A 71,608-nucleotide genomic window follows, 5' to 3' on the forward strand; every position below is an offset into this window, starting at 1 on the left:
GCCATAAAAAACAAACACACCACCTCTTAATGCTGCTGTTTCCAAGGCTCTCTCGTTGCCCGACTCGCCTTCAAATTTTATATTTCTCTGAGGACATTTTTAAGGTTTAAAAAAAAGCTATAAGTTGATGTCCCTCAAATCAACAGTTTCAACCCTGACATTCTCCCCAAGCTTTAAATTTCTGTATCGAGCTGCTGACAGGATGTGCCCACCTCCACATTCCACGTTTCCTCAAATTCAGAGCATCCAAACTGCTTCTCCCCCTATGTTGCCCTTCTCTGAATTAGGGGTTTTTCTATCCACACCCAAAATCCAAGTTGTCTTTCCCTGACCCCCGGCTTCTCCCTCCCTTGCTCAGTCATCCAGTCACCACGAGCTTTTGTTTTTGCCTCCTGTTTCTTTTTCCTCTGCTGTCCTCTCAACTGCTTCCCACTGTCCTAGTCTCACATTTGTTATCTTTATGGTAACAGTCTCCTCTCTGGTCCCTCTGCTTCTCAACTTGTCCTCCTGAAATTCACTCTCCACAGAGTTGAAAGTGATGAACTTAACGTCTAAAACAATAGCACTTTCTTACCTAAAAAGGTCCGAAGCCCACACTCCACCTGACCTTCATGCAAGACACCTCACGACCCTTCCTCCAGCTCTCAACCCTGGATCATCCCTTACTGTCCCCTGCTGCCCCGGCCCTGTGCACGCAGCCTCTCTGCTCTGGGAAATGCTGCATAGCATGTCAGGCTTGTGACAGTGATTTCACAGATAGAATCTCATTTCTCAAGACAACCAACAAGAAAAGCAGAAACGACCACTTACTATTAATCTCACTTTACTAATTTAAAAGCTGACCGTCAAAAAATCAGCTAATTGCTAAAAGGCATATGGTTAGAAGGAAGAGAAAGAAAACAAGCATCTCTCTGCCTCGAAGGGCAGTGGCCACAACAAGTTCTAACTGTTTCAAGTTGACAGCAAAGAGGGGTGGGTGAGTGAAAAGAAAACAGAGGCTAACATTTTGAAGTTTTTTTGGTTTTTGAAACCCTGTGATTATCCCCCTAATGTTCCGTTCTAAGTGTCTGCTCTCCCCTGCCTGCTGTCCAAACCTCCAGATGTCTTGAGAGACAGATATTTCAGCATGTCAAACTGTTGGCCCCTTTAAAATGGCAACTTATGGTCCCTGAAATTCTCAATTACCAAAAATAATTGTGCTGTACTTAATAAGTGTCCAGCCATGCAGTCAGCACATGGGCAAGGCAGTATGGCAGACGTCACATCACAGAGTAATTGTAACAGATGTGCCGCTCCCAAGTTCTTTCTGGAACAGCCTCCACTAGAACATACACACTCCTGTTTCCTACTCTTTATTTCAAGATAGAAAGTAGAGCATATTAATAAATGGTCTGACGTTACAGGAAAAATACACGTATTATGTGATTTGACCAAGAGCCCGTGTCAGAGTCCACCCTTGGGATTCCAGGCTCTTTCGGGTACTTTCAACCTTTATGGACTCCTTATTCAAGGCTTTTACCCTTCCTTCCTCTTCTCTCCTGCCTCACCAAGAGTCTATAACTCTCATTTTAGAAAAAAAAAATTGGCACCACATTGAGAAATGTGATGGCAAACAGATTTATAAAACTCGAGAAGATAATCCATAAGATTTTCTTTAGGACAAAAACCAACCCCTCTCACCCTGGTTGCCTTGAACTTGGTTTCTCCCTGCATCACAGACCTTCTGCTTCCCTTCTCTGTGATTGGAAATTATTTCTCTGTGTGTGGATTTCTTGGAAGAAGGGGTGACACAGGAGTACCTGGTAAAGGGTATTTTACCCACTGCTTGTATCCCTTCAGATTTTCCCATGCCCTCTGTCAGCTCTGGTCCGTCACCTGCACCAAGACCTGCGCCCTCCTCCACCGCCACCTTCCCCCCAGGCAACCCCGCCTTCCCTGAGACCCTCCCCTAGCTTCCCACTGCCCGCTGGAGTCCTGCCCTTCTCCCAGCGGGCAGCAGGGCTCCCCTCAGCCTCCTGAGGGTTTCAGCACGCGGGGGAGGTCCCGGCTCCCCTCCCTTCTCCAGGGATGACATGTCCCTCTCAGCCTGTCCTGGGCTCTGTGGACACTTGTTCTGTCTCTTCCCTGAGCAGCTCGGCCCCACACTGCGGGTGCCAACTGAGTGATGAGAAAGTCAGTGCACCGAGATGTCCTACATGTCATGGAATGGAGACACTGCAAGGGACCCACTGCCCCTCTCTAATATTTGTCCTCTCAGGTGGAAGAGTCTGGGTCAGCTTTCCTCAGACGTCTGCCTACAGCTGAGGAAGACTGAGCTGCCTCGTGGCTCTCCCTTAGCAAGCCTCTTCCTGCTGGGCCCACTTTCTTTTTACACATCTTTTCTGGCATCTAGTGTTCTCGGCTTGGCTGACATTTGATGCTACCACATCTCCAATATATATATACATATTTTTTCCCTTTGAGCTCCAAGTGCTTGAGTCTTGACTCCAACTCCTCCTTGAAGAAGGCTCAGAGGCTGAAACTGTCCTTCACCTGTGCCAGCGTGCTCCAGGACTGCTCTCTGGGTGGGGCTGGGCCGGGGCGGACCTGCACCAGCAGGCCACACAGTCCGGGCCATGCTCCGTGTTGAGCCGTCACTCCCGCATCTCCACCCAGGACCTCTTCTCTTTTCCTTCCATAGGAACAAGCGCACATATTTTAGCCACTACCTCTTCCTCCAAAGGCCTGATGGACTTGACAAAGAACAACAAACAACAAGCAAGAGCAAGCTCTAGAATATTAAATATACGATTGCCTATGTGTGTTCTTAAAATTGTCGACAGAAAAAGTGGGGAGATAAAGTGAGGAACTCTCCCTGGTGTCTGCACCAAATTTAGAAGATTGAACACTTAAAACATAAATTCTAGAAAGATACATGAGAACAGGGAGAATCCCAACCAAAAATGAAGGAAAATTTCCCCCAGCTCAAGGCAAACACTGACCTTGACATTAAAAGTCCCCACAGCAAGCTGGGGGAGGATGGCTGAGAAATGACCCAAACCAGACACATCGCTGTGACGTCTCAGAATAGCAAGAAGGGAGCAGAGGGTCCTAAAACTCCTCGCCGCTAGAGAAAGAAAAGCAGGTCACTTAAAAAAGAATCAAGAATTAAACAGAAGATTCTCATCAGTGATTCTGGAGTAGAAGACAGTAGAACACTGTTGTTTTGATGGAGCGGTGCCTTCTGAAGTTTATATAACTGATGGATCTGGAGAAACAAACAAACAAAAAAAGGAAGTCAGGAAACAGAAGTTCCAACCTAGCAGAGCAATGCAGGAATATTCTCTGTGACACAAAAGCAACAGGTCTAGAAAAAAAGCAGTGCAGATTTCAACTGCCTGAAGTACATGTACCCTATGAGTCCAATGGTCTTGCGCTCAGCAAATACCTGCTTTGTACTGATTACATGACAGGGACGGCGGATACGGTGAGAGAAACGCCTGCCCTGGGCCCACGGGGCTGACAGTCTCACCGAGAGGAAACCAGCCCTGCTCAGCCCCAACCCTTCTTCCAGACACAGGCTGGCTCTCCCCTGACTCCACCCCAGGGCCACAGCTCCTGGCCTCTTTGGTGAAGGCATGTGTGACCCAGCTGCCCTCAGCTGCTGGCTGTCCAGCAAGAAAAGGGATTCCCAAACCAGGGTGTGCCTCCTTTTAGTCTTCACCACCCACTGCTTCTCTGGAAGGGAGGCTCCAGGAGAGAGGTTAGTGCCTTCCTTCTATCTGGTCCTTCCTGCCGTTGGGTCCACTCCGGACAGCACTGGACAGAAACTCGTCCAAGGTATGGCCTGTGGGTGGCCTCGTCCCAGAGGCAGACGTTCCCCTCTTTTACATCTTTTTTGATTTTCAATCCAAATGGAACGGAGGTGGAGTAAAATGGAGAAAGTCATTGCATATACACATAAATATATATGAGGAAGTTACCATTCTACCCAGGGTTGGAATGAGCTGAGAGATGAAAGCAAGGAAGAAAGAAAAGTGGACATTAATTGCTACTTAATAGCAGAGTAAGGAAGGGCGGATGGCTTGCTTTCCTTGTTAGGAGTCCTCCCTGAACTGCAAACTAAACAGGCTAAAACTTGGTATTTTCTCCGTGCAGACTAAAGGGTGACATTAAGAGGCTCTGGTAATTAAATTTAATTGGAACCAGATTTATAAAACGGGCTGTGAGCTCTTGGGGACAAGGGCTCCATGTCACTCACCTTCCTCTTCAAGTGAGTGCCGTCTGTTAATTGGCTTTGTTGTCGAATCGTTACGTGTAACCAGGTTTAGAAGTAATTCCTCCGCAGAAGAAGCAAAATGGGATTTTATGTGTATTGAAGACTGTAAGATTTTTCTAAGCTCAGTGGCTGAACGAAGAAACGTGGACCTCTTAGTAAGATATCGCTTCATACAGAAGGATTTATATTTAAACACTGCAAATCATATTTTTGTTAACACTCTTATGAGACTTCGTCATTTGAAAAAAAAAAAAAAAGCTGTTTCTCCTCTACCAGCCGCACCGTCAGCACGCTGTAGATCCACGTGTCTCTCAGCACACTCACCTGCCCCCGTTTCAGACTGATCTCGTCCATCAAGGCAAATGAGTGCAGTGTCACAAAAAGCCACCAGTGGGGCCCAGGAGTCAAAAACAGTGTGACCAGAGCACAGACGGAGATGGGAGAGCGTCCGGGGAGCACCGACCAGCAGTAAAGCCGGGGACAAAGCTGGGATGACGACAGAGCAGGTGTCCTGGGAGAATGGGAACACCGTAGGGAGAAGGAGAAGGCGGCTGGGGGTAGAGGTGGCAGCTTGGAGAAGGAGAAAGGGCAAGTAGAGCGAGGGGGAAAGCAGAGGAAAACGTGAGCCGGGAGCGCGTGAGGACCGGTCCGGGCCACGGGGAGGCGGGCGTTCCTCTCCCTGCGGGGTCAGAGCCAAGGGGCAGGCGCAGGGGGCGGGGCGGGCAGTGAAACAGACCCTCCACTTTCTGTTTCCCGTTCCTGCTCTTCCATGACGGGACTGCGTTAGATCCATTTTCGTCCGTGTCGCAGGCCCCAGACAGGTCCCATGTGGGACAGAAGACAGCGAGACAGATGAGTCTGAACCTAGCATTTATGGAGCAGCTCCTATGGGCCTTGCCCTCACCCCAGCACGTGGCACGTTGTTATTCCACTGAATCCTCGTAACCAGCCTGTGACAGAGTATTTACCCTCCTGCTAAGGATGGGAAAAATTAGTCTGAAGGGGATTCAGTCATTCTCTTCGTGGTCGAACATAGAGTGATGTTTGTGTGTGTGTCTGAAACGCCCTTGTCCTGAACAAGAGGAAAAAGTCAAAGCAACACAGCCCTAGAGCCGCAGTTCCGTTAGACAGAGAGCCTGTGTTTGGAATTATCCATGGTAACACTTTTACCAAACGTTTGCTCCCTGCATAATGTGCGTCTCCATCTTTCCGTCATCCGACAGCAATTTTCTTGCTACCAGATTAAGAAGGAAGCCAAGGCCCTGTATTTTAGGTTTTTGTTACAGCCACCCCTCACTTCAAGATTCCAGGTACCAATTTCTAAATTCAGTAAGTCACCCTAGCTGTAAGGCAGACTCTCAGGGCATAAGCCAGTATTAGTTTACTGCTGCCTCCTGTCCATCCAAAATAGGCATTTCTGATTAGCAGCGGTAATTCAGGAGCCCAGAATCCTTGGGTCTCGCGTAGCTACCATCGCGAAGGGTGGTGGAAAAGGTCAAGGAGGCCATGTGGGAGGCCTGAATGTTGGGCAGATCCCTTTGGCTGGAATTCAATCACATGACCACATTCACTGCCAGGGAGGTTTGGAAATGTCACCTAGCTGTATTCCCCAAAAGAAGAGAAGATGTATATGGTTGTCAGCTAGCTCTGGCACGTACACCCAGTTCGCAAATTTTAATTTAGCATTCTGTTCTGGTTTCTCGATATAGAAATAGCCAAAGTAATTATGGGCTGTTTCAAGTGCTTTCGCCTCAAGCTTATATTGAGCATATACTGTATGTAAATGAGTGGGCTAGCTGGGATATGAAATGCTGGAACTATGGATGTCAGTGGACGATTCCTTGTAATATCTGTCGTGTTGTTAACCGCCTTCTCTCCAAAAGGAGGGAGGAAACACACATACTGAGCCATGGGCCTTATTTCGGGGAGAAGATGGAAGCCATCATTTGGATGCAGGCCAAATTTCCATGAGGAGAAAAGGATGTTCTGGCTAAATGCTTCTTAGATAATTTTGGTCTCCAGGGGAACCTCTGCCCAGCCCAGAAATGCCCCCTCAGGCCTCAGGACTCTCCCGCCTGACCCTCGGGGATATCCAGGCTTCCCTCTGCCTTTCCTCCTCTTTGCCCTTGAAGCCAGCACTGTCCCGACAAGACGTTCCAACTTGGCGGTAGGCAGATGATTGTACTACGGTTTCCTTCTGCCCACTCCTTCCGGCCTCATTAGAAAGCCAGTGCCTTCTGAGATGGCTTCCCGAGCCACTTCAGATGCGATTCCCAAGGCCTGCATCATGGTTACTGCAGGTCAAGAGGATCCTAGCACCTCCGGCTACTGTCACTGAGGCATTCTTGGCCAACCCACAAGGCTGCAGCCCACCGCAAGGGCTACATGCTTCTATCCTTTCCTCTAAGTTCAAGATGGTCCCTTGGCCCCAGGACCCAGACAACCTCCCTTCTCCTCTGTTCCTTCACACACAGCCTGTTTTGTTCTCGACATCACATCTCAGAACTGATCGAATCATCCCAAGTGAAAACGGCAACTTCAAATGCGACCAGTTGGATGCCTGAAGCCAGACAAACCCACAAAATGTTCTCAGTCCTTAGCAGCCCTTTCCGCCCCAAGCTCCCTGGGGGTTCCCTGTGGAGCAGTCCAGGGAAGACCACTCAGAGCAGAGCCCGGGGACTGACGACGTCCTAAAGCCACTATCATGAAGAGACTCCTTAGCTACTGCTCAGCGTGCTGTCCCTTGGATTTTTCAGTGATGGACGAGCCCTTCCAGGCCCCCCTGGTCCTGGTCTTGGCTTTTAAGCTCCTCCCTACCCTGGGGCTACCTTTGCCTCAAGGACAAGAGAAGGATCAGAACTGGAGCTGGGAGCAAAGGACCATCACAGTCAGCCTCCCCACCCAGCCTTGTGTTTCCCTGCGAGAGCAACCTACAGCCTCTGGAAGCCCGCACTGGTGGAGACATCCACCTTCTCATTAGTTACCTAATCCATCAGAGCAGTCTACAAACATATGCTGCTGTCTTGTCTCTGCCAGACTGGGTGCTGGGCCACGAGGACAAGATGACTCACACAGTTTCTCCTCCAAGACATCATCCCTGGAGATTTTCCTACCAGAAGCCTCTTGGTCCCTTCTACGTAATTGCATTGTGAAACCGTAGTCTGTAGGCCCCCTTCTCCGTGCATTGGGCAACAGTCAGAGATGAGAATTTTAATGGATTTCTCCCCCCTGGATGTATGGGTGAGGGACTTAAATAAAAACAATCGTCTTCCAGCCGAATAGCCTTGGACTCTAAATCTGCATTTCTTCATGAATCACAGGCTCTCTCCAACTCTTTGCAAGGATCTCAGGAGACAGATTTTCTCCCTACAGGGGGTTGCTGGGAAGAAAGGGGGACACGGTGGTACTTAGAGGAAGGGATGGAAACCCATATCTCCTGTGCAATAAGATTTCCACACAGTCTACTGGCTGTTCTGGTTTCTTCATATTGCCTAGAACTGGTTCCCTGGGTCAAGGGTCAGTCCTGGACACACACGACTGACATTCCTAGAACCTCTTTTATCTACCCACCACCCACAGAAATTCTCCCACAAAACAGTGAGGCTCATGCTCAGGGGCTGAACTCTACTTTCCAGATTAGGCCCTGGTTCCACCCTCTTCTTTCCAGCATGGGTGTCCCTCTAAGGTCAGCTATTCTGAGCCTCTTCCTGGAACACCTGCTCCTGGGGCCAGTCCTGCTGGGCAATCAGGAGCTGGGGGGATGGGTGGCAGATTCAAAGGCCCCTGATGGGGAGCCTCGAAAAACAGGATGAAACATCCCACTTCATCGATTTCCCTTCCCAGGTTGAAGGGCTTTATCCTCAGTCTCATCTTAGAAGCAGGGGATTCCTTGTCTTCCTTCCAAGCCTCCTGTTTTTTGCATCCTGTCCAGCTGCTCTTCCAGCCTGTGCAGCTGCTGTCTCCGCTCACCCCACTGCTCTCGCAGGACTGGACATGTTTCTCTCTTTGCCGTCTCTTATCTCTTGGCAGCAGGCCAAGAAGCCACTAATAGTAACCAGCTACTCCAGCCAGGGTCACTGCCTGGGGCCTTCCCTTCACTGTCTCAGGAACAAGCTCTGCTATTTCAGATTCAGTCTCATCTTCAAGGGTCCCATTGGAACTGACCGGGGGTCCTGTGTTTGTTTTGCCTGTTGGAGAACAAACGCTGCTTTCTCCTGCGAGCTCAAAGGCTTGGAATGGGCAAAGAGGGTCCCCAGTGTGTAAAAACATGGTCCCTGCTTCCTGTTCAACTGTCTCCTCCTTTAGGGTCCTCCACTGCTTCTCTGATGCACCACAGGTCCAGTTTGTTGGCCTGGGGAAAGACCCCTCCTTAGCTGCCTGGGCCTGGTGGGATTCTCTGATTGAAAGATCTTTCTTCTTCCATAGTGGAAATCCCCATGAGGTCTCTGCATCCCCACTCCTTGTTTATAATGTAGGGAAGATTCTCAAGTGGGGGCAATTTGACCCCCAAGGAACATTTGGCAACGTCTGAAGACATCTTTGATGGTCACACAAGGGTGGAGGGACGCTGCTGGTGTCTAGCAGGTGGAGGTCAAGTATGCTGGTGCACATTCTGCAATGCACAAGACAGCGCCCTCCACCAATATGACGTGTCCTGAAATGCCAGTGATGGCGAGGCTGAGAAACCTTGCCCTAAGGGTTTTGGTCGCAAGAGATCTGTGTGTTTCTCTCTAGCCTGGCAGTCTATGAAATCCTCATCAACTTTGTTCCCTGGAGGCTCACCCTCCCCTCTTTTCAAGTTCTGGGTCCCAAGTAATTGGGGGAATATCCAGTTAGTATGCAGGCTCAAACAGACTCTTGATAGAAATACCTAATGACAAAATTACATTCACCTTAAAGAAAACATAACCTGGTTGAATTAATCATGGCCCATTTTGTGCATTTTGTGTTTGTTGAGCACCTATCAGTTTAATTTTTTTTTAATTCCAACATTCATTTGTTGAATGTTGGATGAAGCTGTCGATCAAGACTTGAAAAAAATTTTTTTACTACACCTTCAAAATTCAGTTTTATCTCAGTGGAGGAATATGTGATTTTCCTCAGTAATTTTGTAGTTTAAGTAGTGGAAATATTGACCTCTTTAAAGGTAAGGCATTTTATATCAGCAAATGTGTTTAGGGAACAAGAATGAATCTTAACTTTCCGTCAAGGCTTTTACAAGATTTCCTGATATAGGGGTGTTCTCCTTTCCCTTGACAACTGTTCCAGCAGGTTATCTATGGACTTGGAAGTAATGTAACTGCCTTTCTCTAAACATCTGCCTCTAGAGTCAAAGTTCTTGAATTCAGATTAACCTTTAGAGTGAAGTCAAATAATCAACATCTATTGTGTCTGAAAACGTTGCAGTCAGAAGCCAATTCCTCAGTCAAAAGCATGGCCCCGGGAACTAGAAGGGAAGAAGAGTTTGTGAAAGTGTGCGTGTGTGATTGCAGTGTGTTAGGAGGGCAGGGCTGTGGCAGGAAGTGGTGGGGGCAGGGGGGAGGCAGGGGCAGTGGTATTTGTCAGGAAGGGGAAAGGAAGAGGCAAGGAGAGCAGCCGGAAGAGTGAAAGGGCAAGAGAAAGACAAGGGTCAAAGCGGAGCATCAGGAGAAGTCCTGGGACAGAAGGACGGGAGGATGGAGAAAGGGAAGTGGGACAGCAGAGGCCAGCGGGGAGGAGGAACCAGGAAAGAGGCACAAGAAGTGAAACGTGGCAGGGTACCAGTGTTGAACAAGAAATTCCACATTTTTGAGTCAGGCAAATCCATTTTTTTTTAAAATAAGAAAAATATGAATTTCTTCCTTGCAAGTTTCTTGATCCTTGAGTGCAAGGTAGGTGGGGGAGGGGTGGAGAGACTGAAAGCCCATGTCCATCCTTGCTGCAGCAGTGTTAGGACCCTGGCTTCCAAACTACAGCATCATCAGGGCTCTGGGCTTTGTCTGAAGTGCCGTGCCCTCTTCCCCCACCCAGCTCCCATGGGCTTCTGGTTTCTTTTTGAATTCACATTGAGGTCAGATCCATTCAGCCCCTGAGCACTTCTCAATATAGGGATTCAGAGCTGCATGTTGCCCACTCCCCAGCGTACACCCTGACTCTCAGCACCCTGCCCCCTTCTGGTTAATCCCAGGCATTGTCCCTGAGAAACTCCGTCTCTGCCTCCCCCAAGCCCCAGCCATCAAGAGCTCCCTTTGTCTCACAGAGTGATGAGAAATAGGGTCTCACCAGTCCTTTACCCCCTGGCTTCTGATTCTTCTTGGCACATCACCGTTTGTGGATTCTTCTCTGGGCCACAGGTCTCATGTCAGAGTAAACCTCTGAGCAGGAGTTCCTGCAGCAGATCCCGTCAGGTCAGTCATCCCTGACGCCTTCCTTCAACCTAGGAACCCTGGTCCTCCCACCTGCCCTTTCTCTGTCCCCTGTGCTTCCATCCAACTAACAACCACCTCTTTAAGAGTTCACCTAGGATCACATTTCTCTATTCTACCCTCTTTGGTCCCCAATTTTACTCCTTCCTTCCCATTCACCGACATTCAAAACAAAATACAGCAGGGAGGGTATAGCTCAGTGGTAGAGCGCATGCTTAGCACACACAAGGTCTTGGGTTCAATCCCCAGTACCTCCATTTAAAAAAAACAAATTTAAAAAACAAACAAATAAATAAATAAACCCAATCCCCCTCGCCGAAAAGAAAAGCTTTAAAAAAATAAAATACAGGTTTTAAAATACTTAATCGGCATAGATGGAGGGAGAGTCGCGGCAGGCAGTGCCCCCCACTCCCCGCCGTTCTCCGGCACATAACAGGTCACTGTGCAGGACGGACCGAGGAGCTAGCCAGTGCTTATCCTGCAACTTATCCTAGAGTCATGATGAAATTCATTCATGCATTTGTGTGTTCATTCTTACAGTAGTGTTACAGGTGTATATGAAGTAACTGTGCTATGCATGTCATCTGCTTTTTTTTTTTTTACTGGGCACTTCCACCACATTATTTCTCTTTTTCCTTCCAGTTTTATTGAAATATAATTGACATATGACACTATATGAGTGTAAGGTGTGCAACATAGTGATTTGATTTACATACATCATGAAATGATTACCACACTAAGTTTAGTCAACATCCATCCTCTCCTATAGACACAAAATTAGAGAAATAGAAGAAAAATTTGTTTCCTTGTGATGAGAACTCTGAGGATTTACTGTCTTAACAGCCCTCATGCATAACACACAGCAGTGTTATTATACTTACCAGGTTGTACATTACATCTCTGACACTTACTCACTTGTAATTGGGAGTTTTTACCTTTGACCACCTTCATCCAATGCCCCTTCTCCCACCCCTACCTCCGGTAACCACAAATCTGACCCCTTTTTCTCTGAGTAGGCAGTGTGCTCTTGCACGGCCACAGTGACCAAAAGACCTGAAAAGCCTGGACAAAAACCCCCCTCATCATCCCACTTCAAGTCTACGTTGCCCCTTCTCCAACATCTTGGTGGCCCAACCCCTTCCCAGGGCCCTCCCTTGGGCAGATTCTCCATCCAAACTCTTGCTGATGGAGAGGGTGTGGAGAAAAAAGACACCCCCTACACAGCTGGTGGGAATGTAGTTTGGTGCAGCCACTATGGAAAACAGTGAGGAGATTCCTTAAAAAACTTAAAATAGACTTACCCCATGATCTAGGAATCCCGCTCCTGGGCACATATCCAGAGGAAATTCTAATTCAAAAAGATACATGCACCTCAATGTTCACAGCAGCACTATTTACAATAGTCAAGACATGGAAGCCACATAAATGTCCATTGACAGATGACTGGATAAAGAAGTTGTGGTATATACATACAATGGAATATTACTCAGCCGTATAAAAGAATAAAATAATACCATTTGCAGCAACATGGATGGATCTGGAGATTGTCATACTAAGTGGAATAAGCCAGAAAGAGAAAGAAAAACACCATATGATACCACTTATATGCAGAATCTAAGAAAATGACACAAATGAACTTATTTACAAAACAGAGATAGATTCACAGACATTGCAAACAAACTTATGGTTACCGGGCAGGAGTGGGGGAGGGATATATTGGGAGTTCAAGATTTGTAGATACTAGCTACTATATATAAGATAGATAAACAGCAGGGTCCTACTGTATAGCACAGGGAACTATATTCAATACCTTGTAACAGACAACATTGAAAAAGAATATAAAAAGGAATATATGTGTGTATATATGCATACATATATGTATGTATAACTGAGTCACTGTGCTGGACACCAGAAATTAACACAACACTGTGAACCAACTATACTTCAATTAAAAAAAAACACGTCTTGCTGACGTGCAGTCATGTGAAAACAACACTTCCATGTCCCTTCCAGGGGCACCTGCCGCAGGAGGTGTAGAAGGTGATCCCCTCCAGCTGACACACTTTGGGGATCTGCTACGGCATTTCTGCTAAGGCCTCTCTCTGCCCAGATGGCTTCCATCTCTAAGCCCAGCAGAGGTACTAGGGCCAGGTTATCCCCGCCCAACACAGGACTCCTCTAATGGGACATCTCTGCTTGGGGGTCCCCATTGGCCTCTTTCCTTCCCTCTCTTCCCTTGACAGGTGTCAGGTCAGCAGAGTGGTTGGAAAATTCCCACCTGCTCCTGCCCCCTCTTCCCTTCATCCTTCACAGGACTTTCCTTCAATAAATATCTTGCATGACTAATTGCACCTTGGCATCTACTTCTAAGAGGGTCCAAACTAACACAGTGGTTACGGGAGTGGCTCAAGAAAGTAGGCAATAGGATGGGGTCTTGGGACTGGATGACTCATGGCCTGATCAGCAAGGAGGACCCCAGCTCCAGTGGAAGGTGGGCCACTTTCCCTGCCCTGAGGTGGCTGCCTAATTGCTAAAGACTTCACAGGCTGTAACCTGAGAAAGTGTCTTAGTGTGTGTGCATATGTGTGTAGGGGGTGTGGATAATTTCTTGACACTATGGTTGCTTTTAGAAGACTGGAGATGACTCACAGTAAGCAAGGAGGACATGGTTGAGTTACTTGAGCAAACAAAGGTGAAGTGAGGAAAAAGAAGCTCAGGGCAGTAGGCATGCTGGAATGGCTGTATCATGAGGCCAATAGACCCCCTGGAGGATTATGCTCCATGGGTAGGCCCAGGCAGACCCACCACGCACCAAGGCCACCAGGAATGAGCTGGCCAGAGGGACCATGAGCTAAACAACCCAGGGATGGCTCTCCTCTGCAGGATAGAGCTGACTGTAAGTGAGGCACTCACAAAGCTGGTCTGGTTAATAGCAATTTGCATGATGGGGCCCCACAGCAATAGAGGCCAGATGGCAGTGCTTCACTCCCGGAAGCCAGAAGGCCACAATGACTGTGAACCAGAGGAGCAGCCAAGGGATCTTGACCCATAGAGAGTTGTGGGGTTGGCTTATAGAGCACCATGCCGTGGGAAGAATATAGACAGGCAGCCAACAAGGGTACTGCTTACCATCTACAGTCAGAAGAAGTCAAGAATGAAAGTAGGAGGTTGATGGGAATCACCCCAAGAAAAAGTCACGATCCCTAGGTCAGTTCCCAGACCAGAACCCAACTGCAGATCCAGAACCCAGTGACTGAAGAGTCAGCCGGATGCCTGGAGAGAGGACCCTGTGATACCACAGTGAGTATATACTATTAAAGATTCCTTCCGTCCTTCACCAAAGACCTAGGATCAATACTCTAGCGACTCTCCACTGGGAGAAAGGGGAATTCCCTGACATTTCAAGTATTGTTGGACACAGAATCTGAGTGGGCAGTGATACTTGGAGACCCAGAACTTCATCATGACCTCATTGTTAGAGCTGGGAGCGGGGAATGCTGACAGGGACCATGCACTCAATGGAGCTTCTGGCTCAAGTCCAGTTTATAGCTGGTTCACTGGACTAGTGGGCATGCATGGTAGTCATTTCTCCAGTCCTGGAGTGTATGGTTGGGGTTGACTTACTTGTCAGCTGGGGGTAACCCCCTGCCCCACATTTTGTTTCCCATTGCTGCTGTAACATGTCACCATATACACATAAAAGGAGGCTTAAAATGACAAAAAAATATTATTTTTATAGTTCTGGAGGTTAGCAGTTCAAAATGGGTTTCACTTGGCTGAAATCAAGATGTCAACAGGGCTATGTTCCTTCCGAATGCTCTAGGGAAGAATCTGTTTCCTTGCCTTTCTTGGCTTCTAGAGGCTGTCCGCATTCCTTGGCTTAAGGCCCCTTCCTCCATCTTCCAAGCCAGCAATTGCATCACTTTAACCTCTGCTTCTGTCATCACATCTTCTCTGACTCTCCTGCTTCCCTGTTTCCCCCATAAGTACCGCACAATGGGTCCACGCACAAGATTGTGGATAGTGTCCCCTTCTCAAGTTCCTTGACTTAATCATTTCTGTGAAGTCTCTTTTGCCAAATAAGGTAATATATTCACAGGTTCTGAGGATTAGGATGTAAACATCTTTAAGGATCCATCTTTCTGCCCTCCATGCCCCCACACCAGGTCCTTATCCTGTGGAGTGAGAGCTGTCATAGTGGAGAAGGCCAAATGGAATCCTCTGAAATTGCTCTCCTAGTGGCCCAGCAGAAAACAATGTGGCGTCCAGGGAACACGCCAGAGATTAGTGCCATCCATAAGTGTCTCGAGGAGCCAGGGCTGGTAGACCCTATCATATCTCAGCTTAATTCACCAGTATGGACCCTCCAGAAACGAGATGGATCCTACGGAATGACTATAGATTCCCACAAGCTCAACTGAGTAGCAGCCTCAATTGCAGCTACCCTGTGGAATGTGCTATCACTGTGGGAGCAGATTTCTAAGGCCTCAGAGATAAGGTATGCCATCATTGATTTGGCAAATTCATCATTTTCTATTCCAATCAGAAAAGACCCCAAACAGTGTGCATCCCCATGGACCAGACAGCAGTATTCACGTACTCTCCTGCTATCACGATATCGCGTGGAGCTGTGAAGCACCTGCACATCCCACCACACATCGCACTGACCCGTGACATCGATGACATGGTGCTCCCCAGACAGGATGAACAGAGCTGGCTATCACTCCGGAGGCCTTGGTAAGACACTTACAATCCAGAGGTGGGAGGTAAAAATCAAAAATGATTCAGGGAACTCTCCCTTTGATAAAATTTTTAAATCAATTTATCAAGAGGGTCAAGAGGTCAGGGACATGCTAAGATATCACCTCCAAAGTAAAAGACAAATTGTTACATGCTGTGTTGCTACCCCAGAGGAGGACGGTAGGCTTCCTGGGGTTCCACATCCAGGAATGCTGCTCTGGCCCACACATTGGGTGACACAGATGGCTGACAGCTTCAAATAAAGCCCAAAGCAGCAAAGAGCTCTGTGCAGCCCTGCCACATGGGCCAGACGATCTGGCAAACCATGTAATGTTGGAGGTGTCTGGGGTGGCAGAAGACAACAGTGTGAAGTTCATTGCAAAGGCTCATTGGAAAAATCACAAGCAGATCTCTGGGGAACTGGACTGAGGCCATACCATCCACGGCGGAGATTTCTATGACTTTCCAGAAACAGCTCCCAGTGTGTTATTGGGCCCTGGTAGGGATAAAATGCTTGATTATGAAGCACCATGTGGCCACCTGTCCACAGCTGTCCATTGTGAGCTGGGTCCTCCAAGTCATAAGGTCGGATGGACACAGCACGGTCCATCAGAAGATGGAAAGGCTACCTCGGAGCTGAGGCAGCACAGGGCCAGGGAGCAGAAGAAAGCTGCATGGGTGCTTTAGCCACTGCAACAGTCTTCTCAGCTCCCTGGGTTGTATGGGTCCTATTGGACCAACTGAAGGAGGAGAAAAGGTCTAAGCTTGATTCAATGACGGGTCAGCTTGGTATGTGGATACCAGCTGAAAATGGTCAGCAGCTGCATGATAGCCACATTCAGGGTCCTGAAAGACCAGGGAAAGGGGAAAAAAAATCTTCCCAGCAGAAGACCTGTATACCTGCTAATCTACTTTGTGTGGAAGAGAATTGGCCTAGAGGAGAACACAGATTCCTGAACAAGGGTCAGTGGTCTGTCTAGCCGAGGGACCCAAAAGGCAGAGGACTGGAAGGTTGGAGACGAGGAAGTATGTGGTAGTCATGCAGGTGAATGTGGGAGTAGGCCCAGTATGTGATAATTTTTGTATCACACATTCGTGTCCACCAGAAAGCACCCACCATGGAAGAGACAATGGACAACCAACTAGACAGCATGACCTGGCCAGTTGGCATCAGCCAGCCTTTGTCATCAGCTATCCCAGAACTTGCAAAATAGGCACATGAATGGAGAGATGGGACCCACAGCGTGGACTCCCACTGACCACAGCCACTCTAGCAGCATCAACAGAGGTCAGTGCTAAGCCTTGGACATGGCCCTGTTCCTTGAGGAGAACAACAGGCCATGGATTGGCAAGTTGACTGTTTTGAGCCCGTTTATCCTCTAAGGGACAGTTGTTCATCCTCTCTCTAGGTTTCAGGTCCCATTCCCTCTCCCACTGGCCCCTGCCAAGCTCCGACAGATCCTATTCAACTACCTGGCTGATGACCTCAGCCCTAACTCTGACTTTGGCAAATTCCTGGCCCTTCCAGTCTTAGCTCCTGAAGTAGTTTTACTGCTTTTGGTCTAATATTTACTGCCTCCCTCTCAACTTTATCCTTTATCTTTACCAAAATAATGCTGAGTTTGTTCAAGGTAACACTGTGTCCAGCTAAAAATATTTGGTTTCTCAACCACAGGACAGTGCTGGCCAGTGAGAAGTAGTCCCTGAATGAAACGGCAAAGGCACACCAGGAACACGCCTCTTTATGGTCTTCTTTGCCCTTTCACCCCTTTTTTCATGCTGAGACTATAGACAAGAGGCCTGGGGGTGCAGCAGCCATCTTGTGACCCTGAGGCATCAAGCACATTAAAGATGACAAAGCAGAAAGACAGAAAGAGCTGCTGTCCTGGGTCGTGTCTCTGAGCCACTAGACAAATGCTGATCTGCCTACTCCAGGACTGCCTGTAGGTAAATCCACTCAGATTCTGCTTAAGCCACTATAGGAAGTGTTACTGCATCCCCCGAAAAAAAAAAGGTATGTTGTGGTCCTAGCCCCCAGTATCTCAGAATATGATCTTACTTGGAGAGAGGGTCCTTATAGGAATAATCAAGTTAAAATGAGGTCATTAAGGTGGGTCCTAATCCAATATGAATGGTGTCCTTATTCAAAGGGAACATTTGAAAAGAGACAGATATACAGAGAGGGAATATAATGGGAAGAGATGATGTGAAGATGGCCATTTCCACCCCAGAGAGAGGTGCCTGCAACAGAGCGTCTCCCCACAGCCCTCATTAGAAACCAACCCTGCTGATGCCTTGATTTCTGACTTCTCACCTCCCAAACTATAAGACGATAAACGTCTGTTGTTTAAGCCGCTCGGTGTGTGGTATTTTGTCAGCCCTAGCAAACGAAGACAGGAGGCTTTTCTGTTATTTGAAACTGGATGTATTCCCCTATGACACAGCCAGGCAGTCTCCTGCTCTGCTGCCTCCCCCACACTCACCCTACGTGTGACCTCAACCATCATTTGATATAATCCAACATTTGGAAAAATCTTCTTGACTTAAGATGACTGTTCAGTGAGCTGTAGGGCCAACCAGTAAATTGCATTTAAACTTAATGAGCCATTAAGAACAACGGAACCAACAGAGAGATTCTCAGATCATTTAGCAAGAGCCAAGAGTTTAGTCTGTCCCTCTCACACAGGGGCCCCTCCTTCCCTGAATAGGATCAACTTGTGTGCAGACTGCCGGTGGCCACAAAGTCCTGTCACACACTTGATTCCATGAGATAGGACCACACAGTGATGTGTTTCTGCATTCTTACTGTTCTGGGCTCTAAACCCTGCATATTGCTCTGTTTTGAGAAGCTTCTAAGTTTGACTGATTAATTTTGGAGATTGGTTTGGATGCAGGAGTTTCAATATTCTAACCATTAAGGAAGGATTAACTGAGCTGCCCTGGAAGGGACTTCATTCTGGTTTCCAAATTTAATACTAGTTCCACCAAGAACCTGGAGACCTGGATTACACCTGGATCACTCCTCACTCTCTTACAGTGAGCTACCCGGCCGGCCCCAACCTTACTAAGCAAGCAAAAGGCAAGATTTTTAGGCAGTAAATTCAAATTCCCACTCCTTCCATGATTCACCCAGTCTCAAACTTCTCATAAAGGTTTGAGTAAAATGTGAGGTGTTTTTTCCCTCCCTAAATGGAAAATATAGATTGGAGGTTTTCATTCATTTCGATCTCCTCTCGGGGTGGAACTGCTGGAATGTAGCTGGCACTTAGTCTAAAGGTACACGAATGAAGACTGAGCTCTTGAAATGAAACTTTTATGAAAATTACACGTTGATATACAGGCTCATAGAAACAGAAGATCTGAAATACTGCTAGTCATAATAAATGGATCTTAAAAGCTTCCTAGTAACAAATGTTGGTCTTGGATATTTAATTAACGCAAGCTAGATCCTGTGTAAGATATGTTTGTTAGCAAATTCTAATGGTTACTAAGAAAATAGAGCATGTATTTATTCCTATATGTCATTTAAATACAGCTAGTAATTTTTTTTTTCTTTTCAGATCTAACATTTAGTGAGTCTGGGGGGTCAAGTATATCCCCATCGTATGCCTTACTGCTTCCTGTGTTATTACATACATGGTATGGTACATAAACCTGCTCACAGGGAACACTGTGAGTGGTTCTTAGAATAAAGTGCTTCAGACAGAGGATTAAAGGCAGCGTCTCCATCACACAGCATTTAAAATATTTATTCAATGTGTTTTAACCCCTGTTTCCAACATTTTGTACTTCAGTAGCACATTATGTCCTTCCTCTTAACTATTGCTTATTGATTATTTGCATCGTGTACACCTATTTGTTTGATCTTTCTTCCTTTTTCCAATGATTCTTCTCTTTCCTCAATGTTCTTTCTCCATCTTTGCCACTCCCTCTGAGATCTCTTCTGTAAAGAGTTACTATTGTTTCTTCTCTGGCTTCCACAGTTTAATTTCATAACTACTATTTTAAGAAAAATTTTAGAAGCCACCTTTCTATACTTCTTAAAAAATCTAGAAATTCTAAACAATTTCAAAAAAGATTAAATCAATGAACCCTCAGAAGTGCACTTCTTCCTGTAAACAGAAATTCTGTCCCTGTCACCTGTTAGTATCAGTATGTTTAGAAATCAACCATGGAGATTTTCAGATAATCTCTCTAGTTGTATATTCATTGGTTATAACAATTATGTAAAAATCACACCCATGAGAAGGCTGGGAAACATTTTTAAGCCACACACACACACACACACACACACACACACACACACGTGCATGCACACATATGCACACACCACTCTGAAATAAGCAAGCACGGTGAGGTCCTCTCTTGATATTCATTTCTCCTTTATATGCCCGTCATGTCTTTGCTTCTAATTGCAGTTTGCCTAAGGATATGGAAATAGACTTTTTAATATACATAATCAAGATAAACCTGACACAAACTTGTCTCACGTCGTATACAAACCATGGTCCCCAATTCTCCTGCTGAAGATCAGCTCTTCTCTTATTTGAAGTCATCCCCAACAGATGGAGCCCCTCCCCAGGTCCTCACTTGGGCTCTCGGGGGAGCCTGTGGGTAGAAATGAGCAAGGTTCGATTTCTTAACACGGTCAGAGCATTCTTAGGCTCATGTACAAAAGCTTCTTTCTCCTGGACCATGTCTTTCCCTATCCACCTTCCCCAAGGGCAGAAAGTCTGTGACATACAGAAATAAAAAAAGAGAAATACGACTTAGAGTAGCTGAATTCATAGAGACAGAAAGTAGAACAGTGGTTGCCAGGACCTGGTGGGGAGGAGGTAATGGGGAGTTATTGTTTCATGGGGACAGAGTTTCATTTTGGGATGATGGAAAGATTCTGCAGATGGATGGTGGTGATAGCTGCACAACGTGGTGAGTGTACTTAATGCCACTGAACTGTACACTTAAAAGAGAAGATATGTATACATTTATACACACAAACAATGGGTATATATATATGAAATGGAATATTACTCATCCATAAAAAAGAATGAAATTTTGCCATTTGCAACAACATAGATGAATGTGGAGGGAGGGTATTATGTTTAGTGAAATAAGTTAGACAGAGAAAGACAAATACTGAATGCTATCACTTATATTTGGAATCTGAAAAAAATAAAACCAATGAATAAATAGAGCAAAGCAGAAACAGACTCACAGGTACAGAGAATTAACTAGTGGTTCCTAGCAGGGAGAGGGGCGGGGAGAGGGGCAGGGAGAGGCAAGATAGGGAAAGGGGATTAAGAGGCATAAACGACTCCGTAGTGGTTGAATAAATAAACTATAAGGATATTTTGCAATTTTTAAAATTCAGATTACTCGGTCCTAACCTAGACTATTGCGCCAAGTTTTTAGTGGAGTTAAAAAAAAAAAAAAAAAAAAAAACAAGAATCTGTATTTAACATGTTCCCCCAGGTGATTCTTCCACATAATAAAGTCTGAGAACCACTGTATCAGGTAAATATAGGCCCCGGGCAGTAAGCTTGAACTCACAGATGATGAAGTTAATTTTCTCTACCCTTAGATTATGATCTAGAAGTTAAGGCAGTGGTTCGCAAGCATGGGTGATATTTCCCCCAGGTGATATTGGGCAATATTTGGAGATATGTTTGGTTGTCACATCTGGGGATATGTTACTGCAATCTAGTGGGTATAGACTAGGGCTACTAGTAAAAAAGCGGGTTAAAATGGTAAGTTGTGTGTTAGGTATATTTTACCATGGTGTATTTTTATAAGTTAAACATAAAAAAAAAGAAAGGCATGTTAGTAAAATAATATCTAGACATTGTGCTATGAGAGATGTCAGGATTAGAAAGATTTGTCCTGTAAATGCTCCTCTCTGTTGACTCAGAAAGGCTTACACTATCGTCTGTGGTACGCGGCCTCCATGGGGCTCCCACCATGAGGGGGATGTTAGAACCTGGAGGACTCTGAAGACCTTCTTTAGGATGGAGCTGGAACTCTCATGGGAGGACAGTATAGAGACTATTGTCAAAAAGATTATGGCAAAAAGGGAGTGGAAAGGGATAAATTGGGAGTTTGAGAATTGCTTATATATAAAATTTACTACATATAAAATAGATAAAGACCCAAATTTCTTCTGTATACCATAGGGAACTATATTCAATATCTTGTAGTAACCTAAAATGAAAAAGAATATGAAAACGAATATACGTATGTATATGGATGACTGAAACACTACGCTGTACACCTGAAATTGGCACAACATTGTACACTGACTGTTTTTCAATAAATTAAACAAAATAAAGAGGATCATGGCAGGGAAGGAAGAGGGAGGAAAAGACAGTGGAGGGGAACCTGCATCCCCATGGGAGGTAGTGTCTGTGTGAATTGAAAGGAGACTCCATGAGAAAAGTCAAGAAATACTCTGCCATCCATGCACCCCCATGTTCACTGCAGTGCTAGTCACAATAACCAAGGTGTGAAACTACCCGAGTGCCCATCAACAGGCGAGCAGATTTTAAAATGTGGTAGATATATAGAGAGAGAGCCTGAAAAATAGAAGGCAGTCCTGCCATTTGGGACCACAAGGATGGGTCTGGAGGACATTATGCTAAGTGAAAACAGCCAGCCACAGAAGGTGAAATACTGCATGATCTCACCTCTGTGCGCCGTCTGAGGCGGCCAAACTCCGGGAAGCAGAGAGTAGAACACCCAGGGGAGAGGAGGCGGGGAGGCGATGGTCAAAGGGTATAACAATTCAGTTATGCAAGATAAGTAAGTTCTGGAGACAAGGGGGGCAACAGGAAATTCCGGGAGATGACGGATTACGTCTAGGGCCTTAAGGTTGGTGATGATTTCACAGGTGTCTACTGATCAAATTAAATACATGAAATTCGTACATAAAAATGTATGGCGATGCATATTTTAAATGCGTTCCACTTTATCTGTCAATCATGCCTCAAGAAAGTGGTTTTTTTAAAAGTGCTCTGCCGCCTCTTCAGGATTTCCAGTCTATTTATGGTTTCTAATTCATTCTCCACTGCTCTCCAAGGAGTCCCCTGAAGTGCTTGGAACAAGAACTGGATGCTACAGACGACGTCTTCAGCTGGCCCATGGCCAAACATCATGGCAGAGCCAACTTGGAAAGTGGGGCCAGTTCTCATCCTCTTCTCCATCCCATCACTCATTCAAGCTGGCCACAGACCTGACAGCAAGTGTGAGTTTGCAGCCTGCATGGCCCGTGTCAGGACTGACTCCAGCGTGAGCCAGCAGTGTGCCTAGGCCTTCAGGAAGGCCAGCGCCTCCCAAGGCCACATGAGTGGAAGGAGTTTCTCCTGCTCTGCTCCACACCGGAAATACAAGTGTCCGGTCATGAGCCACCAGAGCTTAAGGTGCACAAGCCCGAAGGACATCATTGACAGAAGAGTGAAAGCCCTGGAGCCGTGCAGCATGGAAGTGAGACAGTCGGGGTCTCACGGTCGGGTCTTCAAACCTCTAACGAATTGCCAGGTAAAAGGAAAATGTGACTTGGCCCATAAATGAAATTAAATGAAAACTACTGAGGGGAGTTTCGGGTTTTTGACTCCATCAAGGACTAGCTTTCTCATGGTGAGACCTGCCCAAAGGCACAAGAGTGATGACTTTCTGGACAGAGAATGACAAATACTGTATGATTTTACTTCTATATGGAATTTAAAAACCAAAACAAATGAACGAAGATAACAAAACCGAAAGAGTCATAGATTCAGAGAACAGGCAGTTGCCTGGGGGGAAGAGAGACCTAGGTGAACGAGATGAAGAGGTATGAACCAGTCTTCCTCCCCACACCCAGTTTTTAATATAAATGTAGCACACTACATACGCTCTAATGTACCTTGACATTTTCCTCTTAAGAATACACATTGTTCAGTATCAACAGAAATCAATCTGCTTAATTCTTCTGAACAGCACTCTGCAGAGTTGTCTAAGGGATAGATAATATTTGTATCTTTAACTAACCATCCCCTGCTGAAGGAAGATAGGGAGTTTTTTAACCTGCAGCTCTCCAGGCCTGATCCCAAATGCATTAAGAATTTCAAGGAGTAGATCCAGGAATTTCTATTTTATAGTCCTTTTCTGGGTTACTATCATGTAGGCCTCTCAAGGGACCAGTTCACCCAGCAATAAACTAGTCCATCCTTCTAATAGTCTAGCTGAGAAAATTGGAGATAAAAGAAGGCCAGTGATTTTCCCAAAGTCTCACGGCAAAAGCAGAGTTAACAGAACAACGGGGTTCCCTGAATAGGAAACATGGATGAATTAACCCGTCTAGGAGGTATACCATCAAAGTGTGGTTGTGTGACTCCAAATATCATAGTGCTATTTTTCCCAGAGATTATAAGTGATAATTTTCTTGCAGGACAGTTCACCGATGCTGAAGTGCCGTCTGACTCATCAGAGGAATATTAAGGCATTGCCATCATAGCTTTAATGAGAAGTGTGTTTTATTGGACTCTAAACCCCTGAGTGGTAGGTTTGGTTATTTTCAGTAAGCAGTGTATTAAATTTACACATAACTCATTAGAGTCACGTCTGGCTGTTCTATAAAGGCAGGAGCCTTCTCTGTGTCTGCACAGGGCATGCTTAGAAAGAAGTGGGTTTCCAGAAATCTCTAGTCTCCATGTCACCAGACTCCCTGTTGGGCACGTATTTAAGCTCAGTTTCTTGGGCTGTAAAATGAGGATAATAATGACATCCGTATTATCCGCTACCTCATGGGGTTGCCATGAGATGATTAATACGGAAGCATTTTGAAAAAGTGCAATGTCTCCTACACAAAATGAAATAATAGCATTGTATCATTTTTAAAGCTATGTTGTCCATCATCATGTTCAGAGGTAGAAGATCTGGTCCAGGCAAAATAGACTAACACCACTCATACATCCGACTTCAACTTTTTTTTAATGATTTTTGACCTATGAAAGTAATATAATTGGATGGTAAAAAAAAAAAAAAAACAAAACAAAACCAAAGGGCATAAGGATATCAAATGAAAAAATCATAATGGCAAAAATAAGGACTGATAGAGAGCATGTACCATAAGCTCTGCATTATGCTAAATGCTCCTCAGAGCAACCCTTTGAGGTACATTGCTATTGTTATCCCCATTTCAGAGATGATCAAAATGAGGCACAGAGAAGTTTAGTAACTTTCCCAAGATGCACAGCTAGGAAGAGGTAGAGCCAGTTTTCTGTTATCACCCCCAATTACCAGTCTTATTCTCCAAGGATGACCACTGTTTAACAGTTAATTGCATATCTGTATCTCATTTTCTATTTCTGCATAATAAATTGCCCTAAAGCTTAGAGGCTTAAAACAACAAATATTCATTATCTCTCTGTTTCTATGGGTCAGGAATCAGTGTGCCTGGGCTGGGTATCTCTGACTCAGTCAAGATGTTGGCCAGGGCTGCAGTCTCATCTGAAGATTCAACTTGGGGAGGATCTGCTTCCAAGGTCATTCACGTGGTCATGGGTGGATCTCAGTTCTTCACAGGCCATTAGACTGAGAATCTCAGTTTCTCATGCCCAAGGGTTGCCCTCAATTTCCCAGCACATGGACCACTCCACAGGATTGCCTTAGGACACGGCACCGGACTCCAACCAGAGCAAGAGCTCTGAGAGACGACATCCAAGAAGCCAGTCTTTTTATAACCTAATTTCAGAAGTGACATCCCTTGTACCATATTCTGTCACTCGAAGCAAGTCACAAAGTCCAGCTCACACTCAAGGGGTGGGGGTTACACAAGAGGGTGAACACTAGGAGGGTAGGATCATTGAGGGCCATCTTTAAAGACCACCTATCGTGACAGCCTTCTAAAAGTTTTCCACGCATGAAAGACTTATTTTCCAAAAAGCCCATCCTTTACATGTGGCTCAAGGGACATCAAGGTGACCCTCCCACTTATTATAACACAGAGAATTGCACTCTGTGGAAGATACATAACTTAATAAACAAGTCCCCAGTGGACAGCCATGCAGATTTTTTCAAGTAAAACACCCTTTTTACTGCTTATCCTCTTGTATATGGAGCATCCCTATGGGCAAGGCTCTGTGCCAGATATTGGGGGCACAGACATGGGAGGATGAGACCCTTACCCTCAAGGCATTCTCAGCCTCGAGGGGAGAAAAGACAGGGAGACAAACACTTGTGAGAAGTCCTGGCCAATGTCACGGTGGCAGGAGGTCCAGGGTTTCAGGTAAGCCCCAAAGAGGGACTAGGCATGTCTGATCATTCCAGAAGGAAGTAAACCCTCTCTCTTTCCACAGATGAGCCAAGTAGGTCACAAACCTGTCCTCTGTCTCACCCACACCTTCCACGAAAACACGTGCTCTCGTTGGAACCAGCATTAAAGACTCAGGGGGTGGAAGCATCGACAATGCCCTTTTTATTTATTTACTTATTTTTAGTTTGTTTTTTCGTTCTTGCTGAGGGGGGACAATTTTAGGTTTACTTATTTACTGATTCATTTTAATGGAAGGACTGGGGATAGAAACCAGGACCTTGAGCATGCTAAGCACACGCTCCACCACTGAGCTATACCCTCCCCCGACAGTGCCATTTTTATGTGATGCCCAGACCCTACAGGGTCTAAAAAACGCCCTAGAAAGTGAAGTCAGCGTGAGAGAGGAAGAAAACAAAATAAAACAAAACAAAAACAACCAAACAAAGAGCTTGGCATTTTGGAAACCAAACAACTGACTACATTGCACTTTTCAGTCAGGGTTTTGGCATCTTTAAGTCACTATATAAATTAGCTCATGTGACATTTTTATGGAGATTTTTTCTTTTAAGAGAGAATTCTGTACTCATTTTATCCTCATCAAATGCTAATTTTTTTTTTTTTTTTTGTCTACCTGGAAAGAATATACCATAGAATTAGCTTAGTGTTCACTGTTCGACTGGTCACAAAGCAGTCGAGAGAGGACAAGGCTTTAGAACATGTTGCAGAAAACGCCCCTGTGCCCATAAGGTGCCAGCCGTGCTCTGGGTTCTCAGCAGCGTTGCTGTGTGTCCTGGAGTCCTTACAGTAACTGGGCCCTGCTCTGTTTCTCAGGTCAATTACACTTAGCCTTAAGAAGGAACATCTTCCCCACGGCTGGCTACTGTCTGACGAATGAGTGCTCGTTTTTTCCTGATAATACCTCCGATAAAAACTATTTTTCTGAAGTGGTAAAGGTATGAACATTGGATTTAGATACTCAGGTTGGAATCTGAGACCCAATGCTTATGAACTGCGTGACCTGAGATAAATCATTTAGCTTCAGTCCAACTTGATTTCCCTATCATTGAAATGGATTTAGTCATGCCCACCCCACTGGGTTGGGTTAAAAATCCTTAGCACAGTGCCTGGCACAGAGTGAGGACTCAGTGAGCTACGACGGGCATCACCAATGTTCACTGAACTGGTGCAGGGGGTGTTTAATTCCCCCTCATTTTCCCCTCCTGGAAAGCAGCTTGGTTGTAGCAGTGGTGGAGGGCGACAGGGGAGATGTGAGCACTTTACGCATCACCTGTCAGATTTGGACTGAGTCAGAGAAGGGAGGAAGGCAGAAGGGAGACAGGATTCAGCACTAGAAGGGTCCCTGCTCCCCAGCCAGGGAGGAAAGGATCCTCTTAGGGTGAGAAAGAGCAAGTTTAGTCAATACAAATTCCACCTCTCCCCAGGTAACCGTGTCCCCATAAAGCTTTAGGAACAGTGACTGCCAGCATTGCACTGGCCAGCACACTCAAACCCCTTTGAGAGGGAGCAAATTTGTTCAAATTTCTTGGAAAGATAAGGCTTAAGAGATAAAAAGCTCTATCACTTAGTGCCTGAAGTTCATTAAAGATAACTGAGGTTTTCCCAGGAGCCAGTTTTGGTCAGATATGGGGGACCATGAAATAGGGGAAGAGGAAGGAAGAGAAGCTGTACCGGGGTCCATTTCTAGAATTTCTCTGTAAATTTGTCTCCTAGCTACAGGCAGCCTGAAAAGGCAGACTGCAAGCTGGAGCTAGAAAACCCAGGTTTGCATGGAAGGACTACATTTTGAGTATTTGTATTTTACGCCAAATGGGCACAGTAAAACCTCAATGTTTTCTCCCTTAGGGTTGTAGAAAGGATCACAGGAGAGAAGGGGAAATAAAAAGCGCTTTGAACATTCCACGCAAACATTAGTATTAATTGAATGCAATCTACCACTCCCGAGTGAATAAAAATTCACTCGAGTGAATAAAAATAATTTTGACCTCCTGTGCTCACCCATCAAACTTGGCTTCTCCCACAATATTCCTGATATCACTAGAGCTACCCTGGGCAGTGGGTAATCCCAGCACACCACTGAGGGTCAACCGTTATGCATTTAAATGTCAGGACAAGGTCAACAATTTCAAGGCATTGTAAAAACAGCAGGGGAGATACATTCGCTTTGTCTGCATCAGGCCTTCTCAACCCTGGGCTGGATGATTCTTTGTTGTGCTTTGCAGGATGTTTGTCAGCATACCGGGCCACTGCTCACTGGATGCCAAGTGCACTACCCCAAATTGTCACAACCCAAGATGTCTCCAGAGATTGCCAAGTTGGGGGTGCGGGAGAGTTTGCAAAATCACCCCCAGTTGAGAACCACTAGTCTGCATACAGAAAAGAAACATGGAACAGCAGTTTGGGGCAAAGATGTCTGTTAGCTGATATTTTGTGGCTGCAGAAAGACAGATTTCAGAGGGCTGCAGAAGTAGAAAGGGAAGCTGCTGGCACTTGCAGGACATAAATGTGGTACCTCTTGTCTCTCAGGCTGGAAAACCTACACCTCCACAGCCAGTGGCCACTTCCACAGTTGTCATTTGGGGGATGGTGGGATGGGACAAAAGGCCTGCCTTGGATTAAAAGGTAATGTGGGGCAGAAGTAGGGGGTGGGTATAGCTTAGTGGTAGAGTGCGTGCTTAGCATATATGAGGTCCTGGGTTCAAACCCCCAGTACCTCCATTAAGAAAATTTTCTTTAATAAACAAATTTTGTAGTTTCCTTAAAAAAAAAAAAAGTTCATACCACTAGCATGTGTCCACATCCTCTGCTGGTGACAAGGGCCTGCCCTGCAGGGAAACCAAAGGTAGAGAGTGCTCTCGCCTCTCGAGAAGTCTGGTTGTATTAATAATATATCCCCAAATTTCATGTCAACAAAGGGGACCTCTCACCGCAGAGAAATACAGGCCATCCACTGGCAGTCGGCAGCCTCAAAATCTGATCTTTTTTTTTTTTCATTTTCCAAAGGAGCATACGGAGACCACGAAAAATCTCGTGTGCAAGAGCCCGGGAGAAACTCACTCAATCAAGGCTTTGATTTTTTTCCTTGCCTGCCCTGGAACCACCCTGCTAAAGCAGAAAAGCAAAGTGATGTTACTAAAGAAGAAAGTGTAAAAAGACTCTTGGTTCTGTTCTAGGCATTTCTGAACAGCTGAAAGAAAGAGGGGATCGGACTGCCCCTGGCCAGGCCTCAGCTAACCTCCAGTCCTTGAGGGAGAGAAAATAGGCAGTTAAACACTGCCTGGGAACTTTCCAGAGCTGAAGATGATGCCAGAAATTTCCCAAGCAGGGCCACTCCTTTTCTCCTCCCACCCCAAAGGCCCGTCTCCTGCCTTTTCACAGAATCATTCAAACTAAACACATCAGGAGCTATGATGTAGGCAGTGACTAGATTTCCAGACAAATAAAAATGAATACAGAGGGGAAAAGAGGACTCACCAATATACGTTAGACCCTACTCTTTGGACTCACCTGTCAAATGTTACCCAGCAACACAGATTAAAATAAAAGCCTGCCTCACTCACTCCAGGCAGACACCGTTCTCCAGGGGTCAGCTCAGCCAGGAAGTCTGCTGGAAATTCAGTGGCAGGCTCTGGCCATTCCTAGACGCTCTCTGGAAGGCAGAGTTCGAGTCAAGTGAAAGCATGTTGGCTCCATCCCTTGACAAAGCCCCGCAGCCAGGGAGCAGGTGTAGCCTGCCAAAAACAAACAAAAACTTCTCTCAAACAACAACAAACAGTTAACACCCGCAGCCTGTCAACACCAATTAGCCTGCCCTACAAGCAGAAGCCTATTAAGACCAGCGCTCAAATCCAGCCAGGTCCTCTGCAAGCAGAAACTGTCATCTCTGGGCTTCCCCCAAGAAAGCGCCCTTAGGTGGGAACTCACAACAGCAAGGCCAGCCCTCAGGCCCCTCCCACTCCAAGGGGCCCACACCGGGCAGATTATGGCTCTTCCCAGCCCTAGGCAATTCTGTGCCTTCCTCCGTATCATTAAAATTATTTTTGATATAACTTTCAATACTTTAACACTTTGTGTTCTTGATGTTTTCAGCAGAATTTAATAGGTTTTTGTGGGCCTGAAAATTAAGACATTTCCTTTGAATATTCCCATTCCCTTTGGAGTTTTTTTCCCCTTATTTCAAGAGAAATTAAACATTTTCCTGGGCCCCTAAAAGTATCATGGACCCTAAGCACTGTGCCCACAATGTCTAATGATGAACTCAGCTCTGATTCAGTAGATACTTGTTACCCACGGCCTAACCATCCAGCCAAACATAACTCTGGCTTCTTTCTTTCAATGGATAAAATACTGACATAATATGCCTGGAAGTTGTATCTTTCAATTTAGCCCTTAAGAGTGATTCCTTACACAGGTAGACTCCGAGAGGCTTAAAAAAAATCAAGTCACCACACAAGATAGATTTTCTTCAATATTTTATTTATATAGAAATACTTAAAAAATGAAGTAGCACCATTACTTAAGTTTTACCTTTATTATGTAGAACTTTAAATGTCAGAAAAATAAAACTCTTGATACAATTTCAAATCTTGTCTCAGCAAATATAATATTAGTATTTGACCATGAGGTTAAAGGCCCTTTATCATAAAATAAAATATACCTTTTTTTTAAACTTTGCTCAGTAAAGTACATTTAAGCTCAAGTAACATCACCTACATATACATAAACAAGTGGTAAACAAATGTATTAAAATAGAAATACTAAAACTATAGTGGTGCAACAGAATTTTTGTAACTTGCACTGAATTCTATTTATACAAATGTTAAAAAGCATCAACAGTTCCTTTTGACATGTTTATACATTTCCGTTTTTTTTGTAATAATATAGAATAAAATATGCTTTATATCACTGAATAGAAAATATGCTGGGTGAAGCAGATCTAGAAGATTTGTCTGAACCTATAAAATCTCCATCCCAACAGAATACTGTTCAAAACATTACACATCTTATGGTTTGTAATTCCGTCACAATTGTGTGATTATTAAAATAATACAGTGTTCTTTGCCATAAGGCCATACTAAAATAAAAAGATTTAACCCAGCTACAAAAAAGTTCACTGAACTTAAATTAAAATACTTGTAAACATCTTTGCAATATGAAATATAATTTTTCAAGTCAAAAAAGAATAAAATACTTCAATCTGTATTAATGCAATTTCTCTTTAAAACTTTTAAACGTTTTTAATATATAAGAGATATGTTACAGTTCCTTTAACTTTAATAAAGCTGCAGTATCCTGGTTTCACAGGAACTCCTGGCCCTTCCACGAACATTCAAAAAGGATCCACTGTGTTCTATAATAAGCATCGTAGGAACCCAGCCACAAAGGGGAACACACTAAAACAGTCCACACATCCCATAGCACTATTATTATCATCTTCATCATAATAATTATTGTTCATTTTTTCCTACTTTAAGAAAATGGAAAACTTGTGGGGTTTTCTTCTTTTGGAAGCTTCCTATTAAGTACAGTGTAAAAACTATCATTACTAGAATGTCGCCGTTCCTATTATTTATAGAGCATGCATTTCAGGTGGTTCAGAGGTTTCCCAGGCTACAGTACTCTTGATGCAGATATCCTGGCAAGTTCCTTTGTTTAAAAATTAAATTTAAAAAAATGAGCGGATACTACAGCTTTCCAAGCTCCTCTTCCGATCAGAGTATGAGCAGTGGGGGAGGAGAAGGTGGGCACCAAGGAGGCAGAGAGGCTCTGGGAAGTGAGGACGGAGGGAAGGGGGTCCTCCTTCCCCTGCGTGGTGGTGCACGCAAGCGCGCGCTCCCTTCAGGAAAAGATGCGGATGGCCTGAGTGACCGCGGTGTGGCAGACCGGACACTCAGGCTCGCTCTTCTCGCAGATGCGGTTGGCGCACTCCATGCAGAAGAGGTTGTGGCCGCAGGGCACCAGGGCGGCGATTACTTCGCTCTCAAAGCACACCGAGCAATCGCGGCTGCCCTTACGCCGCAACCCGGAGGAGGAGGAGGAAGAGCTGGAGGAGGAGCTGGACGAGGACGAGGAGCCGGACGTGTCCGACGGCTGCAGGCCCGGCAGCTGCGCCCCCAGCCCGTTGGCATAGGCGGCGTAGGCCAGGCCCCCTCCGCCCGGGTCGCTGCGCACCCGGCGAGCCAGGTGGTGCTCGCCCGCCCCCGGGCCCATGTGCAAGGGCGGGGACAAACGCGGGCAGCTGGTGCCCGGGTGCAGCCGGCGGTGCACCAGCAGCCCTAGGTTGGCGTTGGAGGGCGCGCTGGCACCGCCCCCAGGAAAGACCACTGAGGAGGACGAAGCAGAGGAAGATGCAGAGGAAGAGCAGGAAGAGGACACGGGAGCTGCAGGTCCGCCTCCCGGGGACCTCTCGAACTGGGCCCAGAGAAGTGGCGCCCCAGGCGGTGGGGCGGGGGCCGGGTCGAAGGTGGGCTGTAGCTCAGGACAACCATCGGGGGAAGGCACAGAAGCTTCCCCCGCGGTGTAGGTGTATCCATTGCCATTGTTGTTGTTGCCGTTGTGAGCAAAGCTGAGCGCGGGGCTAGGGGGACTGTAGTCCGCCAGGCGCGGGGTGGCGGCGGCACTGCCGCTGGTCCCTCCGCCGAAATAGGAGTCTGTGGAGGCGCTGCCGAGAGAGCTGGAGCTGTCGTTGCGGTAGCTAGAGAAGGGCTTGCGGCCCGGAGTGGGCGTGATACTGGGGGTGGGCTTGCTCCAGAGGCTGCCTGGGCCGGACCCGCCGGACCCATGATGCAGATCAAAGCCCACATCTGTGCCGTTGGCGTGAAAATCGTTCTCATCTGTGAGCTCAATGATACCGCCAGTGCGCAGGGCGATGTGCGCCTCGATTTCCTCACGAGCTCGGTCCACGTTCTCAGGCATGCCGGTTACCTCGAACACAGGCTCCTTGTCGCGGCTGGGAGTCACGATGTACGTGTGCGTCTGTTGCTGGATGCGCTTGATCGTGGCGCCCTTGGGCCCCACCACGAGCCCCACCACACGGTAGGGCACTCGCACCTGGATGGTGGTCTGCCCCGGCAGGTTAGGTGGCCCGGGCACTGCGCCATTAAGCGCCGTATTCTTATTCCGAGAGGCGCGGATCATGGAGAAGTGCTCGGCGGCAGAGATGATCTCCCTTCGAGCCATGGCCACATCCTCCTTCCTGCCCGTCACAACAAAGACAGGCTCCTCCCCACGAACCGGGGTCTTGATATAAGTGTTGGTCTTCGCCCGCAGCGCTTTGATTTTACAACCTGGGAGCCAGGGTGCAGGGGAGGGAGTGGGAGAGAGAGAGAGAGACACGCCCATTATCCCAGGGTAACCGCGGAGGCCTGGGACAGCCCGAGTCCTGGGCAGCGGGAAGGCAGGACACGCGATGGGCGGAAAGGGGGCGGCTCCCTCACTGACCCCGGGCCGCGCCACGGGCTGGGAAGCGGTTCCACTCGCGAGGCCCTCGAGGAACAGCCCATTGGCTGCCCAGTCCTCCCCTAGTGACTGCAGCCGTCCCGAGCCAAACCCGAGAATCTCAGAAAAAGTCAGCAGGGGAGATGCCGCTGGGATCCAGCGGGACGCGCCGTCCGCCCTGAAGACGCGGCAAAGGGGTTCAGAGAAGGTGGCCGAAGCCGCGATTCTCCTGCGCGGGGGGACTGGTAGGAAGGGGGGGGCAGTCCCGGGACCCATTGTTCCTCCTCTGGGCTCCATTCCGCGTAGCAGAAATCCAGAATCCTCCTCCCATCCGATGCTCACTCCTCCTCCTCCCCCCTCCCAAAGGACCGATCAGAGGCCCCCTCCCCCAAGCATCTTATATTTAAATTCTATTTCCCGGGGTGGACTGGGTGGGGGGCACTGGGGGAGAAGGCAGTGGTTTTCGCAGGAGAAAGTGCATCCCGAGGTGGCCGCGGCGCGGCTCTGGGAGACAGCCTGCCTGCACTTTCTTTGTCTGGGGCGCCGGCCCATCGCGCGGCTCTTCCTCCCTCCTCAAGGCTCCCCCGCGCCGCGGATCTCGATTCCTCTCCCTCCCTCCCCGCGGGGCGGTGGCCCAAGACCCTCTCACCTGCCTGCCGCCCATCCCCGCCAGACCCACCTTGCCGCCCCACGATCTCGGCGACATGCTCGGAACTGGGCACCGGCACGCACTCGGTCATGTTCACGCTCTTCTTCCGTGGCTCGCTGTCGTACAGAGAAGTGCCCTCGTCACTGTCCAGCCCCAGCAGAGAGAGCTGGTCGAGCGCGAGCTGCAGGGCTCTTTGGTCATCCAGGGTCTCTCCTCCGCCGCTGCCGCCGCCGCCGCCGCCGCCTCCCCCGCCGCCGCCTCCCCCTCCGCCGCCGCTGCCGTTCCGCTCCAGGTCTGCGAACAGCGAGCTGGGCATCGCTCGGCCGTGCGCGCCGCGCCCCCGCCGGCCCTAGGCTCGGCGGCGAAAAGCTGCGGCCACAAAGGCAGCCGGGAAGCGAGTGGTCAGGGGCGGGGAGGCCGGCCGGCTGCAGAGGGCTCCGTTGCTCCTTTCTAGGCGCGGGGAAGAGAGTGGGTCGCTCCTTGCTGTCCGCTCCCGGCAGTGGCTGCAAGACCCCCCGCCTGGGTCCCCACCCCAGATCTGCTGGCGGGTGGGGTGGGGGCAGAGCTCGAGCGGCAGCCGCGCGTGCCCCCCGAGTGCCCGGCTGGCTGGCCACAATGCCGAGCGAGAAGCAAGCAGGCGAGCGACAGCAGCGTTTCTTTAAGGAGCCCCTCCCCGGCTCCTCCACTCCCTCCCGCCCGCCCTCACTCAGCGCTTTTTCCTCCTCTCCTCCCCGCCTCTTGACTGAGCCTCTGCAGCCAGACGGCTCCGGAGGGGGACGAGGGAGGCGCAACGTCACCGGCGGGAGCTGACACTACAATGCTACTGACACTATCGCTGGGGTAGGCGATTGGCGCACGCCGGGCCGGGGGCGGGCGGAGGCCGCAGGCCGAGCGGGCGGAGAGCGAGCGCCCCCCCACCCCCGCGCTCGCCGCAGCCCGCCCCGTCCTCCTCCCGGCCGCGCCCCTCCCCCGCCGCCGCTAACGCCTCTCTTTGTTGTCTAATGCGGGACCGGCAGGCTCGGGACACTTGCCTGTACCTATCAGCCGAGGACGCTCACTGTCCCCAGGTCTCCTCCTTCACCTGACTGAGAAAACGCGCCCAACTCTGATACCAAGGGCCCAGCTCTGAGCGATCCTTAGAAAGTCCCGTTAGTGTCCCCAATAAACCACCCCTAGAACTCAAAGGTGCCGCTGGGAAAAGGGTCTATTGTCTGCCCAAAAGGGTGATCCCAGCCCTCGGACAAGAAAAGCAGGTCTAGAGCTCCTGGTGTACACTGGCAAAGTGGCTCCCGGCGCGGGCTGCCCACCTGCACGGGAGCACAGGAGACACAAAGGCATACGCCCGCCCGCATCTCCACTCGTGCGCGCGCGAGCCCGCAATTCTGTCCCCTTAGGCGGCACTTCGCCGGACTGGCCCTGAAACTGCGGATCAGAAAGCCAGAAACTGGTTGCAGCGTGGGCCTGGCCAGCCCAGACGCAGGCGACCTCTGGAATGCACCGCGCCGGGGTTCTGCACATGCCCCGCGCTCGGTAGAAGACCCTGCGGGCGCTGACACGCGCACGAGCGCCGCGCCGGCACCACGGGGACGCCGGCCATGCCTCCAGCGGGCGGCGCGGGCGTGCGCGCCCGCTGCTCTCCGGTCCCTCCCCGTGCCACGGTCGGGCATGCGCAGTGTGCGCAGGAGCGGGCGGGCCCTTTAAGGCTGGCGCGGAGGAGCGCGCGCCAGCCCCTCCTCCGGCCCCGCCCCGAAGGGAGGTGTGCGCTCGCCGCCTTGCCGCCCTTTGTGCGCTTCTCCGGGTGGGGGTTGCGGCGGAGTGAGGGTGCGACGCGACCCGCCGTCGGGCACAGCGAGCTGCGCCCTCTCCCGGATCTCCCCGGGGCCGCCTCCGAGCCCGAGAGAGAAGAAAGGAGGCTTTGAGGGGCGGGCCAGTGCGGGGCTCGCCTGTCTTTCGGTGCTTCTCCTCCCGGTCCCCCTCTGCTGCGGCCCGGGCGGATGTCCCCTCGGTCCGCACGCATGCTCCTCTCCTTTGTTCCCGGCGCCGCCAGCCTCGCCGGGCCCCCTGCGCCTGGCCCGCGCCGTTCCGCAGAGCGCCCGGGCCGCGGTTCGCGGAGCCGGCCAGCGTCCGCGCATCTGGACTCCTGCTGAGGACAATGAGGCCGTGTGGCCGCAACCGCAGACAGGCTTACTCGGGAATCCTCGTGGTGCCTCGGGGCGCTCTCGGGGCTCGAAGGCAGAGGCTCCCCCCAAGTGCTCCCTGCGTGACCCGGGGAAGAGTGAGGGAGCGCCCTGAGCCTCGGTTTCTCATCCGTAAAATAGGGGAAATCGTACCAGCCCTACCTGCGTCGCGGGTTCTGCGAATTATACGAACGTGACAATAGATGGGAGCGCGCTCTGTTATCAGACCAGGCAGTTAGACGAAAGCCTTTACTTTACGGAGCACGAAGGTGTTCCTCCTTCCTTCCTCACTCACCTGGAGCTGTCTTGGCGAAGAGGTGCTGATTATTTCCTTAGGGAAATGAGACTTAGAAGCCACTTACTGTGGTTATTTCCTCAGGATGTTTACGTCAGCTTCCCTGAGCCTGGCGTGTGTGTCTCGTCGAAGGGAAGGCTTGGTGAGGGGGTGGAGATTGGGGTGAGGCTGGGCCTGAGTCCTCTGAGAACCACCACTTAGACCTCCAGTACAGAATTCTTGTATTTTTTTTACCTGGTTTATGGACTCAAGCCCAACTAATTCGAGAATGAGGAGGGAGTGCCCTTGAAGATTCCAGCCCAGATGGAGGGCTCGGAATGGAGGGTCCTGGCTGGGGACAGCCACAGAGGAGGCCCAGCCTCAACTTCTTGACTCGGGGCCACCAAGTGAGACGCCAAGGCAGACAGGAAAGGCCCTCCTAAGACTTCAGCATTTGCATCTTGTCAACAACAGGCTACTTTTGGCCTCTCAACTCTGTTTCTAGGAATTCCATACACCCCTGATTGGGCCAACTGAGGTTTCTTTTTTCAGATAACTAACATGATGAAGGTAAAATTGTTCTTCCACTTCCACTGATGATGAGGTCTATAACCCAGGTAGACGGGTGCCCTCCTCCCCAGGTTGCTTGTGCGAGGGAACAGCCCTGCTGGACACCGCCCTTCTACCTGCAGCATTAAGCTTTCAAATGGGTAATTCAGAAACTGGTTTGGAGAATTGGATGCTTCAGAGTCCCTGGGTCATTCCCGGGAAGATGAATACAACACTTCATGGAAGTAATATGCTTATTATCTTCCCTGCTAGATGAGAAAGGCAGGATCTGTACCTGCCTGCAAGTGCAAATGTTCGGTGCAATCACACATCTCAGCCCACATGAAGGATAAGCTAAAACTCTGACCACAGGAATTCATGGAAAGGTGCCAATTCTGAGGTGCCCGTGACCTTCCATGTAGCCCAGGTCATGCTCCACAGACCAGAATGCATCAGTAATCCTACACAAAGATCAGCAGGGTTTTCTGAAGACACCCAGGACATCAAAGGCCCTCCTGAGAGTAGGAGGAGACAACTGTGGTGGCAGGAACTCTGAGGGCTGACAGATCTGGTTCCCAGTCCAGCCCTGCCCCAGTGTTCTTGCCTGCAAAAAGAAGCTAGCCTCCGCTTCCCACCTACCTCAAGGGGTTGGTGTAGCCAATGGATAATGATAGTGAAAGGTGACTTATTGTAAATTGCAGGGTCCTAAGTAGATGTATTGGTAAATGGGTGCTTTCCCCACCACCACTTCTTGTCTTATCTATTTGTATCCAGTACTGACTGATCAGGGTATTTTCTGACACTTGACTGCTGTTACAAAAGTAACGATCTGGAAATTTTAACTCTCAATTAATGGCTTTAACAAGACACCATAAAACTTGCAAAGCCCAGTTCTGTTTTTAAATAGATAATACACCCAACCCCAAAGTTTCTTGTTAGATTTTCCCAGGCTCCTTTAGGACCTCAGAGCTTAACTACTTTTCCTGATACAGGACACATTCCCTAAAGACATCCCCCATGTGGCCATATTTTTTTTTTTTATTAGCACAAGAGAGACACTTGCAGAATGTGATCTGGTAAGACAATAGAGAAGCTGAATTGTCATAAAGTAAGAAAAGACAAAGTCACTCAGAAACAACCATGATTAGGAAGAAACCACCTTGTACATATATCCAGACTATTTTGCACACATCTCGCTTACACTTGCAAACCAAATAGCTGGCGAAAGAAACTAAAATCCTCATGGAAAAGCAACAAACTCATTTAACATTATTGAGCCCCTGCCTACTTCATTATAGGCACAGAGGACAGTGCTGATGCCACAGAGGTTAGCAAGTCAGAGGGATTCCTTTCCCTTAAACCCCGGTTATTTTCAAACCCAGTTCACAGCAGGAGTTAAGCATCCCTACGGTAGTGAATCTGCCGAGCATCCAGCGAAAGCTTCCCAGATGTGTGGACATTTGAGTTGTGCTTTCAAAAGACGAGGTGTGAGAAGTAATTGAGGCTAGCATCTAGCATAGCACCAGATATCTACTAGGATCTCAATAAATGCTTATTCAATGAGTGAGTGAGCCCCACTGAGAAGGCCCGAGGTGTCATGAGTAACAGTCTCTGGGAAGCAGCTCAAAAGACTTCAGCCACAAGTACATGATTTTGAATAATAATAGAAAAATCACAGAATGATACAAGTCAGGCACACTGCTTAACACATGAATAATAGAATAATAATAGAATAAACACTTGTTATGTACCTGGCAGTTTCAGCAATTGCTTTCTAATGCAGTATCTTATTTAATCTTCTTTGCTACTGTGGCAAACACTTTTATTATCCCCATTTTACAGATGAAAATCAGTTAAGCCTGCCCAAGTAGAGGCACATTTACCTTGAAGCAGGTAAAACTGAAGCTTCAGGGCCCTTCACTTACACAGGCACTTCCCCACCTCTGGGAGGGGCCCTGGCCATTTATTTACAGGATTGCCTGCAAAATTTTCAAGAGCAAAGTTTTTATCCTTTCCTTAAGGAGGACCCCAAAATGATGTAATCTTCTGGCCCAGCAAATATTGGATCCACTATTGTGCCTAGAGTCTCGAAGCTGATAAGTGGTACCTGACCCTGTGATCTTAACAAACCCCAACTTCCTTCCCATCTCTCAGCTATGGCTCCTCAGCCGGAAGTTGGAAATATTTCCAGCCCTTCTTCTCCCACAGGATTGTAATGACCACATGTGTGAGGGGACTCAAAGCATTTTTGTTTTCTTGATATTCTGTTGTTTTTATATTGTTAACTCATACATGACATATAACACATGGAACACAAACCTATATTTTAAGAATATTTTAAGAATATGGGAAATACTCTCCTTCTATTGAATGAATAAAAAGAGAGAGAGAGAGAGAGGGAATGTGTGTGTGTTACTAAACACTCAGTAAGCACTGGAAAAAGCAATTGAATAAACTAGAACAAAAAACATCAAAATTTGACAATGGATATTCTCTAAGTAGTGGGTCACAATTTTGTTTTCATTCTACTTTTCTGTATGTTCAAGTTCTGGACATACATCTTTATTCAATTAATTTTTAAAAATAATGCATGCTTAGTTTAAAAATTAAATAGTGCTAAAAGCCTTAATAAACTAGAAAGCACTCCCATCCCTGCTGTAAATAGAAGCAAACACACACACACTCACACACACACCCCCTAAGCTAATCCTAGCTCACATCTATTCACTTGTTTTCATTAAAGCTTTTGGAATTATGAGAATAAAGAGGAAGAAAATTTCATAAATTTTATTAAATGGGCCTTACAAGTAGCTTGACTTCTAAAATTTAAACATTACTTAGTTAATAATCAGTAATAACCATTCTGCAATATCAGAAAGGAATAAGAACAAGAGAAGGTAATTTAAAAATCTCCGATACAGGGGAATACAAGGAGCCTCGAAACTCACCGATCTTCAGAAAGAAGGGACGCTTTCTTCTTTCTGAGCAGAGATGAAATAAATCAGCGAAATTCAAACATTTTTTTGCAATTGAATCTACCCTTTTTTCCTCCAAAGTCTTAAGTTGAACCCTTATCTATGAAACTAACAAAAGCCATAGAAGATTAAGATTTTAGATGTTAAACAGTGTTTGGTCCCAAACTCATCTGACAGTGAGCAAACTGAAGGCCGGAAATAGGTAAGCTGACCCAACATCAATGCTGTGGATAGTAAAAGTGGGCGAGGCACCCAGAGTCCTGACTTCCAAGGTGATGTGCTTGGTTCTCTTATAATTTCAGGAAATCTGGTATTGCCTCTAGCGAGCCCCTTTCGTGTTTCATCGGTCAGCTGTGCTGTGGTCTCACAGTCAAAACTGCTGGTATCAAACCTAAAAGGAACTCTGCAATTGCTCCCCAAGTCTGTGTAGCAGAGAATAAGGAAGGGGCCCATGGTGGGGAATATCTAAAGAAAGGCAGTCCCATGCCCCTTTCCTCTCCAGTCTATTTTTCCTGAACTAAACAGTACCTCTTGGGGAAGGGACTGTCTCAAGGAGCTGTGTGACCCTGCTTGGGAGAGACAGATGAGGCACCAGCAGTGGCTTCCAGTCATCACAACAGCACCGTACCTTCTTTGGGGGACTTCCATACCATGGAAATAAAACAAAATAATTGTGATGCACTGCCATATAATACAAGTCAGGCACACTGCTTAACACCTGGCTACTTTTTCATTCAATTCTCACAGCATACCCACAGAGGGTATACTGTCATTTCCATTCTATAAACTGATTTTCTCAGGGTCACATCAGCAACTCCAGAATCCAGCCTTCAGCCGACCTTCTCAAACAGAAGCATGTCCAGAAAAAGATAACCAGGAAGGTGAGAAACCTCAAAAACATGATGTAAGAGAAATAATTGAAGGAATTATGACTCTTTAGACAAGAGGAGCTTGGGGCTGGTAATATTTATTCCTCAGAGCTGAGAATGACAAACAGGTTACGATAACAATAATAATAATAATAATAGATAAAGTCCTGCATAATCATAGGTGCTCAGTGAATAGTGAGATGTTTAAAAAGTCAAGAGTGGGAAGGGGCAATGGGGGGATTGGTAGTTTTCTGATACTTAGAGAATTACTCCATGGGAGGTGTGTTCTATGTAGGGGCGAACAAGGATAAAAACCACTGGAAGGCATACTGGCACAGGATAAGAACTTCCTTAAGCAGCAGGCTGGTCACTGGTAGGGGCAGGCCACTTCGCAGGTGATGCTCGAAAACCTCTGAGGAACACTTACCCAGGAGAAACCTACAGAGGATTCATGCACAGGCTGGGTAGACGAGTGAATTTTATCAGTGGTGAAATTTTGAATTTTTTTCAATTGATTTGTGGACATTTAACTCATCGCCTAGTCTATGAGCTTCGGTTTTCTCATCTGTAAAACAGAAATATTAGTCCTTACTTAGGCAAGTAACAAATGTGTCTTTCTTGCTGGGGGGATGTAGACATAGTCCAGTGGATGAGGGTTTTAGGGTTTTCTTGTCAGTCCTCTTATAAAAGGATAGAAAATCGAATGGAAAAAAAGTAGTAAAAACTCTTTAGTCTTTTTCAATACTTTATATGATTACATGGTCTCTGCTCTCATAACTTTTTTAAAAAGTAAGTAATATTTTTATAACCTAAAGAATTTATGTGTGTATGTTAAACATCACCCCAAAAGTCAAGATGGAAATTAATGAATACAGCTGTAATATTCTCACAAATAACTCTGAACAATTATCTAGTTTATCCTCATGATAAAAATATTTTTTCCCCTTACATTTCCGTTCAAGTGATAAAGATTATGTCAACAGGGCTATTGGAAATTTTAGCTAATAATAGGATCAGTTTTGTTACATTAATAAAACAAATCTTCTATAATTTTATTTATTACAAGTTATCACTGTAGTAAAATGAATATGGAGCCTTATAAAGAAGATTCACTGACCCTGACAACCAAAGAAATACAAGTGAAAGAATGCTTTTGAGTAAGCACACTCACTAGTAAACCATACCAGAGAATTAAAATAGATGTCATAAGAAAATTCCACATCTCAGGGGGAAAAAAAAAGTGAAATGTAATCTCTAGCTGGAAGGATTATAAATGGGAAGTATAAAACGAAAGTGTTTAAGAAGCATTGAAAACATTAAACAACCAAGTAAAGCAAATACCAAAAAGTTGGGAATAACAGATACGGGAAGAATATCTTGAGAAGAGGTGCTCAGGTTGGATTTTACCTTGTCAATGTCAAGGTCATGATCTCTGGAGCTAGACTGGTGCAGGTTTGGTGCAAGTGGCCCTGGCTGGTGGGGGTGGGTGCCCTAAGGGAACTGACACACCCTGGGGTGGGTCTCCTGCCCCTCACACGGTGTCCCCTGCTGCCAGTCTCCAGAACTGCACTGAGGACGGACCTGGCTACTGTGAATGAGCTGCCCCCACCCCCCAGGGACTGCGGTGTCCGCCCCGTCTTCTCCATCCTGCCCGTGGCAGCCACCTGCGAGGCCTTTCCTCTAAGTTACCTGCAAACTGCAGGGACAAGCGTAGGTTTGTTTCAGAGGGCGTTTTGCAGGATTTGGGACAACATCAAACACCAGAATCAGAACTGAGAAAAGAATGAGGAAACGACTGAGGAAGGGGGACTATCTTGTCTCCTGAGCATCTTTTATCCTATGAGCCTGACACTTTTTTAAAAGCTTCTTATATGCCCTCAAGCAGGGAGTCAGTACTGAGGAGATGACCAGCTTGATCAAGACTAAGGCAGAGTGGGACAGAAACCAAACTCCTAGTGAAGCTTCTGAAGCCCTCCAGGATGTAAGCCCCGACCCACCAGCACCACCAGCACTCCCCCCGTTACCGCTACCACGGCTACCATTATTACTACAACTAATGTTGTCACTACTGCTCCCGTTAGTGCTGCCCCGTTACTGCCGCTGCTACTGCTGTTACTGCGCCGCCACTGTTGCTACTGCTATTACTCCTCCAGTTACTGCTAATGCTGCGGCTTCTTTTCCTTCCTCTTCTCCTTCCCCCTCCGCCTCCCTCTCCTCCCCTCCTCCTCATTATCATCTTTTAGCCATCATCACGAAGCACTTTTTAAGCTCTCGGGTTTGCAGCCCCACTAGACATGAATAACCTCTGCCATGCCACGATGCCTCGTTTCTCATTTATAAAATGAGTGTGGTCATAGGGCTCACTTCGGGGAGCTGTAGCTTTAAGTGAGTCGATGGATCTAAAGGAAGGGCTCCTAGGAAGGGCTCGGTCAATAATGCAACTCCCACGTGTTTACTCCACTGACACAGCTCTCTCTGTCTTGAATGCCCCTCTTTTAAAAATGATTTTCCTTATGTGATTTTTTTAAATCATCCTCTTGGGCTCCATACAAAGGCCACCTCCTCCATGAAGCCTCCCAGACTAACCCCAGAATCAAAAGTGGGCCCTCTCCCTTCTCATCTCCAGGCCAAGAGTTAGGGTCTCTCATTGGCACCCCTTTCCTTCAGCCTGGTATTAAAGTTCCTTGTGGACTCTCCCCTGTGAGGCTGCAGGTTGGTTCAGGAAATCTCTCCTCCACTTTTTTCTAACCATGTTACCTCTGAAATTGCTTAACCTCTGGGTCTCAGTCTCCACCTCTGGAAAATGGGGGGATATGAATTGCACAATGCTCATGGAGTTTGCACAAGAATTCAATAAAATGCTACACAGTGCCTAGCATCTAGGAAGTGAGCTCACATAGTAGACGCTCAGAAAATGTTTGGTGGGGGGGGTGGTTATCCTGGCATCTGAGTGGCAGGCCTATGGTGAGAAGGTCTACAGTTGGAGGGCCACAGTGTTGCCACCATGAATGGAGTCAGCAGATGTGAGGTTCACAGATAGCCCTAACTGTCCCCACTCACAGTGGGCGAATTTGCAGCCACACAGACGCTACTGTCCGCACGGTCCTGCGATGCGCAGATGGGGGCCATCCAACTGCAGCCCCACTGTTCTGGACGGACCTGCATCTGCGGCCGCGGGCCTGACACCATCTGTGCGTCTGCCCCAGCACGTGTCGGGTGGCTTCTGGAGGCAGAGGCAACACTGTCCTCCCAGCGTCACATCTGCAAGGAAACCCAACCGCCTCTCACGGAAGTGGGCCAGCTGAACTTGAAACAGATTCAAGACACAGAAATCAGGAAAGAAAACCAGCCCCTACCAGTCTGAAGGAATTCTCACTCCACCCGGGAGCATTTGCCCCCTCACAGCCCCTGCTCTGTGCATTTCAAAGAAAGACATCCATCACACTTCTTCCCTGATGGGCTCATTTTTCCCAGGGTCAGCAATTTTTATTTTTAACTTTTCGTCTGTGCATAAGTTCAAACTTCCAGGAAAGTTGCAAAAACAAGAATAGTGCAAAGAACACTCATATATCCTTTACCCAGATTCATCTATTGTTAACATTTCTCCCGTTGGCTTTCTCATTGTCTCTCCCACACCACATAGACATGGATACAGATATACACACTTACGTTCTGAAACTTTTGAGAATCAGTGGGTACCTCATAGCCCTGTACCCCTAAATACTTCATCATACTTTTTCCAAGAATAGGGGCAGTCTCTTACAAACCCATACTACAGTTACCAACTTCAGAAAATTCAACATTGATACAATTCTTTTATCCAATCTACTGTCCTATCCGAATCTTGTCAGTCAGGGTCAACACTTTTTAAATTCTCTTCAAGATAAAAAAGATGAAAATCTCAAATAGGTGGAATAGAGTCATATTGATTTTAAAACCCTCGGCTTTTGGAGTAAATTTTCACAAACACACACACGCACACACACGACTGACAGTGCTTTCAGCAGCCCACCTGGGTTTGCCTTACCTCCTTTTATGTTTTCTATTGTTGTGACAAACTGCTTGCGTCCTGTGTCTCTGATGCAGGCTGGTGTCACAGGTGTTGTAGGAAGGGCGCCCTGGCAGGTAATTAACACCTCAGGGAATGATCTGCATGGGGTGGGTTCTGCCAAAGCCTGAAGCCATTGATTATTCATTCTTTGAACAATGAGCCATTGAGCACCAACCCTAACCTGGACATCAAAGATACAAATAAAAGAGACAATCTCTGCCCCACATTTGCTTATATGACCAGTGAGAGCATAAACTCAGGAGTAGGAAGGACTTGGATTGTATTTACTTGTGAGATGTGGGCAGTTACTAAGATCTGAGCCTCAGTTTCTTGAGCAGGGAAATGGGGGTGATGGTAAAAGCTACCTGGCAGGGTGGCTTCAGTGATCCAAGGAGAACATCCGTCCAGTGCTAGCACAGTGCCTGGTATGTGGAAGTACTCAGTAAGTGCTGACGAGCGTGGCTGGTGGGGAGACATGAACATGCCACTCTTTATACAATCAGCCATTTGCTATCATGGCGGTCGAGAGCACCGAGAGGTCCCGGGTGATGGAATCAAGTGGAATCAGAGATGTCCTCAGAGGAGGCATTTGAACCAAGATTGGAAAGGTGACTTATGAGCAGACTGGAGGAGTCTGGAGGCTGAAGGGAAGGAAGACGGAGGGAAGGGGAAGTGGTCGCATTCCATGCAGAGAAAATTGCACACGCAAAGCGTGGATGAACAAGAGACAACAAACTGCTTCATTGTGGCTGGCCTCAGAGCCAGAGGGCTAGGTCACTTGGAGGTGCAGCTAAAAAAAATACCAAGGACACGCTGGCCCAAGTGATCTGCAGGTAGAATTCTCAGGAACGATCGTACACGAATGCAATCAACCAGGCTGCCCTCTGTCACTCAGTCACAGGCTACCGAAGGACAGAAGAACAGAGCCGCTGAGGCTCTGTGCCGGCCAGCCCGCTCCCTTTGAATAGCTCAGAGTGGCCAGTCGCTTTTTTATGAAAAAGGTTGTTTCCTGATCTGAAAATGAATAATGTTCATCCCAGATGATTTCAAAAATATTTTTTTAATCTCTTTTCCCACTTTCAATTAAGAAACTCTCAATAATGGCTTCGTTATCTGGCACGTCGAGTTAATTAAAAGGCTGGTTCTTGAACTCCCTGCAGTCTCCCAACTCCCACCTTTCCTCCTGTAATCTGAGTGCTGAGGAGAACCACCTCCTCCAGGCGGCCAGCATCACTTCTTCTCCGCGTGTTTTCTTTCTTCCCAGGGGCGGGGGATGGGGAGCGTCCCACGGTGGCACGCAACGTGCTGGTTTCCCCAAAGGTGAAGTGAAAAAGTGTTTTCCCCATTTTAAAGGCAATGGGATTTTGCAGAATTAAAAACTCAAGTGTTTAAATAAGACCCGTTAGCCGCGGTTCTTAACCAGAAGCTGGCAGCAGCGGAGTTACCGGGGAGTTGGCAGCTCGCGCAGCCCTCCCCTCTGCACTCCGCCCCTCGCACCCCCATCCTGCTTCAGGACCGATGGGGGGAGGCGGGGGCTGTGTATCCGGCTACAGCTCCCCAGGTGATCCTGACGGACAGCCCTGGTTAAGAACCTCCCCATCACAGAGGGTTTGTTTATTCACGTCACAGTCAGTGGAAGGAGACCCCAGAGGGAAACTGGTTACTCCAAAGCCCAAAGCCGGAGTCCCCCTCATTATAGTTCCACTCACTCCATTGTTCCTTTAAATAGCACAGCCCCCTGGAGCTTTTAAAACACAGTTTACTTTCAAAAAGTCAGCACTCACTCCTTCTCTTCCAGACACAGATTGGCTCAGGGCAGTCAGGCTCTGTAATCTGGCCTCAACTTGGCTCTGACAGCAGTTAGTGGAAACAGCATGAAGCAGACATTGGGTTCATTCAGATCGCTGGTCCTGGCCACTTGATGTTTTCAAAACTCATGCTTTTGTTTTCTGATTTAAAAAATATGATCTTATACAAATGCTGTGAAGCAATTGTGTTCCACTTCACGGAGGGATTGTAGGAGTATCTCTGAGGGGAGTGTGGGTTCCCCCAAAGCGTTGATAATCAGATTCAGTTGATGGCCATTGATTTTATATAAAATTCTTGGGGAATTGTGTCTTACGCATCAGAGAGGTGCGGCTGCCACAAACGTGGCCTGGGTGTCCAAAGCTCTCTGCGGTCTACCTTTTGGGGTAGAAGCTACAGGTTCCCAAACAATGGCCTTTCCCTCTAGCTCTGTCCAGCGTGTCCCCTCTCCCCGAAGGACCGTTTTGTCCCGGACCTTGAACACAACCAGGCCTTCCTGGAGCACATCTCCCTGCCCGCTTCTCCCAATGTGTGTGAAAAATGAAGGCAAAAATCAAAACGCTCTGGAGAAACATCTGACTGAATTCTTAAGAGGCATCAGAAGGAAAAAACATCGTTCCTTCCCGGCCTTTGTGTTTTGATCACATTTGGTGTTATTTGCGGTTTGCAGAACAGCAATCTATTCCATGCAGCTTTCCAACACACCCACATCCACACCAGGGAAACAAGTCGGAAGGACCCAGGAGTCTCTGTCAAGGGCAGGAAACACAGACTGCCTTTCTCTGCTTATCTCCATTAGCTATCTCCTCAGTCCAAATACCTAACAGATCTTTCCAGAGCCTCTGAGTCATAATGTCTAAGCTTATCATGGAGACAATTGGATTGATTCACCTTGAGTCCAATTAGCTGTAGCCGCCGGGAGGCCGGGCACACCTCACCCACTGCCCTAGCACACGTGCCCACCCCCTCACCGCGTCACTGCCTCTGACTTCCATGAACGTTGGTGCATTTCCGCGGCCCTTGTCCTCACAGCGCCTGTGGTGAGCATTGCTGGAGGACCTGTTGGTTTTGCCCACCTGGCATCGACGCTCCTTCTTCCAGCATCAGAACCCCTCTTTGCCTGTTGGAAAAAGAACCTTTGCCCCACACTGTCTACATGGCTCAAGTGAGGCTGACATTTTCCACTCCCTGTACCCGGCCTGGCCAGTGGGTCGTGATGATTCAGGTTCAGAGGATTAGCCTGTGACCCAAGCAGGGCCAGTGAGAATCCTACCTAGGATTTTTGTCAGACCGCTCAGGAAAGGAGCATTCTCTTTCTACTGGAGTTGCCAAATTCAAGCCTGGAGCTGCTGGTGGCCGTCTTGGCTGCCCCCAAACGAAGCCAACACAGAATAAGTGCAGAGCCAAGAAACAGAAACAAATTATAGGCAGTGTAGGTTTGAGCAACTAAATCTGAACATGTCTTAAACAAGTGGACCAAAAAAAAACCCTCTGTTTTGCTTAACCCAACTTGAGCTGGATTTCTGTCCCTTGCATCCAAAAGAATTCCACCCAAAACATCAGTGGAAAGAAATGAATTTCATTCTTCTTTATCAGTTTCAGTCTCATCAGCTAACACTCAAAGAATGAAAGGGCTGGAAAGCCGATAGAGGTGTTGGAGCCCGAGACTTCATGGTGCAGAGAAGCTTCAAGCCTCGCGGGCTGGAGAGGTTCACCTGAAGCAAGCCAACCCCCAACACTGCGGCCTAGAACAAGTGGAGGCCCACATGTTACATGTCTAAGTATTTAACATTAACCAATCACACTAGCAAACTATTAAAGATGATATATTCTATGCCTCAACCTTGACATATATACCTTTGTTTTTGACCTAGAAGGGCAGATCCAAATTTAGACTTTTCAGGCTCCTTGGAATTCTGCACCAGAGCATTTGGGTGGAGGAGAGCCTTCCGCCAGCATGAGGCCACCTCCCTTCCCGTCTCACTCCCTCCAGCTCCACCAGCGCTACAAGAGGCCTGCTTGCAGATGCGCATGTCAGCCCACAGGACCAGTTCTCTGCGGATCCACGTGCCAGCCCACGGGCTTCAGTGTGGTCTGCCCTCTGGAGGATGGACTCAGCAAAGAGCCTGAGCTCAAGTGCCAGAAGCAGGCCTTGGAGTTTGGGGGCAGGAAATTCCAGCATCCTGGGCCCTCAGAAAATGACCTAAAATGGGGCGGCACAGGCCTTGAGTGCTCTGTGTCCTTTGGCCCTTTAGACACCTTCCCTGAGAGGAAGACCATGCCTGCCGGAGAGCTAGGACACGGCCTCTGAAAATGTGGGGCCAGGGTTGGGCCCTTCTTGTCCAGATCTAAGGGCAGTTCTAGGCTGCGGTCACACAGGTGACTAGAACTTAGTTTGCAGGCCCCAAGCCATGTATGGGTTCCTACCTCGTCATGGTAGTACAGTTTGTTTAGAATTTCCATAGTCTAAATTTGTATGGACCACTTAGGCTGGCTTACTGTTTGATTAAGCACAGGGTTGCTGGGTTGCAAGGAACTTATGCTGGCAGGGAAAGATGTTTGCATGGCACTTCTGATGGTGTCTTATTGCAAGATGAAATTCAGTGGTCCCATTAGCTGAAGACATGTTTGCCTTAGTTCCTTTTCCTAGGAATCCCTGCCTGGGCACAGACTACCCACTGTAAGACAGTCCTGAGGGCTGAGTAACTGGCAGAATTGCATCTCGTTTTCTTCCTAATTTCTCAAAGCGCTTTGGAGGGTAAATGTGTGCAAACAAAAGTCTCCTTTTTGAGCTCTGCTGTGAGAATGTTGGCATCTGTGGCTACTTTCAAGAGACTCGTGCTTCAGGGTTAGTATAAAAATGTTACTCGTGGGAATAAGACTTTGGAAGGAAAGTGGACATGATGTTAAGGACCTGTGGGATTCAACAAAGAAAACTTGGAAGCTTGTAAACAGACGGGAGGGCCCGTGTTGGAATGTGTGGGTTTCATTCTTACTGTTGTGCAATGAGCTTTCTGAGCCTAACTGATGTAGAATGTCCCGGCTGCACGGGCTCTTGGTGATGACGTGAGGGGGGCCTGGGCCAGCATTACCCAGCCAGCTTGCCAAAGAGCAGGACCAGCAGGTCCCATTGTCTCCACCATCTGCCCCGCACCAGTAAATCCCACTTCCAGAAACTCCAGGGGAAGATGTCTGGAATGAGTGAAGGGTTGGGAGACTTAGATTCATCAAGGGCTGCTGCCCCTTCTAATTACCCAGCTCTGCTCCCTCCAGACCCCTTGGGGCTGCTCCCTGCGGGGACATTGGGAGAGAGACCCCAAGATTCTCCCCACTCAGCAACCTCTCTTCTTCACAGCACCAGAACAACCTATTTAACTTGGGAAGTTTAAAAGGACCAAATTAACACCAAAGATGAACTACACAGAGATTACACTCCAGAAACAAGCCCCACACCCTCTTCTTTCAGGGTTTTGAGGGCACCAGGCAGCATTCTTCCTCTGGAACAACTGCTCAGAGTCAAGAGCGGTTTAAATGACTTCCAGTGTTTGAGGATTCAGAATATGTTTTGATTCAAAGAAGAAATGCCAACACAGAATTACAAAAATTATCATATATATTAAATGTTTACATCAACCAACTCTATAGCAATACGATTATGCTAGTTCCCGGATAATTATAAGATTTATTAAAAACTGTTCATACTACATCAGAAACAATACAGCTCAGTCATGATACACAAGCACAAAAGGTTTTTTCCAATCCTGTTGGTGTATTTCTGCGATTGAATTTATAACCTCATTTGGCGGTAACCCCAGGTCTAAACTTGAGGCTCTTCCTGAATGGGAGGCCAAGTTGCAGGGGCTTCTGTCCCCATCCAGGCCTGTGCCTGGTCCTAGGTCAGTACTGATCCTGGGTTCAGGGCAGATGCTCTAACCTCTGACCCAGAATATCAGCTCCTGGAGCCCCACATGGCCCCTCCAGCCCAGGGCAGCTATTCCCCTCTGTGGGTTTCCCCACCTCTGTCTGCATGTCCCCAGAGGTCACCTTAAAGAAAATATTTTCTGCCCCACTATGCAAAATTCAGCCACGGTTCTGGGCAGTGATTAACTCTCTTCCTGCTCCTATTGTACATACCTCTTTGCTAAATCCATGTAACACACTCCTTCCTGCAAAACTGCAGAGGGATAAGCACTTGCTGGGAGTTGAAGACACAAGGCTACTAAGCAGTTGGTTCTCCAAGGCCCCTCAGCCTAGTGAGGGAGGCACATCTGTAGAGATAGTCACCACCCAGGTAGATAAGTAGGGGTCATTTTCGGTTTATTTTACTTGATTTTACTGCTCATCTCCCTGTAAGACACTAAGCTCCTTGAGGATGGATGGTGTCTGTTTTGTAACTTCTCTCTGCCTAGCACACACTAGGTGTTCACTAAACATTTGTTGAATTAGACAAATACTTCACAAATACTTCTTTTATTTCATTTGACATTCTTCGTCCTTCAAATGTCGTATTTTTTAATAGAATTCCATTATAAACTTCAGCTTCAGTGACATCATGACATCATTTCATATATTTCCTCTGTCAATGTTTTCCAGATTCATCTGAAGATAAGGATCGCCTTGGAATGTGGATTCCGGGGCACCATCACGGACCTACTGAATCAGAATCTTCCAGGGAGGGAGGCCATGATCTGCACAGAGTGACTGTTATCAGGGAAACCTGGGAAATTCTAAATACTAATGAATCTATCAAGGATTATATAACCCACTTCGGTTTACATGATTTCTAAAAAGTTTGTTTTTCAGCTTATGGAATGATTTCTTTAGAATGTACGTCATGAGTGTAATTACTGGGCCAAATGCAGCAAATCACTTTCCGACAGGCCTGGGCCAGTTCCCTGGCAGAGAAGGGCACCTGTGTCACGTCACCTCCCCCACAACAGCAGTAACAACTTCTTAAACTTCACTCGCCTTGTAATTGAATGTGTATCTCCTTGCCTGATTCTTTTCTTCCAGTTTTACTGAGATATAGTTGACCTCCAGCACTGTGCACGTTTAAGGCGTACAGCATAATGATTTGACTTACCATACATTGTGAAATGATAACGTTCACAACAAGTTTAGTGAACATCCATCATCTCATATAGATAAAATCAAAGAAATAAAAAAAATATTTCCCTTGTGATGAGAACCCTTAGGATTTACTCTCTTAACAGCTTTCATGTATAACATACAGCAGTGTTAATTTATCAGGTTGTACATTACATCTCTTATTTTATCTTATAACTGGAAGTTTCACACAAAGTCCATCTAGTCTAATGTGTCATTTGAGGCCAGTGTTTCCTTATTGACTTCCTGTTTGGGTGATCTGTCCATCGACATAGCTCCTTGCTTTATTTTGCATTGGTTTGATTTCTACTAAGACTGAACATTTTCCTATGGTTGTATACTAATTATGTTTTCTCTTCTGAGAATTTTCTGATCCTATTTCTTGCCTGTTTAATTCTGGGCCCCTTAATGTTTTTCTTATCTATTTTTTATGAACTGTTTATAAGATATCAAATCTTTCTTTCATACTTTCTGCAAACATTTTCCTGCTTCATGTTGTTTGCCCCTTGGTTTGAGTTCTTTTTTGAACACAGGAGCTACACACACACACACGTTTTCCTCTTTCCCTCGGCCACTTCCTTTGTTCCTGCATCACTCTGTGGATAGTCTGTGGTCCTCCTGCACATCTTTCTGTAAAGGACCGGACAGTAAATATTTTTGCCTTTGCAGACAGTGCAGTCTCTCTGTCACAACCACTCAGCTCTGCTTGTTATAGCACTAAAGGAGCCATACACAGTGTAAATGAATGAGTGTGGCTGTGTTCCAATAAAACTTTATTTAAAAAGATGGAGATTTGGATTTCATATAATTTTTATATTTTCCCTCAACCATTTAAAAACATATAAAACCATTCTTACCTCCCGGGCCATAGGAAAACAAGCAGCAAGTCCAATTTAGGCCCCAGGCTGTAATTTGCCAACCTCCCGTCCCCTCACCCCACCCCACCCCACCCCACTTTGTTTTATGTTATCATTGGCTCTTCCTTACTGAGAACCAGCAGCAGATTTCTCCTCACTCTTTACAATGGAAATTAAGTACTGATGTATCTTCATTGTTAGAGTCACAGGGACAGTCTAGGGTCCAGAAAGGCAATCAGTTAATCTATTAGCACAGTCACACTCTCACGATCATGGAAATATTGCTTTGATTGAGCCCCTTAGCCCGACAGGACACAGGCAGTCGTTCATGGCAGAGAAGGGGAACATTTGCCTTGTGGTTTCCTGGTTAATGTGCCCAAATGTAACACTGCGGTTCAAAGTCTGGCTCCTCTGCTTCCCGGATGTGTGACGTCAGAGCCAATCCTCGGTGTCTAAGTCCTGGAAGCTGAGGCTTGCTGCTCACTGGAGTGCTGCGAAGAGCCAGCGAGACAAGGCACATTTGGTACCCAGCCCACCATAAATGCTCAATAAATGCGGCGGAGAGCATCCGGAGCAGCCAGAGCAAACGCTGTGGGCGTGGTTTGTGGTGCGTGCTGGCACCTGGAGGAGGCACGCAGCAGAAAGGGGCTCACGACTGGCAGGGCGCAAGGACGTCTCCAACCTGCGCAGAGCAGGCACGATGGGTTAGAGAGCTTTCGTGGCTTCCATGTGGCAGACAGCAGGTTCCTATCTCTGACAATCGTAAGCAGAGTGTGCAAAGACACCCAAGCAACCAGCCAGCTCTTACCTGCCAGTCCCCTCAAAGTCCCTACCTCTCCCCAGCCACAGGAAAGAGACAATGAGGGGGGCAAGTCCCCCCTAGTCCGACCCCCACCACCGGGTGACTGTTCTCTTTTCTGCAGACTGGCTTCCAGGCTCCCCCAGTGCGTACAGATGTTTACGCAGGTGCCAGACTTTGTTAATGTTCTGCGTCTCCTTGGACGTTATCCCTGTTGCTGCATGGTTGTCACAGTTACCGGTGTTAGTGGCAGCATGCTGTTTCTCAGGAGAGCTTTACCACCGTTGATTGCTTTAACATTCCTCTACTTTAGGACATTAGGTTAGGGTTTTGTTTTTTTTCAATGTCAAATATAATGCAGTGATCATTATCTTTGTGCCCACAGCCCCTTTATTCTGCTGAATTTTTTATAAAATTTCTTTTAGAGAGATCCTAAGGAGGGGATCAAAGCAATCCATGCACTTGGATCAGGCAAGAGGTGTCCCGCCGTCCCTCCTCTGGCTGTATCCCTCCTGATCTGGTGTGGAATCCTCAGGCTGAAGGGACATGCCCACTTGAAGTGCCCCCCAACTCCAGGTACCTGGGACCCCACCCCCAGAAGTCCCTGCCCCAGGCTCATTTCCAAACCTGCTCCGAGACCTCTCTTCCTGAAGTCCATTCTCACCAACAGTGAGCACAGAGCTGGACCCAAGAAATGGCTAAGTGGATCTGGGGTAGTGGACAGAGTTTGGACACATGGCCTGGAGTGTCCACACACATTGACAGGAGGTCCTTTCCAATGACAGATGACCTAGAAATTAGGAAGAGAATGGGTCTGGGGACCAACGGCTGGCACCTCCCAGTTGGTCACATTCCAGCATGGAACTTCCAGGAAACCCAGAACTTTAAAGCTGAGCCTGGCCTTAGGTGGTTGTGAAAATGTGTTTATCACAATAAAAGGATAGAATGCATTTTATTTAATAGTTTGCAACCTGATTTATAAGTCAAAACTATTTAAGCATATGATGTGTAAGGCTCCAACTGTACTCTTACCTGGAACCCTGGCTTAAAAGTTGTGACCATTTTTCTAGTCGCTCAGTTATGTCTGTATTGCCACATTGCTTTTCCAAATAGCTATCCTGGTTTACAATTTATGGCCAGATCCGCTTCATTGCACTCTCAGCCGTTGAGGATTGTAGTCACTGCTGCTGCTCTGTCTGCTGATTCCGTAGGTGTGAGATGGTCAGTCAACAGTGCTTTACTCTGCATTTCTTTCATCACCTGCAAGAATAATAATAAAAACTACTGTTTATTGAGCACTTACTATATGCCAGGCACTATGATAAAAACCCTCTGCCTGCATTTTCTCATCTACTCCTCCCAGGAACCCTCTGCAGTACATATATTTAGGATCTCTCTTTGAGAGATGAGAACAAGGAACTTAGAGAAATAAAGGATCGTGCCCAATATTGCAGTTAGTAATCTGTGCAGCCAGGATTGAAAGCAGGTTGGTGGTGACCAGGGCCAGAGGAGGAGGGGAGAATGAGGAGCAACTGTTTAACAGATACAGAATTTCTTTGGGGGATGATGAAGATGTTTTGGAACTAGATCGAGGGGTTGCTGGCACAGCACTGTGAATGTACAAAATGTCACTGAATTGTTCCCCTTAAGATGGTTAATTTTATGCTGTGTGAATTTCACTGCAGAAAAACACACAGACAATTACCCACCTCCCACAACCATCCTCCTTCTCATCACCCCGTCAGTTCCTGGGGTCCTTCCTCCACCCTGGGGGTCCACTCCCAGCCTCCTGCAGTTCACTCTTCAAATCCCAAGGGGCACCCCTGACTCCCGTGCCCCTGAGGCTGAGGCCCCCACTGCCCTCTGAAGGCCCTGGGAACATTCCTCCCCATCCTACAGGCAGCTGAAACGCTGTCCCCTCTCCCAGCAAGCCCGGTTTTTCTGTACTCCTGTGTTTTCCCACGGAGCAAAGTTTGGTGCTTTTGTACGAGACTGTGCCTTGTCCCGGAGCTCCTTAAACAACCTCCCCTAAAAGAACAAAAACAAACCAAAAGAATCTTGTCTATATATTTCTTCTACCTCGGCCCTGGGTCCCTTCCTTTCTGCCTCTGTGGAGCTCCGCTTCATCATTTACCCGCTCACACTCTAGTTTTTTTTTTCTCTCTCTCTCCTGTGTCTTCAAATTCTCCCTCACGTAAGCTTTCTTCCCATCACAAAGTCAGGCGGTGCCAGTCTCTCCTTCCTTCCAGAATTTCCCTTCCTTCGCTCCACACCTGCCTAGCATTCCTGCCCTATTTCTCTGGTTGTTCATAGTCAGATTCTCAAAAGAAGTCCCCTCTCTCTCCTCCATCCACCCCTGAACTCACAGAGGCATTTCCAGCCTCAGTCTCCCTCCTCCACTCAAACAACTCCTTCCCACAGGTAATTCCTTCCACCTTTAGGCCCCAACCTAGCTTTCCCTTCCTCTCGGGAGCCTTCGCTGGCCCCCACGTCTGGGATGAGATCTTCTCCTGGGTGTTCCCAGAGCTCCCCGTGCTGCCTTTGCCTGGAGCACCGGGCATACCGGTGGTTGCCTGTTCAGATGCCAGTTTGCCCCCCAGGATGGCAGGGGAACACCTGCAGGGACACATCTGTGTTTAAAAAACACCCGACACACAGCACCTGGAAGCACTTGGCATGTTGTGAACCTGCACTTAGCCTCCTACTTTTCTAGGTGTCCAGCAGCACCTATCAGATCATCTTTCCTTACTATCTTATTCCAAAATGCTAACTATTAATGTTTTCCTCTTAGTCAGGTTGATTTCTGGGCCTTTTATTCTATTCCATTAACCTATATTAATTTTGAATGTTCACATATTTTAAGTATTGAATTCTTAATACTTTTATTGTAAATATTTCCTCTTTGAATGTTAGAAATAATTATTGAAACACACTGCCAAACATCACCTCTTTCCTGAAGCTCTTCCCAGTGCTCTGCCGACACAGAACGCCTTCCTGAATACTATTTTGTTGGCACCTCTGTTACCGTACTTTCCACACTGGCCCAGAATTACCTTTTTACATGTCCTTCTTGCCCTTGAGACAGTACGCTCTCTGTGGCTTATGACCTCTGTAAGGCTGTAAGACTTCCGCTCAGCACCCAGCAGGTAGAAGCTGCTAAGAGAAGTTCTGTTGAATAAATGAGGGAGACAGAGAGAGTGAGGAGGTGAGTCAATGACGTGAAAAAACAGCTCTGTGGTGTCGAGCTGTGCTGTCCAGTATGGTAGCCACCAGCCACACGTGGCCACTTAAAATTCATTAAGATTAGGGGGAGGGTATAGCTCAGTGGTAGAGCACATGCTTAGCATGCAGGAGGTCCTGGGTTCAATTCTCAGTACTGCCATAAAAAAAATAGATAAACCTAATTACGTACCCTCCCCCCCACCAATAAAAAGCTTTAAAAAAAAAGATTAAATGCAATTAAAAAAAAAAAACCCTCCATCTCTGGTGGGAGAGGGTATAGCTCAGTGGTAGAGTGCATGCCTAGCATGCACAAGGGCCTGGGTTCAATCCCCAGTACGTACATTAAAAAAAAATAATAATAATAATAAATAAATAAACCTAGTTACCCCCCACTCCAAAAAAAAGTAATTTTTAAAAAACTCAGTTTTTCCATCACACTGGCAACATCTCAAGTGCTCGATAGTCACACGTGGCTGGTGGCTACAGTATTGGGCAGCACAGGCTACAGAAAATGTCCATCATGGCAGGAAGTGCTTTTGGACAGTGCTGGTCCAAAGTGTTATCTGTATTACACACACACACACGCACGCACACGCACGCACATGACGGAAATACAGGGACTCTCCAATGGAGTTACAAGGAGGGTCATCTCACTCTAAGGATTTAGCTGAGTCACGATCAGATGTGTAAGGCTCCACTGCTTTTGATGTGGGGAAAGAAAGTGTTCTGGGGGGAAAGAAAGTGTTCTAGAGTTAAAGGGGATGCCTTTGTTCCTGACACCTTCCGCTTCCACACTGCTAACCCTCTTAGAATCAAAATGTCAGGGGAGACCCTACTGCCATAATGTCAGACAGGATTTTATTCCTTTCCCAGACAATAAGCCTTCCATTATATTCCCATTACGCTATACTTCGATTTATAAAGGGAAACTCCCATGCCTCACATGATAAATCATCTTTATTTATTTAGGTCTGGGAAGGGGCCAAAAGCAAACCGTCAGTGAGCAGCGTGCTGTAACCACAAATGCCTGCCTGGAGAGCCCTCGTGGAGCACACGTGTTCCCTGCAGACTCCAAAACACTCTTTGTTGGGCAATGTTTGCTCAGACATTTTCAAGTGCACTGTGTGTTTGTCCCTGGGGCTTGATCTTAAGCTCTGCTCATCCATCACCCTCTGAAGGTCCACTCCTTCGGGGGAGATGCCTGACCGCAGAGATGACAGCCCCTTTTAGCCATTTAGAGCTGTGCTCAGAACCTGCCAAACTCTCCCGTTCCCTTTTTGGGAAGAATAAGCAATGTTACTGTGCGATAGGGAAATCCCTGGGGCATAACTGGATTCTTAATAAAACAAAACTGTCCGTGATCTTCCAGGCAGCAGCTCCTATGAATGGAAGATTTTACGTGAAGAAAAATTCTCCTGAACAACCAATGCCACGCAAACCAAGATCAGTCACAATCTGAGGCTGGACAAACAGAAGGGGAAAGGGACTTTCCTATCGAGAGCAAATGTCCCACTCGGGCCCTGGGAACCACACACCAGCCCAGCATTGGGGGCCACCCGTTGGGGGATTGTCTGGAGGGGAGCACCAGTCCTGAGGGAAGTGGCAAAGGTGGTGAGGAACCATTGTCTTTGGCTAGGAAAACCATATTAGCTGACATTTCTCTGGACAGAGGAATGAGGATTCAAAAAAAAAATCCCATGAGTCTGAAATTATGACGAGGTGGATCTCAACAAATAAGGGTGAACTCTGGCAGCAAAACAAACAAAACAAAAAACAATTGACCTGGTGCCAAAAAAAATTGATTCGTAGAAGTAAATGCCTAAGAGTTTCAGATAACCACAAGCTCATGATAAGGCAATGGCATAATTAGAATATTCAAAATAAAAATGTAAATACTCATGAATAATGTGGAGCGAGTGGGAGAGGCTAAGAGAGTCCCCTATACGTGAGCTCATGGGCTCCATCCAGAGGACACTGAAGACCAGTGTTCACCTCCAAGTGCTGTCTTAAGAAAGAGGTTCAGAGGAGTGAGATCAGGGTGGTGTGCACTGGGAGAACTGAGTCTGGAGAGAAAGTACTTGCAGTACGGATGCATGTCTAGATCTCTTAAGGGTCACCTTATCAGGGAAATACTCGGTAGTACGATTTTACCAATATGGTTAATTGTTCTGAGCAGATCACTGAGCAGAGCAGAGATGTTCCCACTCTTTTCTCTGTGCTAGGGGCACCACACTAGGGGCATGATTTCATCTCATCCTTAGTATAACTCCAGCAGGTAGGGCTTATTATCCTCATCTTACACTCGAGGAAGCTGCTTATTAAACATTAAGCTCAAGATCACACAGCTTGTCAGTGGCAGAGCTGGGATTCAAACCTGCACCTCCCAGCCACCTCAGTCCCCTTCCTTCAGGAAGTCTCCCCTGATTGCGTCTCCCCTGACTTTCCAGGAAGTCTATCCCCTCGACCTCTGACCTCTCTCTCTCTGGTATCACCTTTCCTCTCAGGCTGCTCTTCCTCTCTTCATCCACAACCTGTGATCTCTCCTCCTGCCCCACCTCCCCGACCCTCCCGGTACAGAACCCACATACCCACAAGGCTTCAACCTTCATCTCTCCCTGTTGGCGAGTCCGAACATTCTCTCTTTAACTGACCCACTGGCCAATCTCCACTGCCTCATCTCTACCCCTTAGGGCAGCTTTATCACTGGTAGGTGTGGAGGGTTCTGGGGAGGATGACTGTACACAGCAATCAGCATTGCTTGAACATCTACCAGGCTCAGGGTGAGCTGGGGGCTGTTCAGAAAGCAACCAACAGGCACAAAAAGATGCCCAGAAATCATCACTTGACTGTTATACAGCACACTTTCTGCATAACTGGCTGGTCATCAGTCCCTGCCTCCCAGGAATCGCCCACCTGTGGGGAGAAAAAAGACAAAGACATGCTGACAAATAGTTTCAGGCATTGTGAGGGATGCACGGGAGCTCGAGGGGGAAGAGCCAGGGTCTGCCAGGATGTCAAAGCCAGGGCCCTGGAGGAGTTGGAGGGGCAGACAACAAGGGGGAGGGTGTCCAAAGTCCCACTGGAAACAGAGGGTGTGGAACTCTAGTCATGGGGCCGGCCCTTCACCAAGATGTCAGCATGTGTCGGGCGACTTTCGATGTTAATCGTAAAGGTCGAATTGTCAGCAGATAATGAGCAGTGGTGTGGTGACAGGCGTTCAGCTCGTGTACGACTTAGGCACTCGCACTTGTTAGTCATCAAGTTTGTTTATTAGGATAAGAGCACAGGGACTTTGGGGAGGAAATTTTGACGGCACCTGTTGATCAATCATAGATCAATTATAATTGCCCTCTGATCCAGGAATTCTACCCTTGGACTATCTTACAGGAAAGCCCATTGTTCAGCTCAGCTTTTTTTTTTTTTCTTCTTGGTAATAGTGGAACATTGGAAACAATGCAAATGCTTTTCGCCAAAGAATTACTTGGCAAATTATCAAACATCCATACAATGGGATATGATGGAGCTGATAAAAGGGAATGAGTTAAATATATATGGATTAACATGGAAAGATAACCATGATATATTGGGGGGGGTTAATTGTAGATTAAAATATATATATGGTGTGATCGCCCAGAAAACAGCTGAAAGTGTATGTCTCAAATCGTACATAAGGGTTGAGTCTACCCCTGGGGGAGGCAAAGTGGAGGGGAAAGGGAGGCTTTTGTTTTTTACTACATGCGCTTCTGAGTTGCTTGAAAGTTTTGCAACCAACATGTAAAACTTGAGTAATTTAAAACATTTTTGAATGAAACATATACAAATAAGTCACTGGCTTATGATTAAATTAAGTAAAATCTAATAAAATATCTGCTCCATCCCTTCCCCATGGGGCCTGCCACCTGCTGGGTCTGAGATCCTGAACCAGCAGGGCAGATGTGCAGGCAGGGACCGCAGCAGGTGAGTCGGTGCCTCCCGCTGCTGGGATGCGGTGAGTGGTGATGGGGACAAGGTCTTGCTGCCCCAGCTGGAGGGAGGTCCACAAGCGGAAGATAACCTGTAGGGAGAGAGAGAATTTGCCTACTTAGGAACTGACATGTCCCATCTATTCCTTCCCTTCACCAGCCAGCCTCCGCATCAGTGACGGTCCTCCTACCATCACCGTCCCAGGTGCTAAGCAGGCATCTCCCTTTTTCCTCCAACCAGCATCACACGTGGTACCTGGCTTCTCGCTCGTGGTGGAAGCCTCTCTTCTACCACAGCACATGTACACACAGAACATCAGAATCTAGACCCACAACTCTAATGAACTATATCAACACACTAGCAAACGACATGAGCGCTGGGGCAACGCCTGAGAACATGACATCTCTGAGCACTGCACATACTTAAGCACGCCTGCCAGCCTTGCACACCTCAGGGTCTTGAGGACTTATCATAAGACCACACCGTGCATTTATCCAATCTTTTGCCAAGCCTCTCCTCCATGCCAGGCTCTTTGCTGGTGTGTTAGTGAGCTATTGCTTTTGACTGCTAGTTACAGGGACCCAAAATAAGAGTGGTTTCAACAAGCTGTAGGGGGGGAGGTTTCTCTCACGTAACAGGAAACCCAGAGGTAGGGAGTCCAAGACTGCTGTGATGGTTTCTTGATTTCATTAGTAACCTGCTGTCTTTCTACTTCACCGTTCTTAGTGTGTGGCTGCCAGCCTCAAAGTCTCCTCATGATCACAAGATGACTACTTCAATTCCAGTCATCACACCTAAATTCTAGTCAGTGGGGAGGGAGGAGGAAAGGGGAATGGCAAAAAGGCACCTCAATCAACCTTTTTCAAACCGCTTTAAAGGAAGCTTTACCCAATTTTGCTTGTATCTCGTTGACCATCTCTATGTGCAGGGAGAATGGGAAGCGCAGGGTTTTGCCGTAGCTGCCGACAATACAGGAGTTCTGTCAGTGAGGAAGAAAAAAGAATAGCTTGAGGACAACGCTCACAGCTGGGCACCAGGGGTGACGCAGAGATTAAGACATAGCTCTGCTCTCAAGGAGCTCAGGCTTCAGGGAGAGCAATTTCCTTCCAAAATGGTTAAGAGAATAAATTACGTCTCGAGACAGAAGCTTTCATTTCAAGGAAAGAGACTCTGTAATTTGGGACTGCACTTTCCCAGAAGATTCTAGACTGCAGAGAGTTTTTGCTGAGTTTATTTGTTTGTTGGTTTTAATTCACTAAGAATTACATTTCTGTCTCTGAAATCTGCTTGGGCCCTGCTCCTGGCCACCAGCATTTCTACTCCTCATCACTCCAGCAGGAAATGGGAGAATGGTTTTGCTAATAGCAAATGTCTGCTGAATGTCTGGGCAGATTTCCCTGAAAGACAAGCGACAAGTAGCCACAGAAGGTGGTGGTGTCCTGTCCGTCTGTCCCCACCCCCGTAGGCGTAGCCCAGTCATGCTTAGTTTGTGCACATCAGTGGCCACGGCTCTTCCTTTGCAGTGACTTTATTAAGAGAGTGATTCCTCTACGAGGGTGTAGAGCCCTCTGACTGTGCACTGCGTGGCTGGAACTCCAGACACAGGAGAGATGCATTTTTCTATTTCATTTTGAGCAAATCTGATGTTTCCTTAGATAAAGTGAATGTGGTAGGCTCTGATGGCTTTCCACCCCAGGGGAGAGGGGTGGCTTTTAAGCTGGCTGCTTCTATTTCTATCTTGGCCAGAGGTAGGGATTTCCCCTGACTAAGCTAAGAACAGAGGGACCCAGCCTAGACGACTCCCTGAGCCCCAGAAGCCAGGCGGCGGTGGCAGGGGCCAGTGGGGGATGGTCAGCCCTCACAGCTGGCGCCTCTACCTCCGCCATTCACCGGTGCCACCTGTCCTCTGACTGCTCAGCGTCAGCCCAGGGGCTCAGCGGTAGGCGGGAGTGTCGTGATGGGGGTGACCCTGCAAGAGGGTGGGACACTACAGACGGTCTTGGGGAGCAGCAGAGGAGAAGTGGGAGTGGGGGCAGGGGGGGAGCATTAGCAGGGTCCAACAGGTGCCCAAACAACCTCGAGACTGAGTCACACATCAGTGCAGGTGTCTGACCCGGTTGTCATTCCTCAGGCCTGTACCAGCAGCATTCCCTCTGCTGGGCGCTGAACCAGGCAGGAGCCACGCCGTCCCTGCCCCATGATGGGGAAGCAGAACGTACAAGGAGAAGCCCTCCAGTTGGGCTGAGGGGCACAGAAGGCCCCCTGGAAGAGCTCCACCCCAGCTAAGTTCCAAATGATGGGTCAGATGAGCAGGGGCGGGAGCGAGCTGGGCCGCGGCTGCAGAGAAGGGGGCGTTATTGCGATGGAGGCTGTCTCATCACTTGTAACATATCATTTTCATATGTGTTTCTTCAGAAAACCCTGGAGAGGGAACTACTGGAATTAGCTGCATTTGGCTCATAATGAATCTGGGACCAGAGATGGAGAGTGACTCACTCCAGGTGACCCAGCCCGTTAGTGACAGAGAATCAGGTTCCGGGTCTTGTGATTCCCGGGTGGGACCCAGGGAGGGCGTTTCAGCCAGGGGCTAGTACCGGACTTGGGAGTTTGCTTTGAGTCCAAACGCTACTTCTTACTAACCTCTCTGAGCCTCTGCCTTGTCATCTGTGAACTGAGGCTAATGATTCCATGTGCTCACAGGGACGCGGGAGGCGAGAGAGAGACAGAACGCACACCTGTAACACACTTCAAACTGCGCCCGGAGCTGCTCCAGTGTTGCTGGTACTTAGTAAAGCAACCAGAGTGGGCCCCGATAGGGGGCTAATCCCAGGGCGCAACGTGAGGCCGGGAAGTCAGGGGGAGCCGGTCAGTGGGATGTGGATTTGCACTGGGTGGTTTTTCTTACCCCCCGCATCGAAAAGTTGCTGAGTTCATCCTCCCATCCATCCCTCCCTCTTGGTGGGCCTGACAGCCTGTGAGAGCATGTGACCCTCCGGGCAGACATTAACCAGGCTCCTTTGCGGACCCAGTGGGCTCAGCGATTCCATCCACACTTCCCAGCCCCACTCTTCCGCCTCCCGCTCTGCGCGGTCCTCCCCCACCAGGAGTCAGGCTCTGCGGCATGGGGCGGCCCTTGGCAGCTGCGATCAGAGCCCTGGCCTCAGGCGGGGGCATGGGCAGGGCAGGGAGGAGGGGGCCCAGCCAGGCAGTGGCGAGGCATCTCTTTGGGCTCAGCCTTCTGCAGAGCCAGTGCCGAGACAAGCAGAAGATCTGACTCAGCTCAGTTCCCTCATCTCGGGCCCCAGTCACATGCTCGTGGTCAGGCCCACAGGCCCCAGCAACCACGTACAGCTGACAGCCCCTCTGTCCCCTTTCTGGTAAGGCCCCGCAGGAGTTCCTGAAATCTCGTTTATGTGGTGGCTATGGACCAGATGCTCTTTTAGTTCTAAAGTTCAAATGTAGCCTTGTCTTTTCAAAAAAAAAAAAAAAAAAAAAACTGCCACAATTCAAAGTGAACCATGTTTCTATAAAAAGGAAAAAAACAGTACTTTTTCCAAAAACCATAGCCCAAACTGGAACATTTAAATATGAGACTGACGTATAAATATGCATACCCTCTCATAAAAATAGAGTGGTTTCGGTTTGTGTTATTTTTTCCCCTGCATTTGTTGAATTGTTACCAGGAAAAGGGAAATAAGAATTACCTCGGTTCTTAGTCACCTGAAAAAAAGATTCTTGACGAGAGACAAAAAGCATGATATAAGCAAGATTTTTATTAGTGAAGCAAAAAAAAAAAAACAAAAAACAGTGAAAGATAGTGCACTCCTGAGAACGGGGAGCGGGCCAGTCCAAGAGGGCAAAAATAGTGCTGTTCCTTTATTTTTCCTGTTTTTAGATCCTGGTTTCATGTTTGATTGATTGATTGATTGACAACTCAGGTTCCCTGCACTCTGGTTAACTGACAGCTCAGGTTCCTTGTGTTCTTCATTGTTCCTCTCCCCTTCCCCTCCCCCTGCCCAGTGCTCATTTCTATCTAAACTACCAACGGAATGTCGCTGGAAATCCACCAAAAGCCATCCTGTGGGGAGCGGAGGCAACGGGTCACACCCCTCCCCCGCCAGCGGAGACAGGTTTTAGTACGGGATGGATCTCAGCGCTGCTTACAGGGTATGGTTCGTTGTTGTAATCGTTATCCAGCTACCCATTTTCCATTATCTCACACACAGGTACGTTTCCAGACCCCTCAACAGAGCTGGGGGATGGGCAGAGGCCTGAAAGAGATGGTCCTGAGGGGTCCACTGAAAGCGTTTCAAAGGAGGGGAAGTGGGGGAGACCTGGAGGTCTGTATTCCCTCAAAGGGATGCTGGGACTGCACTTGCTCCGAGAAGCTAAGGAAGCATCTCTTCCAAGGTGAGGCTAACACATTGTGTAAGGGAAGGCATGGGCTCAAGTCCTGCTTCCACTCTATGTGGTTCAGGCCCAGTTATTTAACATGCCTGAGTCATCCTAAGCTGAGACAGAAGATACAGACTCAGAGGTGTCCTGTAGTGACTAACTGAAACCTGCTTGCCCAGCCAGGAAGAGATGTGGGCAGTCACTGGACCGCCCACAGGAAAGGGCGGCAAATGCTTGGTGCTCTGGCGGTTGAAGCATTTATTTTATTTCATGAGACAGAGGACTGAGAACAAGACCAAGAAGACCCAAGAGCTGGGATGAGAAGACAAGAAGAAAGCATCTCGTGGTGCCACAAAGGAAGAAACGTGATTAAACTTCAGGGCACACACGTAGATGGGGGTTTGTCAGAGGACCACGGGGCGGATTGAAAGGGCCTCCCCAAGGCCAAACTGGGACATTATGAGCAACAAAATAAATAAACTAATATTGGATTATAAACCAAAGTATGAAATTAATAGCCCTGCGTCCACACTGGTGGTGATAATGAGTGAACAAATAAGTGAGAAGGGACAATGCCCGGCGCAGGGGAATCCAAATCATCCCGTAGACACCCCTCCTCCAGGAAGTGGGGCGTAACTCCCCACCCCTTAAGTGTGGGCTCTGTGTCCTGGCTTCCTTCCAAAGACCACAGAATGGAAAAGGGGGCCAAAAAGAGTAGCTTCACTGTGGAGAAGCCTGATAAACTACTGCCTCACCCAAGTGTTCAAGGTCAACATCAGCAGCCGTAAATCACACCAATAGTCCATACTGTCGATGTTGATGCGATCGGATGAAAATGGCACTTTACTGCAGTCATCTTCCTGGCGAAAACCCACAACCCCTGTCTAACTGTGAGTGACACAGCAGATAAATTCCAGTAGAGGGGCATCCTACAAAATGCCTGGCCAGAACTCCGCAAAACTGTCTCAGTCACCAAAAACAAGGAAAGTCTGAGAAACAGTCAGCCAAGAGGAGGCTAAGGAGACATGACAACTAAGTGTAAGGTGGTGTCCTGGATGGGCTCCTGGAACAGGAAAAGGACATTAGGGAACAACTAAGGGAATCAGAATAAGCTATGGACCTCATAATAATGTACCAATATTGAAAAAGTCCACAAATGATAAATGCTGGAGAGGGTGTGGAGAAACGGGAACCCTTCTAAACTGCTGGTGGGAATGCAGTTTGGTGCAGCCATTATGGAAAACAGTAAGGCGATTCCTCAAAAAACTAAAAATAGACTTACTAGCAATCCCACTCCTGGGCATACATCCGGAGAGAACTCTAATTCAAGAAGATACATGCACCCAAATGTTCACAGCAGCACTATATACAATAGCCAAGACACAGAAGCAACCTATACGTCCATAGACAGATGACTGGATAAAGAAGTTGTGGTATATATATACAATGGAATACTACTCAGCCATAAAAAAGAATAAAATAATGCCATTTGCAGCAACATGGGTGGACCTGGAGATCATCATTTTAAGTGAAGTAAGCCAGAAAGAAAAAGAAAAATACCATATGATATCACTTATATGTGGAATCTATAAAAAAAAAAGGACACTAATGAACTCATCTGCAAAACAGAAACAGACTTGTAGACATAGTAAACAATCTTATGGTTACTGGGGAAAGGGAGTGGGAAGGGATAAATTTGGGAATTTGAGATTTGCAAATGTTACCCACTATATATAAAAATAGATTTTAAAAAAAACCCACAAGTTTTTTCTGTATAGCACAAGGAACTATATTCAGTATCTTTTAATAACCTTTAATGAAAAAGAATGTGAAAGAGATATATGTATGTGTATGAATGACTGGAACATTGTGCTGCACACCAGAAACTGACACACTGTAACTGACTGTACTTCAATGAAAAATAATAATAATAAAGTGCCGATATTGTTCCGTTAATTCTAACAAGTGTACCATCCTGGTACATAAGATGACAATAATAGGAAAAACGTGGCAATGGGAGGGTACATGGGAACTCTCTGTCCTGTCTGCTCAATGTTTCTATGAATCTAAAATTGCTCTGTTCTTCAAAAGTAGAGTCCATTAATGTAAAGAAGAAGGAGGATGAGGAGGAAAGAGGAACGATAATTCCTCGTGCATGCTTCCTGAAGAGATGACCGGAGAGAGGGCATGGTCAATACATGAGAGGAGGACGACCCAGGTGAGGGGCAATGGGGTATCCTCATGCTCCTCGGAGTCGTGCAGAGATGGGCAAACCTCCAAGGTAAGCCAGGGAAAGAAGCCCGTGTCAGGCACCCAAGTCCAGGGCTGTCCGTGTGCCCGGGGCTCAACAGCAGCACACAAGGTGGGGAATTCGCAGTTCATGAAACTTGATTCTGTAAAGGAGGAAAATGTTTTTGCTATTTATAACCACAACAGCCTTCGAAGGAAGGGGCAGCCCATCCTGTAAAGACCCTTTTGTTCTGCCAGGCACCTCTATGGACTCAGACACGCCTGAAGCTGGCTCTGGAAGGGGATGAAAGGGAGAGGGAGGAAGGGCAGAGGGAAGAATCCGCCAAGGGGCAGAAGGCTGGAGGCTGCACGGGGTGAAGGGGCCAGGAGATGCACGCTGACATCTGGGCTCGCTGCACTGTTCATCTCAGTATTGGAGCATTTGCAAGTGTTACCGGGTTCTCGGTCACCACAGTGTGTGCCCAGGGTCTTCCTAGGGAAGACAGGCACCCAGAGCTTGCAAACACTCAATCCTCAGCACAGAGCCCTGCATCTAGTATGTTCTCAGCACACCCTAATTCCCTTTCCAGTAAAGCTCTGCTTAAAGAATGCACCAAAAGAACACAGTGCAGTGGTGCAATGCTGTTCCTTCCATCTGGGCGTGTGTTTGTTCTGTTGCTGACAATCATCTCTCACGGGTAATGACAAACACACCGTTCACTAATTAGCACCCCCAGAAAACATCTGTGTTTTTTCTTTCTGGTTGATATTTGGAAAGAAATCACTGACTAGCTAAACTGATCGTGTGTGTGTTGGCGGGGTGGGGAGTAGGAGAGCAGAGAGGCAGCCAAGAGCAACTCTATTTAAAAATCTCCCCCACCAGCCGCAGCTCACTGCCCAGCACAGAGTGACTGGCGTGGGTTAGGCTTTAGTAAGAGGTGGCTGTGGTCGTTACTGCTGTCGGAGCCACTGAAGGGTTGGGATGGGAGATGGTCAGGGACAAACATCCATCTCTGTGGTGGTAGAGGGAAGGGTGGCAGAGGGTCCTGGGGGGAAAAAGAAGCTTTAGAGCATCACCTTCGATGCTGGCCCCAGGACAAGGAGAAGGCTGAGGAGGCTCCAGGGCAGATGTGGGAGGAAATAAGCCCTCCAGGTGGGATGGACAGGAAAGAGGGAGGGGATTAGAGGAGAGGACGAGGAGCTCGAGAAAGGGAAGGTCTGTGGGGCTGGGAGCCAAGTACGACAGGCAGGTGTGGTCTCACCAGCCCCTGAAATAGTAAACAGCCTGTGGGCCAGCATTTGGGTCGCAGTCTTGCTATTGGAAGCCCTTTCTTCTCCTTTCCTGTGGAATCCTTGCACTGGCTCCTTCGCTGTCCCTAGACACTCACACACATAACTGCTACTTAGCCAGGGCCCCAGATCTGGCAGTGAGGCAATTGCCAGCAACAGGGTGGCATCCAGGCCCATCAGGATATTTTCAGTGGGGAGAAGTTATAGCTCAGTGGTACAGCACATGCTTAGCACACTCAGGGTCCTGGCTTCAACCCCCAGGACCTCAATTTAAATAAATAAATAAATAAATAAATAAATAAATAAATAAATAAATAAATAATTTAATTACCTCTCCCCTCCCCCCAAAAGAAAAGCTTAAGAAAAGAACTTAAGATTCAGTTTTAAAAATAATTTTAAAAAGAGATATTTTCTGGATCCTAGTTCTGTCCTCTGATACCTCAGCCAGCCCTTAAGGCAACCTGTGGATTCTCTCCACTGACGGTCAAAGAGAACCTCAGTCACGAATATGAGTCCTTTAAAAAGTCCCCCTCAACTTCCAACTCCCAAGAAACTGTTGTAACTAGTAAGTTCAGTGAAGTTTCAGGACACAACATCAACATACAAAAATCAGTTGCTTTTGTATATGCTAACAATGAACCACCTGGAAAAGAAACAAAGAAAACAATCCCACTTACAATAGCATCGAAAACACCAAAATATTTAGGAATAAATTTAACCAAGGAAGTGAAAGAGTGCTACACGAAACACCATGAGACACTGATGAAAGAAACTGAAGAAGACAAAAGTAAGTGGAAAGAGATCCTGCGTTCATGGATCAGAAGAGTGAACTTTTGTTCAAATAGCCATGCTATGCAAAGGCATCTACAGATTAAATGCAATCCCTATCAGAACTGCAGTGGCATTTTTCACAGAAATAGAACCACCCATCCTAAAATGTGAATGGAACCACAACAGACCCCCAAAAAGGCAAAGCAATCTTGAGAAAGAACAAAACTGAAGGAGTGATCCTTCCTGATTGAAAATGATACTACAAAGCTATAGTAATCAAAACAGTATGGTATGAGCATAAAAACAGATACAAAGACCAATGGACCAGAATTCAGAGCCCAGAAATAAGTCCATGCATGTAAGTTCAACGAATATTTGCCCAAGGAGCCAAGAGTACTAAGTGGAGAAACGATGGTCTCTTCAGTAAATGGTGTTGGGAAAACTGGATATTCACATGCAAAAGAGTAAAACTGGCACCCATCTTTGTGACTGGTGTCCCTGGCACCAGGAGCCCTGCAGCACAGGGCAGCTCCAGGGAGTCAGTCCAAGCAGCGGCAGCACTAATGCAATCCCCACAGCCACAGAACTCTCTTGAAACAAGGAAAGGAATTTTCCAATCCACGATTAAGCACTCTTTTCCCAAGTAGGGGGGGGGGGAGCACAGCACATGCTGCTTTTTATGAAGTGAATCCTTAAGTTACAATTTTTATTTTAAATCATCACTCCAAGCACTTGCTTTTGTCCTTACAGGTGCAGAAAGGACTGGAGTCATTTGAATTCAGTTCTAAGGCTGCTCTTCTGGAAGGGAAAACAGGGACCCTTTCAGAATGATGCTCCAGTTAGCAGTCCCAGTTTATTTCAGAGGACTCTGAGGTTCAAAGAGCTGAAGTAACCTTCTACCAGGTGCACAGCTAGTAAGAGTCAAAGCCTGGACTGGATCCCAAGTCTTCCTGACCCTGGAGTCCATGGTCCTAATGCTACTGCCCCCCATATTGATACCAGAATCCTCCTGAGAATGGGAAACATTCTAGGCTGCTGTTACTGTCCTCAGTTCAGCCTCTGATCAGAAAAGCCAGACCTGGCAGGAAGTTCATGAAACTAAGCTGCTGCTGCACCATCTCACCCCCACCCCGGGTCCAGGCCCTTCTCAAGGCTCTGCGATTTGAATTTGTAAATTTGTGTAAAGACTGAGTCCACCTTTGCGGACCAGTAATCACTTAGAGGGAGGTGAATCTTAGAAGGAGGTTCTCCAAAAGCATCCCCAGATCATCTCCAAAACCCCCTCTGTGTGGCTTTCTTTGGGACAGGGTACAGAGCACCCTGGGAAAATGGACAGCTTTTGGGAGTTAAAGGAGCTTTAAACCCAGAGCAGCTCCAAAGATTCCTGGTGCCTGACCTTTGAGCATCCAGCTCATAAATACAACCTGAACACATCCGTCCTTGCGTAACTGGAGGGAGAGGGTTCTCATCTTCATTTGGGCTGTTCCATAGACTCAGAGTCCATTCTGTGTAATCCATGCCCATTGATAACCTCCTTCTGGCCAGTCCATTCTCAGATGGGACCAGAAGCTTCAGAGGAATCAACCAGGCCAAGGAAAAGGGGCCGGGGGACTGGGAAGGGACGTTATAAGAAGAGAGGAAGACGTGTCTAAAGGTCTGGAGGCTGGCGATCACAGCATGTTGTGGACGCTGGGACTAACTGGATGTGACAGAAGCTTATTTTAAAAACAAGTGTGATTGGTTTGGGAAAAGATTCAGGAAAAAAAGACAAGACATGGTGATGATGGAGAATGGGGGAGGGAGAGGAGGTGGGAAGAATGGCTTGGGTGGAAGGTGATCTGATTCACTGGGAAATGCTGGAAAAGGATCCAGTCTGGTGGAGTGGAAGAGGGAGACAGGGGGGTCAGTTGTGGACATTTTGACCTTGGGGCTTCCAGTTGGTGCCGGGGTACATCACCTGCTGGGCGAGGGGACCAGAGCAGCGAGGCGTTGTGGAGAGACACTGCACAGAAGCGGCAGTGCCTCCTGTGCTGGGGGCAGGGGGAAGGCGTGTAGGGGGAAGCCCTGAAGACCTCACACACACGGCTCCTGAGAGAAGCAGCACTCGGACTCCTGCTACCAGAAAGGGTCCCAGTCAGTGGGGAAACGTCAGCTGCCTCCGCTCCCTCCACTCTCTGTCCCACACCTGGAGCCCAGAAGCAAAGGGGAGAAGAGGAGGAAGAGGAGCACGGGGAGGAGAGGGAAAGAGGTGTGCCTCAGAGCCACCTCCTGGTTCCACCACCTTCACGCCAGCGCGAGGGCAGGAGGAAGCGCTCCCGGCTGGATGTGAAATAGACATTTTAGTCCGGACCAGACTTTTTAATACTCACAGGTGACTGCCAAGTTTTTATACCTGAGTTGACATCAAAAACCTGAAAAGAACTGCATGGTTGCAGTTGTTTTTTTTTAAAGGCAGCTCCACGTCTGTGCGCCGCTGCGAACGAG

The 71,608-nt window shown here is 47.5% G+C and overlaps 2 protein-coding genes across 2 annotated transcripts; both read right to left on the reverse strand.

Moving 5' to 3' along the window:
* Positions 1-30,180: 30,180 nt before the first annotated feature.
* On the reverse strand, positions 30,181-34,457 carry MEX3B (mex-3 RNA binding family member B). Its single transcript, XM_032468973.1, has 2 exons — positions 33,822-34,457; positions 30,181-32,991 (listed from the first exon to the last, which is right to left on the reverse strand). Exons 1-2 carry the CDS (start codon positions 34,105-34,107, stop codon positions 31,544-31,546), a joined length of 1,734 nt encoding a protein of 577 aa, XP_032324864.1. The 5' UTR covers positions 34,108-34,457; the 3' UTR covers positions 30,181-31,543.
* Positions 34,458-34,645: 188 nt separating this feature from the next.
* Positions 34,646-48,927, reverse strand: LOC116660158. Its single transcript, XM_032468859.1, has 3 exons — positions 48,920-48,927; positions 36,131-36,184; positions 34,646-35,931 (listed from the first exon to the last, which is right to left on the reverse strand). Exons 1-3 carry the CDS (start codon positions 48,925-48,927, stop codon positions 34,971-34,973), a joined length of 1,023 nt encoding a protein of 340 aa, XP_032324750.1. The 3' UTR covers positions 34,646-34,970.
* Between the last annotated feature and the right edge of the window lie 22,681 nt (positions 48,928-71,608).

Source organism: Camelus ferus, chromosome 27, assembly GCF_009834535.1.
Source record: "Camelus ferus isolate YT-003-E chromosome 27, BCGSAC_Cfer_1.0, whole genome shotgun sequence".
In the NCBI taxonomy this organism is placed as follows: domain Eukaryota; kingdom Metazoa; phylum Chordata; class Mammalia; order Artiodactyla; family Camelidae; genus Camelus; species Camelus ferus.

Excerpts from the sequence above, each read along its gene's own strand:
- MEX3B (XM_032468973.1), bottom strand. The coding sequence starts at position 34,107 with ATGCCCAGCTCGCTGTTCGCAGACCTGGAGCGGAACGGCAGCGGCGGC. Across the intron at positions 32,992-33,821 it reads CGAGATCGTGGGGCGGCAAG|GTTGTAAAATCAAAGCGCTG; the intron begins GTGGGTCTGGCG and ends CCTGGCTCCCAG.
- LOC116660158 (XM_032468859.1), bottom strand. Across the intron at positions 35,932-36,130 it reads TCGCAGAACCCGCGACGCAG|GAGTCCAGATGCGCGGACGC; the intron begins GTAGGGCTGGTA and ends TGTCCTCAGCAG.